Source organism: Cyprinus carpio, chromosome A21 (assembly GCF_018340385.1).
Source record: "Cyprinus carpio isolate SPL01 chromosome A21, ASM1834038v1, whole genome shotgun sequence".
In the NCBI taxonomy this organism is placed as follows: Eukaryota; Metazoa; Chordata; class Actinopteri; order Cypriniformes; family Cyprinidae; genus Cyprinus; species Cyprinus carpio.
Genome location: NC_056592.1, coordinates 5,218,158 through 5,290,246, shown reverse-complemented (window position 1 = coordinate 5,290,246; position 72,089 = coordinate 5,218,158). Strand labels below are relative to the sequence as shown.

The following is a 72,089-nucleotide window of genomic DNA, read 5'->3' as shown; positions in this document are numbered from 1 at the left end:
TTTGAAAGAAGTTGCCAACCACCGCCAACATTTTTGATGATTTTCACTAAAATTATGGGACCCCAGACTATTTAGTTTTATGAATATCTGAACATGCAATACATCAAAATAAAGAACAAAGCCTCTACTTTAAAAAAAAAAAAATGTTTTATTCTAACTTAAAGTTTTCTTTTTTTTATCAACACTTGAATGTAGGTAAGTTTTATATATATATATATATATATATATATATATATATATATATATATATATATATACTTTCATCAACACCCCCAAAACTTGCACAGTCCTTTACCACTTTCTGGATCAACATTTTACTCTGGAGTATTATGCAGTTTTCCTTTATATGCTGTTCATTGTTGATGATAGCATTGTTTTTCATATACATATGCATACATATCAGATTGCTTGTTTGGCGTCTTCCTCACGTATGTTTTTGATCGACGGATTCTACTGTAGACTTAATTAGGAGATACATAATAGCAACCCCAAGCGTATAATAGCAAGACGGTCCTGTACTGTAATAAACTGTCCTGTACTGTTTTGTGGGGAAGTCGTGGAAGAGAGTTTGACTCCTAACCCTAAGGTTGTGGGTTGGAGTCTCGGGCCGGCAATACCATGACTGAAGTGCCCTTGAGCAAGGCACAGAACCCCCAACTGCTCCCCGGGTGCCGCAGCATAAATGGCTGCCCACTGCTCCGGGTGTGTGTTCACGGTGTGTGTGTGTTCACTGCTGTGTGTGCACTTTGGATGGGTTAAATGCAGAGCATGAATTCTGAGTATGGGTCACCATACTTGGCTGTATGTCACGTCACTCACTTAAATAAGCCAGATAACAAATTAAATTCAGGGCAAAAGGTGGAACTACATATTGGTTCATCTACACTACACTGTGTCCTCAATCTGACAACTTGCTGGAGCGTCACGTCTGACTTTGGACTGCAATACTCATTTTAACATCTAAATATTAGTAATACATTTTTGCTGGAATGTGTTCACAGTCTATTTAATGAGGTGTGATACCTGTGATTTAACTTAAACGTTATAGTTTCAAAACTATTGAGTCATAATGTTTGAGACTTGTGCAATTTACATTTCAAGTCGACATTAATTCTATATTCCTGCAAGGAACAAGCTCAGTTTGTTAACAAAAATTGTTAGGATCTTGTTCTTTTACCACACGGTGCATTAGCATTGCTGTTCGTTTGTTTGAGAGACTGAGGACCCAATGAAATTTCTGGTAATGGTGTAGTAAACAATGATGCTCCCTTGTTTTTGGACATTTTTAGAGAATAAACGTTTAGTACAGTGGAACGATTAGAAATGAAATGGCCTAGAAATGGCTGACTCGCTGGCCATTGACTATGAATAATGGAGCGGAGACACACCACAGTGATAAATTCTCTTTCCATTTCACAATTTCTTTAAATATTTCACTCATGTCTAATTCTAATATAATGGAGCGGATTCTAAACTGAGTTTTATTTTTTTTTTTATTTTTATATTTTCTTCTATTTTTTTTACTGTTTTTGTTAGTTTTTCCTGTTTTTTGTTTAACAAACACGGGATGAACTGCTGAACATTCGGCAGAACACACCACAAGACTTTTACCGGATTTCAATTATTCAGACGTTTTACTGAACGTTGTTATCGGAGGAGCAGCGGCGCTGATCAAACGCTTCAGGACGCGCAAAACGGGGGAAGCGAGCTGGTGCGCTCGTTAGACTCAGGAAGCGCGGATTTCGAACGCCGTTGCCTAGCATCCATCTGGCAAATCTCCGCTCTCTACCCAACAAAAACGGACGAAATCCTTCTGCTCTCTCGGACAAATAAGGATTTCCTCCCACACTCTGCTGCTCTGTGTTTCACGGAAACCTGGCTCAATGACGCCATACCGGACAGTGCGCTCCATCTGCCGGGCTTTCAGCTGTTCAGAGCGGATCGCGACGCAGAATCAACGGGGGGGAAATCGCGCGGCGGCGGGACATGCTTTTACATCAATGAACGGTGGTGTACAGATGTAACTTTGTTAAAGAAGATGTGCTGCTCAGATCTCGAAACACTCTTCATTAACTGCAAGCCGTTCTATTCGCCGCGGGAGTTTCACTCGTTCATTCTGGTGAGTGTTTATATCCCTCCGCAAGCGCACGTAAGTCTGGCTTTACAGAAACTCGCTGACCAGATTACAGAGACAGAACAACAACACCCGGACTCTGTTTTAAATCATTCTTGGGGACTTTAATAAAGCCAATCTCTCCCGTGAACTGCCAAAATACAGACAGCATGTTACATGTCCCACCAGAGACAGTAATATATTGGATCACTGTTACACCACAATAAAGGATGCATATCACTCTGTTCCACGAGCAGCTTTGGGACTGTCTGATCACTGTCTGGTTCATCTTATACCAACCTACAGGCAGAAACTTAAATCTGCTAAACCTGTAGTAAAGACTGTAAAGAGATGGACCAACGAAACAGAGCAGGATTTACAAGCCTGTTTTTTGACCTCACTGATTGGAGTGTTTTTGAAGCTGCTACCACCAATCTGGACGAACTCACAGAGACCGTAACATCATATATTAGTTTTTGTGAGGATATATGCATTCCTACCAGGACTTATTTAACATTCAACAATGATAAGCCATGGTTTTACAGCAAAACTCAGACATCTTCGTCAGGCCAAAGAGGATGCCTACAGAAATGGGGACAGAGTCTTGTACAATCAGGCCAGGAACACACTGAACAAAGAGATTAGAGCGGCTAAAAAGACCTACGCTAAAAAGTTGGAAGACCAGTTTACTTCCAACGACTCAACTTCAGTGTGGAGTGGACTGAGAGCCATCACTAATTACAAGACACCATCCTCCTGCACTGAGGCTAATCAACGACTTGTTAACGACCTGAATGAGTTTTATTGTAGATTTGAAACCCCCAACACCCATTCTGACCATCTCTCTACACAACCGTTAACACCTCCTGCAATCCCCCTCTCCACACCTCCTGCTCTTCAAATCTGTGAAGATGATGTGCGCCAGGTCTTCAGGAAGAACAAAAGAAGAAAAGCACCAGGCCCAGATGGCGTTACACCAGCCTGTTTGAAAACCTGTGCTGACCAGCTGGCCCCCATCTTTTCACAGATTTTCAACAGATCTCTGGAGTTGTGTGAAGTGCCTTCCTGCTTCAAACGCTCCACCATCATCCCCATTCCAAAGAAACCCAAGATACAGGACTTAACGACTACAGACCTGTGGCTCTAACATCTGTCGTCATGAAGTCGTTTGAAAAACTGGTTCTGGCTTATCTGAAGGACATCACTGGACCCTTACTGGACCCCCTGCAGTTTGCTTACCGAGCAAACAGGTCTGTGGATGATGCAATCAACATGGGATTGCATTTCATCCTGCAACATCTGGACAAAACAGGGACTTATGTGAGGATCCTGTTTGTGGAGTTTAGTTCGGCTTTCAACACCATCATCCCAACAGTCCTCCAGACCAAACTGACCCAGCTCTCTGTTCCTAGTTCTATCTGTCAGTGGATCACCAGCTTTCTGACAGATAGGCAACAGCTAGTGAGACTTCCAACAGCTGCTCCACCAACACTGGTGCCCCTCAGGGATGTGTTCTCTCCCCCCTGCTCTTCTCGCTGTACACCAACGACTGTTGTCAAGCTCCTGAAGTTTGCAGACGACACCACACTCATCGGTTCATCCAGGACAGTGAGGAGTCTGCTTACAGACCAGTGGTTGAGCAGCTGGCTGTCTGGTGCAGTCTTAACAACCTGGAGCTGAACACGCTCAAAACAGTGGAGATGATCGTGGACTTCAGAAGAAACCCCCCTGCACTCCCCCCACTCACCATCATGAACAGCACTGTGGCTGCAGTGGAGTCATTCAGATTCCTGGGAACCACCATCTCTCAGGACCTGAAGTGGGACAATCACATTGACTCCATTGTTAAAAAGGCCCAACAAAGGCTGTACTTCCTTCGCCAGCTGAGGAAGTTTAACCTGCCACAGGAGCTGCTGAAACAGTTCTACTCAGCCGTCATTGAGTCTGTCCTGTGCACTTCAATAACTGTGTGGTTTGGTTCAGCTACAAAATCAGACATCAGAAGACTACAGAGAACGGTTCGGACTGCTGAAAGGATTATTGGTACTCCCCTGCCCACCCTTCAAGAACTATATACATCCAGAGTGAGGAAAAGGGCTCAGAAAATCACTCTGGATCCCTCACACCCAAGTTACCCCATCTTTGAACTCTTGCCATCTGGCCGGCGCTTCAGAGCCGCAAATACCAGGACAGTCAGGCACAAGAACAGTTTCTTCCCCCAGGCAATATACCTCATGAACAGTTAAATGTTCCCCACTTATACAATAAAAATGTGCAATATCCTTATATTTATTTGTTACCCCTTCATCCTAGTACATCCCTGCATCTTACTCAATCCAATCCCTTATCATTTATAGCACAATTGTTTATACACTTATTTATCTGCAAAGGGTTTTTATTTTTTTTATTTTTTTGACTGTGTGTTGTTGTCTTTTGTGTACTGGAAGCTTATGTCATTAAACAAATTCCTTGTATGCGCAAGCATACTTGGCATAAAGCTCTTTCTGATTCTGATTCTGAATATTTCACTCATGTCAACACTTTCATACACTAGTGTGTTGTTTATTTCAATGTTTTGGATAAAATGTGCAAGCACAGCCAGTCATATTTCATAGTCATATTGACATAATCATTGTCATACTTTAAATATTTGCATATCTGGTGTTTTATGTGAGGTGTAGCATACAAAGTCTTGCAGATATTCATGTTACAGCTGTGACTCCAGTCTACTAAACACAGCACACTGATGTATTTACATCCAGAGAGACTGGACATTCACTTCTCAGGTGATAAACTCCTCTTTTTGGTTCAAGGTACGTTGCTACAGTGTTGATTTGGTTTTTAGAAAAAGTTCATTAAGTAAATAGAAACTGAGCTCTTTTTATTTTTACTGAAGAGAAGGAATCAGTTAATTGGAAATACAATAGAACCAGAGAAATTACCTTAAACATTACTGAATTTATAGAACCATATTTTGAATTTATTTAATATTGGTTTGCTCTGTATATTTTGGTTTTATATAAGTATTGATGAATTACCTGACTCATGTGCACTTCTTATTTCCCATGGATCACAGATAGAAATTAATGTTTTGTGAGCTGCTGACACGACAAGACAAACACAGAGGAGATGAATAACTCTGCATTGAACTTCACCACACCTGAGCAATCCACAACAAAGTCCACTGGACTTGTGGAAACTCTGAACACTTGTGTGCACAGCTTTAGTTTCCTGGTTGGTCTCCCTACACACTGCTATGTTGCATGGCTCATCATCAGCGGAGCAGGAAGTGGAGTTGCATCAGAGTTCTTCATCCTCAATCTCTCTGTTTCTGAGATTGTTTTCTGCGTGAATTGTTTGACCTTTGTACTGTCACATTGGTTTTCATTTATAGTGGATTTTAAACTATTTTTAGTAGGAATAATCATTAGTGGCCGTCCTTTATTTCAGTGTCTGATGTGTGTTGAGCGTTACCTGGCAGTGGTTCATCCTGTAACCTTTCTGAAGTACAAACCTCTCAGATACAGAGTGATCTGCTGCATTGTGTCCTGGATAATCATTCTTGGCTCCTGTTTGTGCTGCATATTTACTATACTCTTACACTACATTGTACATATGTGGTTCTTGTCGGTTCAGTTCCTTGTCTTCTTCCTTATCCAGTTGTTTTGTCTTGTGGCTGTTCTCAGAGCTCTGAAGCAGTCAGGACCAGGAGAGAGAGGGAGAGAGAGAGGGGAGGAAAACCACATGAAGAGAAGAGCGTTTAATCTCATTCTCATAACAACAGTGACAATGGTTATCACACATGTCCCATATTGTATTTCAGGATTTATTACCATTATCACAGAAAAGCGTTTTGATGCACAATGGGTTCCTGGTTTGTTTTGTTATGTTCTGGCTGGTTTCGTTCAGCCTGTTCTTTATCTGCACCGTGCTAGAAAACTCTCTTGTCTCTTATAAGACCTGCTATTGTTATAACTTATGAATGAATGGTAAAAAAAATCCCTTGCTTCCTTGTAGCTATTTTTCTTCTCTAAATTAAGGTTTTGTTTTTATGTTATATAGCTCAAAATGAAATCACACACCAGAGCCTCCATAAACTTTTTTTCTTGTATCTATGGACTACATGAGCTCTTAAAATGCCAAATGCCTGCAAATTTACCTTTTTGTGGCATATATGCTATATCAGATAAATATTTTGCGTGCCTTTGCAGTTTTGGGACTCTGTCATTCACTGTTTATTAGGAGAGATGCAGCTGTATTTCTGATTGTTGTAATTATTTACGCAGATTTGTTCTGTTTATTTCGAGTGTGTTTAAGAGATGATTGAGTGGTTGCTTTTAGTTTGTGGTTTGTCCCCCCCCCCAAAAAAAAAAAAAAAACCTTCATCAATGTCCCAATGCCACCTTTAAAATTTGTTCAAAAGGAAATAAATACTCTGTTGAAAGGGGCAATGAAAAAACTTTGAGACATTATAGAACAACATTTTAACTCTGGGGATTCAGGGAAATTATAATATTGGAAAAATAAACTTGTGCCAATGAACTTACCCCAGCATTTTGTCCTATCTTTCAGAGATCTTTAGATTTGCGTAGCATTTTTTATAATTATGCCAGTTCCCAAGAAAAATTGCCCAGTTGAGAATCGTGACTTAAGACTTGTGGCTGTGACTTCAAATATTATGAAATGTTTTGAAAGACTAGTAGTCAGTGTTCTGAAAGAGGAGGTAAAATTATCACTTGACCTACTTCACTTCACTTATAAGGCTGGACGAGGCACTGAAGATGCTATTAACTGTATTACTCATTTGGCAAATATACATTTAGAAGATACCCAAGTGTATGCATGCTTACTTTTTATAGATTTTAGTTCGGCATTTAATACGTTCCAACCCAAGGTACTAATTAAGAAGCTGATAGAATTGTAAGTGAATCCCTTTTGTATCAGATGGTTTTATTTATTTTTAACAAATCATTAAGTTAGAGTCAATAATTGTTATTCTGAGGTGAAAACCACTAATATGGGGGTTGTGTTAGTTCACCCATTTTATTTACATTATATACTAATGAGTGTGTTTCATGTCAGGACAATAATTTTTTTTATTAAATTTTCAGACAATACAGCAATTTATTGAAGTTTATTGAATAGTAATACTACTCCTTCACAATACTTTTTTAGAAGTTGCTAGATTTGTATGATGGTGTGGTGTTAATTCCTTGATATTAAACGAAACAAAGACTGTTGAAATGATCTTTGACCCTAGATCTGTGAGGGGTCATAGTCCTGTAATAATACATGGAAAAAAGATTGAACAGGTTTCATCGTATAAATACTTGGGTGTTTATATGGACAATTCATTATGTTGGTCTTCTCACATCAACAGTCTGTGTTCTAGATTGCAACAGAGGTTATATTTTTTTGCGAAGGTTAAGAGTATTTGGGGTAAATCAGAGGATTTTATTTCTGTTCTATCAGTCTGTTTTTGAGAGTTTGATAAAATATGGTTTAATAGCATGGTATGGAAACCTGACTGTCCAATCAAAATAGAACCTTGCTTGACTTGTATATGCTGCTCTAAAAATTGTAGGTCTGAATGCAAAATGACATAGAGTATACAGGAGATGTATGAGGTATCTGTTTTAAGACATCTGTTTTTACCCTTCAGGGAGATGTTTGAGTACTCTGGTGTGCAAATCAAATCGCTAAAAAAATTATTTTGTGCCAATTGCGGTTAAAATATTCAATAGAGAATTGCAAAAATGAGACGCTTTATTGGTATACTATAGCTTTTAATTTGAGTTTGTGTGAGTTTTATGTTTTGTACTGGCCAGATCATGCTTGTCTCAAATGGGACAATAAAGTATATTTATTCATTCATTCATTCATTTTAATGAGGGTTGCCACAGAGATTATTATATCAAACTTGACATCCTGTCATAACACAAATATTTGAATATCAGATGTCGAATGAGTGGCACCTGCTGACTGGTGTCAGATGGATAAAGTCTGAATCTTTACTAATTTTATCTGTCCACATCATACTATAAACATGGTAACTGAAGTTACACATTTTTTTTTCATTAATGTAAATGGTATTTTACAAGTTAACATATTCAATATTGAGCTGCAGTTTGAGCTGCAAGTCCTTTAAGTACATTATATTTGCATGTCAAAATTAGTGTTTTTATGCAATGAGTAACAGATAAAGCTTTATTGTCAATGCTTTTAAGTCACTCTACAAAACAGCACAGAGATGTATACACATCCAGAGAGACTGGACATTCAGGTGATTCAGGTAATAAACAAATTTTCTGTGTGTTTGTGTGTGTAAATGTATTGTTTTGACCCTTGTAAGCTATTTTGTTTCATTTAACATTTAACAAATGAAATCCATTTAAAGGAAAATAAAAGACTGCGAATTTAAATTCTACTGAATTTACAGAACCATATTTGAAGTAATTTATTAGTGTGCTCTGGTTATTTGGATTTATTTGAAAACTGTGTCAATTTTTACTTGTGTTCTGTTGATTCAGTCTCAATTCAACCTCACCTTGATACAACCTCATTCGTTTATACTTCTCTTTTTCCATAATTAGTTTCAATATTATATGTATTTTGTGAGCTGCTGAACTGAGAAGACAAGCATGAATTACTCTACAGGGAACTTCACACCTGACACATCTACAAACTCCACAACTCAGTCTCTTGGGCTAATAGACTGTCTGGAAATCTGTGTATCCAGCATCAATTTCATGTTTGGTCTTCCAACACACTCCTATGTGATCTGGCTCATCATCACAGGAACAGGAAGTGGAGCTACATCAGAGTTCTTCATCCTCAATCTGTCTGTCTGTGAGATTGGTAACTGTCTGAACTGTTTGTTTTATAGTGTAAATTATTTTATTTCAAGTATCACATTGTTGCCACAATTTTTACTAGGACTGGTCTTCACTGGTCGTCCTCTGTTTCAGTGTCTGATGTGTGTTGAGCGTTACCTGGCAGTGGTTCATCCTGTAATTTTTCTAAAGTTTAAACCTCTCAGATATAGAGTGATCTGCTGCACTGTGGTCTGGATAATCACTCTTGGATCCTGTATTTATAGTGTGTTTTGTTTGATCTCAAATATCCATTATGTATTTACATGGTTCTTCTCGCTGCAGTTCCTTCTCCTCTTCTCCATCCAGTTGTTTTGTCTTGTAGCTGTTCTTAGAGCTCTGAAGCAGTCAGGACCAGGAGAGAGAAGGAAAGAAAGAAATGAGGAAAACGACATAAAGAGAAGAGCGTTTTATCTCATTCTTATAACTTCTGTAAGCACGTTTATCACACATGTCTCATATATTTTCACTGGATTCTTTAGCATTCTAAAGCAGAATATTCAAACACTTTGGTTCATTTCTATGGTTTGTTATGCGCTGGATGGTTTTGTTCAGCCTGTTCTTTATCTGCACCGTGGTGGAAAACTCTCTTGTCTCTGTTCTCTGTAAAACCTGCTATTGTGATAGTTTACTAAATTATGTGCCTTCTAAACATTAATTTAATATTAATTGATTAAAAATTTAACACTACATTTAGTGCTCTATTTTAACTTATTTTACATATTGTTAACTTATTATAGCATGGGAAAATTGTGATTTCAGTTTTTTAGAATGTGATTCATTGCTTCTTTCAACTGTTTCTGGATTAATATTTTAAGCTATCTATGTATCATATAATTTTGTGGTATTTATGCTACTTGAGGCTTTTTGTAAAGTGGCTCAGAACATGTGTGACTCGCTGTCATCATTTTTTATTTTTTTTTATCAGATTGTTCATGACTGATATTCATCATTGGCCGAGTGCCACCTTGCATAAAATCCCATCATAACAAAGATGTGTAGAGTATTTTTCTCTTTCATTTTGACATGCATGGCCATAAAATTTCCATATAATGTGTTGAATGAGTGGCACCTGTGCTGGCCATTTCCAAAATAAAGAGTGTTTGGGGAGACTAAATATTCACTTTTCCATTGGTGATTTCTGCTTTACAGATGGAATTGACCATTGATTTTATTTTATTTTTTAACCTTGTAGATTTTACATTAAAATTTTCATATCTGATGTTTTATGTGACGTGTGGCATTCACATACTGTGTGTTCTTGTGACAGCTGTACAAAACATAGCACAGAGATTTATATCTATCCAGAGAGACTGGACATTCACTCTTCTGATCAACTCCTTTTTGATTCAATTTCTTGTTATTAAAGTTAAAAAGGTATTAAGAGCTTTAAAAGAGCTAAAAAAGAGCCATTTTTGTTTTATTGAACAGAAGGAACAATTTAAATAAATTTGCTCATGGGGAATATGATCGTAGACTATAAAAGGAAATATTATTCAATTAATGAAACCATATTTTGAAATCATTTAATAATGATATGCTCTGGCTATTTGACTGCAAATAGGACATTTTGTAAACTGTATGTATTATTCATTTGAATTATTAATTTGAGTTGATTGACTCATTTACACTTCTCTCTTCCTGTAAATCACAGCTGCAGCATAATTGTGTGAGCTGTTGATCTGAGAAGACAAACACAGAGGAGATGATTAACTCTACAGTGAGCTTCACCTCATCTGGAACATCAAACTCCACAACTCATTATAGTGGTCTTGTGGACAGTCTGAAAATGTGTGTGTTCAGCATCAATCTGCTGTTTGGTCTTCCTTCACACTCCTATGTTTTATGGCTCATAATCACAGGAACAAGAAGTGGAGTTACATCAGAGTTCTTCATCCTCAATCTCTCTGTTTGTGAGATTGGTATCTGTCTGAATTGTTTGTTCTATATTGTGTCAATTTGCTTGGCAAATATCACAGAATTACCACTGTTTTTACTAGGACTAGTCTTCACTGGTCGTCCTCTGTTTCTGTGTCTGATCTGTGTTGAGCGTTACCTGGCAGTGGTTCATCCTGTAACCTTTCTGAAGTACAAACCTCTCAGATACAGAGCGATCTGCTGCACTGTGGTCTGGATAATCACTCTTTGGTCTTGTTTCTTTTGCTTATATATAAGTCAAACACCATCAGTCTTATCGGTGCAGTTCTTGCTGGTCCTCTGCATCCAGTTGTTTTGTCTTGTGGCTGTTCTCAGAGCTCTGAAGCAGTCAGGACCAGGAGAGAGAATGAGAGAGAGAGTGGATGAAAACCACATGAAGAGAAGAGCATTTCTAATCATTCTAATAAATACTGCAACCACAACTATCATATATGTCCCATTTGCTATTTCAGGATTAGTTACCGTTCTAACAAACCACAATATTTATGCAATTTGGATCACTGGTTTGATTTGTTATATACTAGCTGGTTTTGTGCGTTGTGTTATTTTGTTTTACTTTGGTTGGTTTGTTTGTTGTATTTTTTTGTTTTAGTTTGTGCAATTGTAATATTTTACTATTTTCTTATATTTTATCTTCTAGTATTTTTGATGATTTAGAAATAAGTTTGCATCATAACAATCACGCTGTTGTCTACATTGAAGATAAGGTTCAACATTTGAAATGTGTCTTTGTGAACAGATCTCAGACTTACATTTGTTTGCTTTCAATATTTGCATTTTGGTAATTCATGTGATGTGTAGCATATGAAATCATGCATATATATTCTTGTGCCAGCTGTGAAGTCACTCTACAAAACACAGCTCATAGATTTATATACATCCAGAGAGACTCTTCACACTTCAGGTGATAAAATTTTATAAACTAAATAATTAGAAGATTATTATTAATAGAGTGATATCAGATTTTGAAAGAATCTAATATTGAAGTGTCTTGGTTATTTGAACTGTATTTGACTATGTTTCTTTACACAGTCTGAATTATGTGAAGTTTTTTTTATGTTATAAGAAATGAATGTTTTTAATATCTGTTTTACTGAATTACATCAGCTTGAAAGTTAGAAATGAGGATTTCATCGAGCATTTTTATGTTGCATATATCATAGTCTTGACAGTTGTGTATTAACCACAAAAATATAATTCATTAAATGCTATGTTATGATCATATGTTGTTGTCTTTTTTACTTTCCCCTTTTTTTTTCTTTCTTGTTTGATAAAAATAAAATGTTTCTTCAGAGATTTGTAACACCCATTTTCGGCCATGTATACACAAACTAGGAAATAAATCAGAAAGCAAATATTATACAAACAAATGTAAAGTCTTTCACAACAACACACTGAAACTACATGCAAAGTTTGGTTGAATATATGTGTTCAATGAAAGTTGAGATTTTTTTTTATTTTTTTCTCCATAGGATGAATAATTGTACAGTGAACTTCTCCACAGCTGGAAATTCTTCAGACTCCACATCTCTTTTCTTTGGGCTACTGGAAATACTGGACATTTTCAATCTGTTGCTTGGTCTTCCTACACACTCCTATGTCATATGGCTCATCGTCAAAGGAACAGGAAGTGGAGTTGTATCTGAGTTCTTCACCCTCAATCTCTCTGTTTGTGAGATTGTTTACAGTCTGAGTGCTGTGTTCAGTATTCTTGTTTGTTGTGTTTGGGATCCGAGTCTTAAGACATTAAGACGTTTTTTTCTAGGATTCACCATCACTGGTCGTCCTCTGTTTCAGTGTCTGATCTGTGTTGAGCGTTACCTGGCAGTGGTTCATCCTGTAACCTTTCTGAAATTCAAACCTCTCAGATATAGAGTGATCTGCTGCACTGTGGTCTGGATAATCACTCTTGGATCCTGTTTAGGCTGCATGTTTACTTTAGGCTTTATATATATTTATACATGGTTCTTCTCGCTGCAGTTCCTTCTCTTCCTCTTCATTCAGATGTTTTTCCTTGTGGCTGTTCTCAGAGCTCTGAAGCAGTCCGGACCAGGAGAGCGAAAGAGAGAGGAGGAAAATCACATGAAGAGAAGAGCGTTTTATATCATTCTAATAACTACTGTGAGCATGACTATCATGTATGTGCCATTTATTATCTCAGGATTGGTTTTTGTCCTGACAAAAAAGTATATTGAGGACCTTTTTACTGTTGGATTATTTTGTTTTATTTTGGCTGGTTTTGTTCAGCCTGTTCTTTATCTGAACGGGGTTGGTAAAATATCTTGTCTTTCAGTAAAACATTAAGTCGATTAGCTTTTAGGTCTTAAATTTTGAAATCTTGTTTTCTTTTTTCCCCATTTCAATCAAATTGTTTATTTATTATTTATTTATTTTTATATATCACTGTTTACGATGTCAGAACAAGTATATTCACCTGTCAATCACGTCTCACATCTTGAATTCAGACAAGACAGGACAGATCATTTAGGAATTATGTTTCACTGTTACATATAATTTGTCTGTAAACACACACATGGATATAATAAAATGATGCATGGAAAATAAATTGTTTGTAGTCTCAGTGAGTTTGATTAATACATTTATAATTCTCAATTATATGATGCAATGAGCAGTTTGTATTGAAACAGTTTTAATTTATTATTTTATGTTAGTTTAAACAAATTTCCAGTTATGCACAACTGGCTAAGTGCAAACTAAAACATCTGTTACGATCATCAGCTGGAGTGCCCTGCATGTCCATCAGAGATACCACTTTGTCATGGACTTCATTCCCCACAATCTTTTGCACAGACTCATCAGCACTCATTGATTTCACCTGTGCCTTGTTAATGCTGTTTGCTTACCCTTTATAAGCCTGGTTCAGGCAGTTATTCACTTTTAAGTCTTGCATGTGTCTATACTATATTTTTAAACCTTGTAAATGAAAAACAAAAACACCTGCAAATTAAGAAAACATCTTCATCAATTTGACAAGACACTTGCTGCAAATTCTCATAACACAAACAAAAACAGTTCATACAGGAATCCTGCTTGTTTTGGTCTGTATACTTGCACGTTTCTGCATTTGTGTTGAGTATTTGCAGCACGTTTCTGTATTTCTGATTGAACCGGTTCAAAAAGCTGATTCATTGGCTCCTGACATCAACAAGAAATGATGTCACTAGGCATTTATTTTCTAACAATTAGCTTTCTTTTATTTGTCCCAAGGAATGTTAATTATAAATTATCATTAAAAGATGTTATATGTTCTTACACACACAAAAGCAAAATGTTTAAATATGCTGTCAACTTTTTATGTACATTTTACATGGCAAATATTACATTTAATAAACAAAAATTTGCGAATTTTATAACTAAATGTGAAGTATTCTTAAAAGAAATAGAGTCGTTAAAAAAGTCCTTAGTGTTAATTAATAATAATAAAAAAAAGAATGAAATTGTTAAATTGTATGGAGAAATACTTTGAAAAAGAATTTCCCCACTATGCTTTTCAACTCAATTGTATGCTAAACGTGTCTCTAGGGAAAAGGAAGAAATATCTGTTTTGTTGTTTTTATTTTTTATATTTTATTTCATGTATGATTGTTATAATATGAATGTTGTGTTATGTTTATATGTTAACTATTTTTGTTACTGTTGTTTGAAGCAACAGCAAAAAAAAAAAAATCTAAAAACTCAGTGCCATTTTGTATCAATGAAGCAGTCAGATAAATTCATTTGTGTCAACACATTGAAACATTCAAATGAAAAGTTATTTGTGTGAATGCATACAGCTGATTATTGCCTTTCATTCACTTATGTTAAAGGGGTCATATGAAGCGATTTAATTTTTTCTTTTCTCTTTGGAGTGTTACAAGCTCTTGGTGCATAAAGAAGATCAGTAAAGTTGCAAAGACTAAAGTCTCAAATCCAAAGAGATATTCTTTATAAAAGTTAAGAATCAACCTACCTAAAATGGCTCATTCTAACACGCCCCCACGTCTACGTCACGATGTGGGATTTGCATAACACCACCCAAATGTTCATGGAAAGAAGGCCTAACTTTTATCCTCACTGTTGCTGCTGGCAAAATGTCGTGGAGATGCTGTGTTTCATTGTGAAAGCAGAACTACTTACTTTGGTCTTCGTAAAGATGACACAACTAGAAATCAGTGGTTAAGTTGTATTTACAACACTGTTCCAGAACAGTTCAACCCAAATATTCAGATGTGTGCAGCGCATTTTATGAAGGACTGTTTCCTGATCCTGGGAGAGTACAGTAGACTACAATGCCGGCTGTTCTGACTCACAGCCTGTAAGTACGTTTACATATTTAAAGGATTTGCAACTGATAATTCAAACGCGAGTTTTGAGCAGTGTAGAGTAGCGCTTGTTGTTTCTCTGATCACAAATGCAGACATGGTTTTATGTTTACGTGGTGTGATGCAACACAACGTGTAAAAGATAGTATAAGTCATTATAATCAGTAATTATGTCCCTACTGGATGCAACAAATGCCATGTTTATAATGGGTTTTAATGTTTTTGTTTTGGCGCTCCGGGACACACGCCTTCACAGTATAGTAAGGGGAGTAACATTTCCATCACACACTTAAGGTATTAGGCCAATCACAACACACTGGATAGCAATCAGAGCATACCTCACTTTTCAGAACAATGAGCTTTGTAAAGATCGACGGGTTTCAGTAAGAGGGGGCATAGAGGAGAAACAATAATGTACAGTATATGGAAAATAATATGTTTTTTGAAACTTAAACAGTATAAACCCATTTCATTACACCAAATACACAAAATAATGTTCTTTTTAGCAACATCATATGACCCCTTTAATGATGTTAGTGGTCACTGTTTCTATCGCAGATCCTTTATGTCAGATATGACTGACCAGTATTGACTAGCCTACAAGGACTTAACCTACCAGGACTTAATACTTACGTATTCACTAGGAACTTACCTAAGATTCCTAAAAGTTTCGCACCTACAGCACACATTACAGACACTGATGCACAAATGCGGATATGTACTACAAGTATAAAGTATTGTATAAAGAAAGAATAAACCTGTCTTATAAACTCCTTGATTTTGCATAAAAAACTGCATGCACAATAAACCGTGCTAAAATTCAGGTTTTTCCAAAATCCAGGGCTTGCATCAGGCTCGTTCAAGTCCTTGGTGGTACACACGTGGTGCAACTTACTCGTCAGAATCCTTGGCAATCCACGGCAAACTTCAACAGTTGGTTAAACCGGCTCATTTGGTTCTTTTTGAGTCGGTCATGCTAATTCGGCTGTGCGTCCTGCATCATTAACCCAGAACTAAAGTTCGATTCAGTTAGATTTTGTGAACCGGCTCAACCGGTTGCTTCCTGAGAACCAGCTCAAAAAAAAGATTCATTCAAGAATTAAAAATCACTAGTACTGTATGACCTTTGTCTGTTTTATGGACTACATTTGTGGATTACCCCTTAAATAAATACTGCGTTTGTATCCTCAACCTTCATGTCTCTGTTCAGTGCATGACACCATCGAGGTGAAGGAGGTTTATCAAAAAGTGGTGATACATGATAATTAAATTGGCCAATTACCATTGGAAAGATGGGCTTTTAATAAAACTTGTCAATGCAGTAAAAAAAAAAAAAAAAATAAGGAGATATGGGTGCAGATATATGCACATTGCTGATTTACATATATAACCAACAAAGTAACAATACAAAGCTGGGTGAAAATCAGCAAACTACTTCTTTAAAATGTGCATTCCTGAACCATGTCAAGTTGGCTCCAGTGTTTACTCAAAAATGAACATTTTGGGTTTACTTTAAATATTTGCATATGTTATGTTTTATGTAATGTGTAGATGAATTCATGCAGTCACACACATATGTTCTTGTGAAAGCTGTGTCTACTAAACACAGCACAGAGATTTATACACATCCAGAGAGACAGAACATTCACTCTTCAGGTGACAAATTCCTCTTATAAACTCTGTATGATTGTAGACTATAAAAATAAGTTCTACTTTCTTATTAATAATATAATCTCAGTATATAAGTGTTCTGGTTATCTATATTGGGAAGTGTTGAAAATGTAACTTCAAATCTTACTTTTTTTTTACTTGTTTTGACTTTGTTCACCCAGACAACTTGTGTCAGTAAATAAAGTAAATAATTCAAGCTGTAAAATCTTTCAAAGACTGTAGCTTTGAAACTACATGCAAAGTTTGGTGTGTATGGAAGAGATTTCTGTGTAAATAAAGTTGATAAATCTTTCTGAGAATTTTTTTTTGGAATGTGGATTTTTTAGTGCGTATGGAAGAGTCCACGACCCCACCTAGAAAGTAAACAAGCTGAAAAATCTTTCAAAGACTGTAGCTTTGAAACATGCAAAGTTTAGTGCGTATGGAAGAGATTTTTTCCTGAAACCAAAATGTAAATGTGATTCTACAGTAGGTCAGGAAGGAAGCAATTAGGGCATGTCAGGGCATTTATTTAATACAATCTGTTAAAGGAATTGCTCTGTCAGCATTATTAAACTCTCGGATAAATCAAGCAGATGCTGTATGTTGCTATATAGATGTAGGACAAGTTGATAATTATATAATGATAATTATAGTTCTTCTGTGGAACACAAAATGAAGATATTTTGTAGAATCTAGGGGTCCAAATTACATTGACGCATTTGACTTTTATTCTATGAACATGAGGGTGATGGTAGAGTTTTCAAATTTGGGTAAACTGTCCTTTTAAATTATTGTATAAACAATGATTATGAACGCCAGGCTTATTTTGTTTTTTTTTTTTTTTTTTTCATAGAAATAATACATTTTCTGTGAGCATTTGAGCTGAGGGACAGTTAAGAAGATGAATATTTCTACAGTGAACTTCACCACATCTGAAGCATCTACAAACTCCACAACTTTTTTATTTGGGCCACTGAAAATTCTGGACATTTTCAATCTTGTGTTTGGTCTTCCTTTGTACTCCTATGTTTTATGGCTCATCATCAGCGGAGCAGGAAGTGGAGTGGCATCAGAGTTCTTCATCCTCAATCTCACTTTTTGTGAGATTGGTAACTGTCTGAACTCTTTGCTCTCTACACTTTATAGTTGGGTTTGGGATCCAAGTCTCAAGCCATTAATGTATTTTTTAACAGGACTAGGTATCACTGGTCGTCCTTTGTTTCAGTGTTTGATCTGTGTTGAGCGTTACCTGGCAGTGGTTCATCCTGTCACCTTTCTAAAGTTCAAACCTCTCAGATATAGAGTGATCTGCTGCACTGTGGTCTGGATAATCACTCTTGGGTCCTGTTTGTGCCTCATCTTTATATTAGACTTGTTTCCTATTATATATCCATGGTTCTTCTCACTGCAGTACCTGCTCTTCTTCTCCATCCAGTTGTTTTGTCCTGTGGCTGTTCTCAGAGCTCTGAAGCAGTCAGGACCAGGAGAGAGAGGGAGAGGGAGAGAGGAGGAAAACCACATGAAGAGAAGAGCATTTCACCTCATTCTAATAACTACTGTGAACATGGCTGCCATTTATGTGCCATTTACTATATCAGGATTGTTTTTCATTCTGACTCAAAGGTATTTTCAGGATATTATAACTGTTGGATTATATTGTTTTATTTTGGCTGGTTATGTTCAGCCTGTTCTTTATCTGAAACGGGCTGGAAAACTCTGCTGTCTTCGTTTTCAATAAAATATTAAGGGTCATGTGTATTCAGTAAATCCTGACAGTAGATTTTTTTTAGCACCAAAAAAAAAAAATTTAAAATAAGTGTGATCCTGAGTTTGTTTAAAGATCTGAAAATAATAAACTTTGTTTTCTTTTCCTCCCATTTAATTTGAATTGTCTTTCCTTTATTTTAGTGTTTATGACATTAGAACATGTATGTTATGCTTTCATTCAGTTTTCTGTTGATTTAAATCAATCAACCGCCTCACAGACTTTCTTACAGACACATTGACTCTATTATGTGTGTTTATTAGATATGTATCTTGCAAATAGTTTTTATTGTTTGTGTGTTTTATTTTATTTATTTATTTTTTTATATCAACACCCATTGTTAATATTTTCCATTTTGTCGATTGGCCGGGAGATTGTTTTAATGTACTTGAAATCTTATCATAACACATTTATTCTGTATATGACACTTAAAATTTGCATGTCAGGTGTTCAATGCATCACACTTGTATGCCAATTTCAGATGTATTAAGCTTTGGAAAACCAAACTAAATTATTATAAAACTTTAATCTTGTCTGGCATAGTTGACCTAACATCACCCTACTTAACATGACCTTCTTATCAGAAGCATCTACAAACTCATATGATGTAACTGGGGTAATGACCACCCTGGACATTTGTACATGCAGCATCAGTATCTTGTTTGTTCTAACTACACACTCCTATGCTTTACGGCTCATTGTCACAGGAACAGGAAGTGGAGTTACATGAGAATTCTTCAACCTCAATCTCTCGTTTTGTGAGCTTGGTATCTGTCTGAACTCTTTGGTGTCTGTAATTTATTACTGCACTAATCTTTCACATCTCACAAAATCTGTATGGTTTTAATTAGGACTACTTATTAAACATACATACTCAATCTTTGTCTCATTCTACATTCAGATTGAAATGTTGTGTGTGCTTATTAGATAAGATTTATATATATGTTTACCAAATTTACCATCACACAGAGATTATTTCATTTGACCTGAAATCCCATCACACAGATATTGTACAGTATATGTCTTTCATTTGACAAATGTTAGATAAATACATTTGCATAACAGGTGTTAAGTGTTGCACCTGTGCTGGCCAGATTCAGATTTATAAAAGCTGTTGATAGAAAATCCAAGTTTTTAGGCTATACGTCAATCAATGATTATATAACAATAATTATTATTTTGTTAGTATTAGTTAATGGTCAGCTGATTAATGTTGCTTGCTGAACAATTTCAGTGTCACCTCAAGATAAGTTTAATCACTGGCTATCGGATGAAAACAACATAAAATATGACAACATTGTTATCAAAGATAATTTCTTCTCTTTTCCAAAGACAGGTAGAGTCTGTTCAATCAAGTCACCTTTTTATTAGTCTTGTCTGCATTTAATCCTTGCATAATATCATATAAGAGGGTTAGTAAGTTTTTAATTTAGTAACTTAAAAGTTAGTTAAAACTAGTACGTAGTAAGTATTTTTATGTAAATAAAGTGTTCAAAAATGTGACTGCGGTGTCATTTTTACAAAATGATATTATGTTACTTCTTGCACATTTGGTGTAAGTTCTGACGTCATTTGAAGTCATACGCATATATTCTTATGACTGTGAAGTCAGTCTACAAAACACAGCACAGAGATTTGTGTACAGACAAAGAGACTGGACATTCATTCTTCAGGTGAGCTCTCATTAGATTTTCTATATGAATGTAAATGTTGTTAATAATAGAATCTCAATATTTAAACATTTCAGGAATGTTTTGAAAATTGTTGGATGGATGGATGTTATCTGCTCTGTTCTTTAAAGTGTGTCTGTGATCCGCTGCATTTGATAACACAAATTTCAGTCGTGATATACCTTCACAGTCAGTGTCCATTGAAATTTTGCATGCTGATGTGAAGTTTAGTGTGACCGTAGCTTTACTGAAGATGAAAAATACATGTTTATCAGTGATAATGTTTTAAAATAAGATAACATATAATTACAAAACAACATACAATATGACAACATTGTCATCGAAGAGAATTTGTTCTCTTTTCCAAAAAGAGGTAGGGTATGTTCAATCAAATAACCTTTTTAGTAGTCTTCCCTGCATTTAATTCTTGCATAACACACACACACACATACATATATATATTATATATATATATATATATATATATATATATATATATAATATAATATACAAACCCGATTCCAAAAAAGTTGGGACACTGTACAAATGTGAGTAAAAAAGGAATGGAATAATTTATAAATCTCATAAACTTATATTTTATTCACAATAGAATATAGATAACATATCAAATGTTTAATATGAATGACATTTTGAAATGTCATGCCAAATATTGGCTCATTTTGGATTTCATGAGAGCTACACATTCCAAAAAAGTTGGGACAGTTAGCAATAAGAGGCCGGAAAATAGTTAAATGTACATATAAGGAAACAGCTGGAGGGACCATTTTGCAATATTATTATTAGGTCAACTGGCAACATGATTGGGTATAAAAAGAGCCTCTCAGAGTGGCAGTGTCTCTCAGAAGTCAAGATGGGCAGAGGATCACCAATTCCCCCAATGCTGCGAAATATCAGAAAGGAGTTTCTCAGTGAAAAATTGCAAAGAGTTTGAAGTTTTCATCATCTACAGTGCATAATATCATCCAAAGATTCAGAGAATCTGGAACAATCTCTGTGCGTAAGGGTCAAGGACGGAAAACTATACTGGATGCCCGTGATCTTCGGGCCCTTAGACGTCACTGCATCACAGGAATGCTACTGTAATGGAAATCATAACATGGGCTCAGGAATACTTCCAGAAACATTGTCGGTGAACACAATCCACCATGCCATTCGCCGTTGCCGGCCCAAAACTCTATAGGTCAAAAGAGAAGCCATATCTAAACATGATCCAGAAGCACAGGCATTTTCTCTGGGCCAAGGTTCATTTAAAATGGACTGTGGCAAAGTGAAAAAACTGTTCTGTGTCAGACGAATCAAAATTTGAAGTTCTTTTTGGAAAACTGGGATGCCATGTCATCCGGACTAAAGAGGACAAGGACAATATTTAAAATATTGAAATTTGAAACTTCCACATCATTGCATTCTGTTTTTATTCACAATAAAAACAGAATGCTTTTATTTCAGAATGCTTTATTCACAATTACAGTGTCCCAACTTTTTTGGAATCAGGTTCTATTTTATATATATATATATTATATATATATAATATATATATATATATATATATATATATATATATATATATTTGCACTGTGAGTGTGTGTGTGTGTGTGTGTGTGTGTGTGTGTGTGTGTGTGTGTGGAGGCCTGTGTGTGTGTGTGTGTGTGTGTGTGTGTGTGTGTTTGGTGGTCTGCTGCAACCAAATAGCCCATTTTAAATAACTTTTGCTTTCATTTTGTTCCTAGAGATCACAATATTGCAATTTTACACATATGTTTGGTTATGTTCTGGACAGTGAAGAAAGATCACTGAAAAGAAAATGAATAACTCTGCAATGAACTTCACCACATTTGCTGTTTCTACAAACTCCATAGCTCAATCCAGTGGGATATTGGGCAATGTAAAATTCAGTGTACACTGCATCAATTTCCTGTTTGGTCTTCCTGCACACTCCTACGTTATATGGCTCATCATCACAGGAACAGGAAGTGGAGTTGCATCAGGATTCTTCATCCTCAATCTCTCTGTTTGTGAGATTGCCAACTGTCTGAACTCCTTGTTCACTGTGCTTGATAATATTTCTCGGTTTTCAAGTGTCACATTATTAACATACTTTTTAGTGGGACTTGCCATCACTGGTCGTCCTCTGTTTCAGTGTCTGATGTGTGTTGAGCGTTACCTGGCAGTGGTTCATCCTGTAACCTTTCTGAAGCTCAGACCTCTCAGATATAGAGTGATCTGCTGCACTGTGGTCTGGTTATTTAGTTTTTGCTCCTGTTTGTGTTGCATATTTACTTTTGTCTTACTTAACTTTTACATTTATGCATGCATAAACTCAGTTCAGTTTCTTGTCCTCTTCTCCATCCAGTTGTTTTGTCTTGTGGCTGTTCTCAGAGCTCTGAAGCAGTCAGGACCAGGAGAGAGAGGGAGAGACAGAGAGGAGGAAAATCCCATGAAAAGAAAAGCATTTTATCTTATTTTAATAACTACCATGAGCACGATGATGATATATATGCCATTTACTGTTTCAGGATTCGTTTACATGCTGACACAACACAATTTTGATGATCCTTTGTCTGTTGGTATTGTTTGTTTTATTCTGGGTGGTTTTGTTCAGCCTGTTCTTTATCTGCACCGGGCTGGGAAACCCTCATGTCTCTGTTCCCCATAAAACCTGCAATTGTCATATTTTACTAAATCAGATTGCTTGTTATTTTTCTGTTTGATAACTTTAATTTAATGGGATGGGAATATGCCAGAACATGTTAGTGTGTTCATTCAGTGCTCTGTGTATTTTAAGGGATCCTTAATGAATTACACCTTTCACTTATTTACAGATTAAATTGGAAGTGTTTGAGTACCTTTTGTTTGAACACTAAAAAATACAGATAGATTATATCCAGGGAAATAAATAAATAAATAATTGTCTATCTACACCCATGTCAATGTTTTGATTGACAGACTGAACATTTGCATACCAGGTGTTTAAAATGTTCCAACTCTGAAGTCGGTTTTGGATTTATAAAGATTATATGGGCAGACTGATAATCAAAATTTAAATTACTCAGCTATTAATCTGAGACTATTTATTTGCTTTTACATTTCTGGTGATTTATACGATATGCAGCAGATGAAATTATGCACATATTTTTTTTTTTTTTTTTTGATGTGAAGTCAGTCCAGAAAACACAGCACACATTTATACACATCCAAGGAGACTGGACATTCTGGACATTTTCAGGTGATAAACTCTTATAATCAATATAAATAGGTTAACTATATTGCTATTATAATCTATAACCTTATTATTAATAAAAGAGTCATACAATTTTTTTAAAGAATTTTAAATTGAAGTGCTTTGGTTATTTAGGCTTGAAATTTTATCTTCCAATCATACCTTTGCTGACTTTTGATTTGTCTCACCCAGTCTGGTTTATGTGAAGTTTGTTCATTTTAAAATGTTAAAAACATTTGATGTGATCCTTTCCTGAGAATGACCATTTTACTAAATTACAACAGCACTACATTTAATTCAACTGCATTGTGATTCATGTATGTGTTCAATGAAAGCTGAGATTTCTGTACCAAAGTTCTTTTCCTCCCATATATGAACAGCTCTACATTGAACTTCACCACATATGGAACATCTAAAAACTGCACAACTCAGTCCTTTGAAGCAGTGACCATTCTCTACAAGTGTGTGTACAGCATTCATTTCTTCTTTGGTCTCTTGATAAACTCTTATGTTTTATTGCTCATCATCAAAAGATCAATGTGTTTGTGAGATTGTTTACTGCCTGAATTCCTTGTTCTGTTTAGTATGTACTGATTATCTTTGGCTTTTAAGACTCTTGGAATTAACTTGGTTTTTTAAGGACTCTGCATCACTGGTCGTCCTCTGTTTCAGTGTCTGATCTGTGTTGAGCGTTACCTGGCAGTGGTTCATCCTGTAAACTTTCTGAAGTTCAAACCTCTCAGATATAGAGTGATCTGCTGTGTTTAAAATATGGGTATAAAAGTGTAAATCATAAATCATCATAAGCATCATCATCATCATTATGTTTAAAGGGATTATTCAACCAAAAATGAAAATGATGTTTTATTATATTATATTATATATTATATTCTTCTTTGAAACACAAAATATAGACATTTTGAAGAATGTTGGAGTCCAAACCACACAGACCTGTTTGACTTTCATTATATGAAAAAATAAAACACAAAGACATTTATCAAAATTTATTTTGTTCCACAGAAAAAAGGCAGTCATACATGTTTGGAATGTCATTAGGGTGAGTAAATGATGATAGAGTTTTTTTTTTTTTTTTTGGTTGAACTATTCATTTAAACTACTGTGAATCTCCAGCCTTATCCTCTCCATTTTATTTCATAGAACTTTTACATTTTCGGTGATCTTTTGAGCTGAAGGTGCAGTTAAGGAGATGGATAACTCTACAGTGAACGACACCACATTTGGAGCATCTACAAACTCCACAACTCTTTACTTGGGGCTAATAAACATTCTAGACATTTTCAATTTTCTGTTTGGTCTTCCTACACACTCTTATGTTTTATGGCTCATCATCACCGGAACAGGAAGTAGAATTACATCAGAGTTCTTCAACCTCAATCTCTCTGTTTGTGAGATTTGTAACTCTCTGAATTCTTTGCTCTCTCTATTTGATTATTATCCAATTCTCAAGACAATAACTGAGTGTTTAATAGGTCTAGGCATCACTGGTCGTCCTCTGTTTCAGTCTCTGATCTGTGTTGAGCGTTACCTGGCAGTGGTTCATCCTGTCACCTTTCTGAAGTACAAACCTCTCAGATATAGATTGATCTGCTGCACTGTAGTCTGGATAATCACTTTTGGCTCCTGTTTATTCTGCATGTTTACTTTAGACTTGTTTTATTTTTATTCATGTTTCTTCTCGCTGCAGTTTCTCGTCTTCTTCTCCATCCAGGTGTTCTGCTGTGTGGCTGTTCTCAGAGCTCTGAAGCAGTCAGGACCTGGAGAGAGAAGGAGAGAGAGAAATGAGGAAAACCACATGAAGAAAAGAGCGTTTTATATCATTCTGATAACTACTGTGAACATGTTTGTTCTCTATGTGCCACTTACCGTCTCAGGGTCGTTTTTCATTCTAAGTCAAAAGTATATTCCGGAACTTTTCATTGTTGGATTATTTTGTTTTATTTTGGCTGCTTTTGTTCACCCTGTTCTTTTTCTGAACCGGGTTGGTAAACTCTCCTGTCTTCACTTTCCATAAATCATAAAGTTGTTTAGGTTTTGGATCTTACTAAACCACCTCAAAGACTTCTTACAGGCACTTTAACTCCATTCTGTGTACTCATTAGATGTGGTTGTTGCTCATAGATTTTATTTGTTTGTGGTTGTTACATCCAGATTCATAAGGTTTTGGGTAACACTTTATCAAATAACTTTGCAACTACATGTCAACTAGCATTGAGAATTAGTATACTGTCTGCTTAATATCATAATATAACTAAAATTTTATTTTGATAGTGGCTCAAAAGACATTCTTCTTTTTGTTGTTGTACTTTTTGTCTCCCTTTTATTGCAATATATCATGGTTGTTTGGGTTATTGTAGTCATTCTGGGCCTGGAGATTTGGTTTTCTCTGCTGTTGTACATTCATTCACCACCAACCATATATTTCTGTTGCAATGCTCCCCTAGACTATTTGGGACCATAACAGTGATTTTTATCACTAAACATGTAAAAAAAAATCCTGTAGATTTTTTTTTACCATAACAGTGATTTTTATCACTAAATATGTAAAAAATATCCATATTTTCAATTTTGATGTAAATATGTAAAAAAAAATTAAGAAAGTAAAAAAAATCCATAACATAATTTCATCATGTATATGGGGAAAGCAAACCTTCCCTTTTCAGATCGATCATTAAATATATGATAGAATGTGTTTGTGTGACTCTCTGCATGTTTATTTAAAGAGATCCATCATCACAAACAAACTTACAGTTGTACATTTGATTGTTCCACATAAACTTGGATTTAGTTTGCTGCCAGTCTTTCTTACAGTTGTACATTTGATTGTTTCTGATGATTTTTGATTTTGTTTGATTTTTTTTTTATTATTGTATGATAGTCATTGACCTGCTGTTAGCTTTTTCATATACTGTTGTTGTTGTTGGCATTGGTGTTCGATTTTAAATTCAAGTCAGTCAGTATTACTTCATTCAAATGTTTAGTAAGATATATGACTGTCTTTTTGAACCTTATGTTTAATTAATATATTTGAATGTGTGATGATTTATGCTATGAGGCAGATTAACTCGTGCACATAAATATGCTTGTGACAGTTGTGAGGTCTACAAAACAACACAGATTTATACACAATCAGAGCGACTGGACATTCACTCTTCAGGTGATAAAACTCCACTTATTCGCTAATTCAATAGATTATGAGATTTATATGAATGTAGGCACTAGATACTAGATTTGGGGCTTTTAGAAGTGTATCATAGAATAGTACATTTAGAATGTACCTTTAAATCTTGTATCTTTGACTTCTTTTCACACAGTCTGAATTATGTGAAGTTTGTTAATTTAATAATGATAAAACAAGAATATATGAAAGTCAAAAAGATATGATGGAACTTGTTCCTGAGATTGACCGGTTTGCTAAACTATACTGTATTCAACTTCATTCAACATATTTTGAGACTGTTTGTGCTTGAGATGAGTATCATCTTGAGCATTTTATGCTGTGTTCATCATAAGCAGTTCTAAAATTGGTTTGAAAAGCTATTCTGTTCTGTTAAAATAGGACAGCAGCTATGCCTTTTGATGAAATCAGATACTTTGCAAATGCCAGCATTTTATATGCAGACCATGAAGATATAAAAACTGTCAATGGGGTGGTAATCTTTCAAAAGGTACCAATATGTATGTTCAAGAGATTCAAGAATCTTTCAAAAGGTACTAATATTTATATTTTAGGTACTAATATGCCTCATTTATAGGGGTAAATATGGTACAAAAGTGTACCATTTGAAAAGGTACTGCACCAGTGACAGCCTTTGTGCCTTTTTTTGTTATGTTTTGTTTTTTTGAGAATGTAGGACGCCAAATTTTATTTATGCACTATATATTTCCAGAGACTTTAAATTAATTATTATTATTATTTTATTTATTTATTTATTGGTAAAACACGTTTCTCCAAAAATACATGAATAGAAGTATTTGGGAATTTTTGGAGATATACAAATCATACTGTAAAATCTTTCATAATAGCTTTGAAATTACATGCAAATTTAGGTTCATGTATTGGTAACTTTTTTTTTTTTTTTTGAAAGAATGCCTACATTTTCTGTGAGATTTTGAGCCGAGAGACAAACAGAAACGAGATGAATAACTGTACAGATAAATTCATACCTGAATCTTCTACATTCTCCACAACTCAACACATTGGGCTGTTAAAAATTTTGGATCTTTGTCTGCACAGCTTCAATTTCCTGTTTGGTTTTCCTACACACTTCTATGTGATATGGCTCATCATCACAGGAACAGGAAGTGGAGTTGCATCAGAATTCTTCATCCTTAATATCTCTGTTTGTGAGCTGGCCAGTACTCTGAACATTTTTCTCCATGTACTTGATCGCTGGTTTTCAAGTATCAAAACATTCAAATATTTTTTATTTGGACTAGGCATCACTGGGCTTCCTCTGTTTCAGTGTCTGATCTGTGTTGAGCGTTACCTGGCAGTGGTTCATCCTGTAACCTTTCTGAAGTTCAAACCTCTCAGATACAGAGTGATCTGCTCTACTGTGGTCTGGATGTTCACTCTTGGCTCCTGCTTGTGCTGCTTGTTTACTTTGGTCTCATGTAACTTCTATATTTATGTATGCTGCTTCTCACTACAGTTCCTCCTCTTCCTCTGCATCCAGTTGTTTTGTCTTGTGGCTGTTCTCAGAGCTCTGAAGCAGCCAGGACCAGGAGAGAGAGGGAGAAAGAGAGAGGAGAACAACCACACGAAGAGCAGAGCATTTTATCTGATTCTGATAACTACTGTGAGCATGATTATCATATATGTGCCATATACTGTCACAGGATTCCATTCCATTCTGACTCAAGGTTATTTTCAGGAACCTTTTACTGTTGCTTTCTTTTGTTATATACTGGCTGGTTTTGTTCAGCCTGTTCTTTATCTGAACCGGGTTGGAAAACTCTCCTGTTTTTACATTAATAAAGCAATCTTTTTTTCTTTTTTCTTTTTTTTTAAATAATTAATGACACCAGAACATGTTAATATATTCAATGAAGCTTCACATGTAGCTCCTGTGCTGTATTTACAGTGTAAAGTGGCTTAGATCATATTGTGTCGCTCTGTCATTCACTGTTTGTTTAGCTACACAACCACAAACTGACTAATAGCTGTACATTTGTTTGTTCTTTTTTCCCCATAAAGATTAGATTTGTTTTGTGTGTTTTTCTGATGTGATTATTAAAAATGTTAATTTAAATTAAATCCTAAATTACTAAATTGTGTTTTCTTTTTCTTTTTCTCTTACCAATTTCTATCAAATTGATCTTGAAAATCGATCCCTCTTGAATGCAGACAAGACAAGACAGATAAAGTATGATGCGATTTCACTGTTATATATGATTTGTCTGTAAACACACACATGAATATAATAAAATGACTATGGAAAAGCAACTGTCGGCAGTCTCAGTGAGTTTGATTCATACAATGCTAGCTCTTTCTGATTATAATGCAATTAAACAGTTTCCTCTTCATAATGGATTAGTCAGTAAGAGCCAGTTTAATGTATTTTGATTTACTATTTTATTATTTTGATGGATTTTTCATTTGGATAATGATATAAAGCAGTACTGCTGTAGTTCATAACAACACTCCAACACAAAAACGTCACTTTTTTTTTTAGTTTTTATTTATTTGTTAGAATTTTGTTGAATTGTTATTGGATAGAGGTAGGAGTTTGGAAGGTATTTTAGCGTTTTTTCACTGGTTATCGGTGCAATGAAGGACCCATTTTAAGATTTTATTATTTGTTTTTAAAGCATTAAATGGTGTCTCACCATCATATCTGTCTGAACTTCTCAGCTACCAACAATCTCCTCAAACTCTCAGATCCTCTGATAAACTCCTCATATACCTCGCTCTCGCTTGAAGTTTCAGGGGGATCGTGCCTTTCTGATAAACTCCCTATGGAACAGCTGGACAGCAGATAGAGCTCTCCCTAATAGTAATAGATTATGGAACAGCATACCTCAGGACATCAGATTGGAGCTCTCCCTTCCTGTTTTTAAATTACGGTTTTTAAATTACGGCTGTATAAATAAATTGACCCTTTCATTTATATCAAAGAGCATAGTGTTTTTATTCTATTTGGGCTGAGAAAATGTGGTTTTATTTTTGGTAGTTTTTTTTGTAAATGCTCGCTGAGTGGCACTAAGTGAGTTGAACGGGACTGTGGTGGTGTATTAAGCCAATTCAGAAAAGAAAAGTAAGTCAATGGCTTCCCGACAGTAATTGATTGATTGATTTTTTTATTATTATTCTTATTACAGTTATCAATGGTTTTAATTTTTTTTTTTTTGTGATTTAAAATAGTTTTCGATTTTTAGTTTGTCCAGTGAGACCAGGTTGCAGCTTCCACATTGAACTTAAATGCTTTTTCTTTTATTCCTGTTTATACAGATCATGTATTTTCATAAATATTTGCATGGCTGATGTTTTATGTGAAGTGAATGAAGTCATGCACATATATTCTTATGACAGCTTCAAACTCAGTATTAAAAACACAGCACAGAAATGTATATTCTTATGACAGCTTCAAACTCAGTATTAAAAACACAGCACAGAAATGTATATACATCCAGAGAGACTGGGAAAATTGTCACATAAAATCATTGACTTTCACTTCACTGCTGCTCTACAGTGGTTACCGCTGAGTTGTTACCCTTAAACGGGACTAAATGAAACCTATTTTTAGTATGGTGCATTAATCCCTTACATTTATGTGTGCTTACGTCTTGATGGTGTGTGATGTGGTTTGTGTTTGTTATGTGTATATATTTTTTGTATTTGTCTTTTTATGTTTGAGTGTGAGTCAGAGTCTTGTATGAGTGAATGTCTTGTTTGTATGAATTATGTATTATATATTTCTGCATTTACCATTATCTTAAAGTAAGTTGTTTTTTTTGTTTTTTTTTTCTCTCTCTCTTTTTTCCCCCTTTGTTTAACTGCCGCTGTAAGGTCAATGTCAATTTCTGTACCTGGACTCAAGGACCCCCTCGAAAACGAGATGGTTCATCTCAAGGGGTTATTCCTCTTCAATAAATAAATGTCAATTATATATGCTATATAATATAGCATATCTGATGTTTTATGTGATTTAAAGTGTGGCAGATGAAGTCATTCACATACATTCTAGTGGCAGCTGTGATTTCAGTCTACAAAACACTGAGATTTATATATCCAAAAACTGGGCATTCAATCTTTAGGTGATTTTTATTCATTTTCTTGCTTTCCGGTTAGTAATATTCAACATTTTGTTGTGTTTATTGTATAATGTCTATGAGAATGTATTAAGAGGGTTCTATTTTTAAATAAAACAGGTTTGAATTTAAAAATATGGTAAAAAAATATGTAAAGGTTGAGGAAAATATAACAGAAACTGAATAAAATGTTAATGCTGATATAGACTATGTACTTTATTTGAATTCGTAGAGCCATTTCATGTTCTGAATTAATTTAATATTGGATTGCATTTCTTTAATGTTATTTGGATGTGAAGTGACTAGCATTTGGGTGGAAATGTAAATGCACAGCATCAATTTCCTGGCTGATCTTCCTACACACTCCATAGACATTTTTGTTTTTTATTATCAGGGGAAGGGGGTGTGGTTTTGTTTTAGTTTTTTTTATTCTATTTTTTTCTTTCTTTCTTTCTTTTTTTTGAGCCTATTGAAGTTAAGGGTCAGTTGATAAATGTTAAATATTGTTAGGTGAACAAGTATGTCAAGATCATATTTAATTGAAGGCAATCAGATGAAATTATAAAATACATACACACAATTTTATATTCTTCTAAAGAGAAGTATCAGATGAAATTATAAAATACATACAATTTGAACACATTGTTATCTCCTTTCATTACATCACGTAAGAGGCTGAGAAATTGTAGTTTTATTGTAAATGAAGTGTTGTATAAGTTCAAACTTTTATGACTGTTCTGTTGCTTCTTAAATGTTTTGCAGATGTTCCAGTGTGAGCTTTACTGTGTGGCACTAAAAGCGAGTTCAATATTTTCTGAAACATGAATGGGACTGTGGTGAGGTTTTATCCCAGTTCAGGAATGTGATTGATTGATTCACAAATCCATTCCTTACTGGTTTCCCAATCAACCAATTTTTTATTTATTTTTTTAACAAGATTTGTAACAACAGTAATTATTTTCAGTCTGTCCAGTGTTAACAGGTTGCAGCTTCCACATCAAACTAAAATTATTTTTTTTTAAATTCTTGTTTATACAAATAATGTCATAAATATTTGCATATCTAATGTTTTATGTAATGTGTAGCAGATGAAGTCATCCACATATATTCTTAAGTCAGTGTACAAAACACAGCACAGAAATGCATATGCATCCAGAGAGACTGGGCATTCACTTTTCAGGTGACAAACGCTAATAATTCCTTGCTTTCAACTCATTAATATTCCATTTTGCTGTGAATATCATGTATTGTATAAGGTTTATGAGCATGTACGATTGAGCATGTTTTATGTGATGTTTAGTGTAGCAGATGAAGTCATTCACATATATTCTTGTAGCAGATGATTAAGGTTGGTTCTGTTAACATATTTTATTGTGTGTTAATTTACCGCCCTCCTGGTCCTGCAGGTATCTTCCTCACTGATTTTACTGATTTTTTAACCTCTATGATCAAGCTGGAGAAAGTTTTAATTATTGGAGATTTTAATCTTCATATTGATGATATGTCATGTATTGCAGCTACAGGTCTCCTATCCATTACTGACTCTTTTAATTTTACGCAACATGTCTCAGGACCTACACACTTAAAGGGGCACACCCTAGACCTTGTTTTCTCATTAGGTCTTGAGATAGTAAATGTGTGTGTGGAGGATGTACATGTGAGTGATCATAGTTGTGTTTTCTTTAACCTGAATTTCCTCGGGACCCCCCGCCTCGGGCCCTGGGGGCGCTGTGGGGGGGGGGCGGGGGGGGGTAAACGATGACTATTCTCGGGGCCCATGACTAAGAGGGGGTCCACAGAGAAGCCCCCAATAAAATTGTGGTGCTAAAAAAAAATATTTGATAGTAAAAAATTTTAACTTTAAATTATTCTATTTGCTGTTTCCTGGTGTCAAAAAAAAATATTTGTTTAGGAAACACAAACGTCCGTGGGCCCCTCACATCCCCCTCTATATATTACATAAAAAATGGTTCAGTCCGCCCAAATTGTATCCAGTAACCAAGGCAACACAAACAGCTTGACTTCAACTTATAGCGGCCGGCAGATTCAACTTGACAGAGGATGTGAAAATGCCTCAAAATCTGGAAGTCAAAAACGGAAAGAGAAAAAAATAAGAGAAGTGAAAGAGGCAAAGGGTCGACAGTATGTTACCGAATATTTCACAACAAAAGGTGGGTTTGTAAGTAGGCCTAAATTGTTAGTGGACCGCCCGTGACAATGATCGTACCTACGGCACTTTTCTGTGCGTACGCCACGCTTTGTACATGAGTCCCTAGGTCTCTACATGTAGCATTTTTTCGATAAGTTAGCACGTTTAGATAGAGCAGGGTGCAGCGGGTCCCGGCTTTGCCTCACATGAAGCCGGTGTCGGCATCTTTGTACGAGGCGGCGCCCACTTTCATCACCCTGCTGCGGTCCACGCTGTTGCCACCTGTCTTTGCAAGCAGTCTAACTTCATGAATCGGTTCTGATGATAAAAATCCTCTGTTCCAGTCGTTACTGTTTACAAAACTACTTTCAGCTGTTTTGTGAGGTTTCAGTGCATCTCTTGAAGATGATGTGGAGTGTGTATTACTACAACAATCTCCCCTATATTGTCAAATACAGGCATGATTCATCTCTGCCAACTATCTTCACATAATACTTTCACATTATCTGGATCCAGACCGTCGGCCAAAACTCAATTTAAACAGTGCAAAATGACTGCCTGTGGACGTTATAGGGTAGAAATGATTATATTTCTGTTTTTATTCACACAATAAATATTTTTTAAACTAGTTTTAATGAAAATTCATTTAGTTTTAGGAAAAGTCAGGGAGCAGCAGGCTTTGTGATTGTATTTAGACAAAGTTAGTGACTATGCAAATTTCAAAACGGTCAAAATGATGCCTTGTTCATTCTAGTGTTAAAGATAATTACCATAAGTTTAAATGTTGCGGGTATAAATATAAATACATTTCATTGTATTAAGAGTGCTCAGTGTTTCCGTTACATTTCAACTGTCATGTTAAAAATGTTAGGTTAGATTAGATTAACTTATTGTCATTGCCAGTGTACAGTACAAATATGTACAGTACATTCATACAAATATAAATATATATGAATACACCATATGACACATGTACAGCTATGCACAGTATATACATTATACAGTACTGAAGTAGTGCAGTATTACAGAGGACAAATTACGGGTGTGGACATGGGATGGAGTTCAATTGTTGATTGACTTAAATATATGAGAATGATAGTCAAAATACCATAAAAGCGCATGATTTTATGTAAATTAATATGAAAAAACTCTCAGCTGTGTTGGGGGCCCTGTCAAGATTCTTTTCATGGGGCCCAAAATCCTTAGCAGCGCCCCTGCCCCCGCCTCTAAGAATTAAGGCTCAAAGGAGAGTTATTAATCAGGATGTGTGCTGGGAAGTTTGCTAACTTGTTTAATCCATGCCAGCTAAGGGGTTGCAGTGATGTAAATGTGTATGCTGAGTCTTTTTAACAGCCAATGTTTAGCAATTTTAGATGAAGTGGCTCCTATGAAATCAAACACTGTCTCTATTAAAAAACCCTGTCCCGTGGATAAATGCATCTATTCAGAGCTATAGAAGTAAATGTCTGAAAATAGAGCGCTTATGGAAAACAACCAAACTTGAAGTTCACAGGCTTTATCTCAGGGAATTAACTACTTCTTTAAATGAACTCCTGAAAAGTGCTAGAACTAACTACTTCTCTCAGCTAATATCCTTTAATAAGAAAAACTCCAAAATCTTGTTTGATACCATTAATTCTATTGTTTCGCCATCTGTTTTTCTGTTTCTCCAATTGCTGTGCTCTCTCTGCCAAAAAGTAATGTATTCCTTGACTTCTTTGTTGAGAAAATTAAGGATATCAGAGCAGTAGTATTTTACCTCATCCTGCACATAAGGCTTGCACCTTTTGCTCTTTCCCATCCGTGTTTCTCCTTTAAACACTCAGTGACATTACATGATGTTACCACTCTGCTAGATAAGTTGAACCCCTTTTATGGCCATAGTGATGTTCTCCCGCCTTCGCTGTTTAAGCAGGTTTTGATAGTATTGGCCCCTGTGTTGTAGAAATGATCAATACCTCTCTTTTAACTGGTGTGGTTCCTGACTTTTTTAAACATGCTATTGTTGAAACCTGTTCTTTAAAAAGCCAAGTTTAGACCCATTGAAACCCATAAATTATAGGCCTATATCTAAACTCCCTTTTATGGCTAAGATTCTTGAGAAAGTGGTAGCAGAGCAGCTTAATACTTTCTTAGAGATAAATGATATTTTGACAAATATCAGTCAGGGTTTCGTAAAAAACATTCTAACGAAAACTGCACTGGTGAAGGTCTCAAGTGATATTTTGATGTCAGCTGATTCTGGAAGCATACAGTGTTAGTTTTATTGGACCTTACAGTCTGCCTTTGACACTATTGATCACAATATTATGCTTGATAAACTTCAGGATCTATTAGGGATATCGGGATCAGTTTTAAAATGGTTCTCATCTTACCTTACCGGTAGAAGTTTTAGTGTTTTTATATATCAGATTATGTCAGATACTGTAGGTTTGTCGAGTGGTGTTCCTCAGGGTTCTGTCCTGGGACCGATTCTTTTCCTTCTGTATATACTTCCTCTAGGACAGATAATTAGTCAGTTTCAGGATGTCTCTTATCACTTGTATGCAGATGACATTCAGTTATACTATTCTTTCAAGCCTACTGAGTTATATAAATTGTCATCTTTAATCAACTGTTTGAGTAAGATTAAGAAGTGGTTAAACGATAACTTTTTAATACTGAACTCAGCCAAGACTGAAACCTTAATCATTGCTCCTGAGCAGAGCATCCCTCAGATAAAACAACATATCGGTGCCTTAGGTTCGTCTGTTCAGCCGAGTCTCAGGAGCTTAGGTGTTGTTTTTGATGCGGCCATGTCTCTGGAGAAACACTCGAAGCAACTTATTAAAAACTGTTTCTTTCAATTCAGAGCCCTGGTGTCAAAGGTCGAGTTGATTATTCATGCTTTTATTTCGTCTCGTTTAGACTATTGTAACAGTCTTTTTATTTGCCTTAATAGGAAGGATCTTTGTCGTCTCCAGACTGTTCAAAATTCTGCTGCTAGGCTTTTAAACCCCACACGAGTAAAAGGGTACATATTACTCCTATTTTAGCTTCTCTTCATTGGCTACCAGTGAAATTTAGAATGCACTTTAAAATTTTGGTTCTAACTTTTAGAGCCTTACAAGGACAGGCGCCCCCATACATCTCTGACCTGATACTCCTCACGTAGTCTGAGATCAACAGGCCAGAGATTTTTAGTTGCCCCCCTTACACATTTTAAAACTAGAGGGGACCGTTCGTTTCAAGTTGTGGCACCTCGGTTGTGGAACGCTTTGCCTCCTTCCATACGCTGCTTGGATTGGGTGGAAAATTTTAAAACCCAGTTGAAAACTCTTCTTTTTAAAGAGGCTTTTAACTAGACTGTAGGGTGGCCTTATGTGTACTTTTGTTTATTTTGATTATGTGCTGTAATGTATTTATAAGTGTTGTGGATTCTACCTATTGTTGTGAAGCACTTTGTGATTTTTATCTGTGAAATGTGCTATACAAATAAATTTTACTTAATTACTTACAGCTCTAAATTCAGTGTACAAAACACAGCACTGAGATTTATATACAGTATAATCCATAGAAACTGGACATTCACTCTTCAGGTGATCAACTTTTGATTGTTTCATGCTTTCAGCTAACTAATATTCAACATTTTTGTTATGTTTACTGGATAAAGTCTATGAGAATGTAAGACGGTTCTATTTTTAAATAAAACACGGCTTATATAGAATATATTGAATGAATTGATTGGATTACATTTATTTTATGTTATTTGGATGTGAAGTGAGTTGCAACAAAATGACTTAGCTGTAAATGTTAAATATTTAATATTGGAATTTTGTGGAATTGCACACTGTTTGAAAAGTAACATTGGTTTGTTTAATATAGTCTGAATGTTCTCTTCTTTTTTTCTATTGATCACAGCAGCTATATTTATTTAAACATTTCTTGAGGTTTTGAGCTGAGACGACAAAAACAGAGGAGATGAACAATTCTTCAATGAACTTCACCTCGCCTGAATCATCTACAAACTCCACAACTCAGTTCATCAGGCTAATAGAAAGTCTGGAAGTTTGTATGTACAGCTTCAATTTCCTGGTTGGTCTTCCTACACACTCCTATGTTATGTGGCTCATTGTCACAGGAACAGGAAGTGGAGTTGCATCAGATTTCTTCATCCTCAATCTCTCTGCTTGTGAGATTGGTAACTGTCTGAATAGTTTGTTTTGTATACTTGTTCGATTTATTTGGTTTTCATACCTCACAATATTAACAGAGTTTTTGTCAGGACTAGCCATCACTGGTCATCCTTTGTTTCAGTGTCTGATGTGTGTTGAGCGTTACCTGGCAGTGGTTCATCCTGTAACCTTTCTGAAGTACAGACCTCTCAGATATAGAGTGATCTGCTGCACTGTGGTCTGGATAATCACTCTTGGCTCCTGCTTCTGCTGCATGCGTACTATATTTTCAGATTATATTTATAACGCGTTCTTCTCACTGCAGTACCTGCTCTTCTTCTCCATCCAGTTGTTTTGTCTTGTGGCTGTTCTCAGAGCTCTGAAGCAGTCAGGACCAGGAGAGAGAATGAGAGACAGAGAGGAGGAAAACCACATGAAGAGAAAAGCATTTCATCTTATTTCAATAACTACTGTGAGCATTATTATTATTTATGTTCCGTTTACTATCTTGGGATTCTATTTAATTCTGACAGAACAGTATTTTCAGGAACTTTTTTCTTTTGGCCTTTTTTGTTACGTGCTGGCTTGTTTTGTTCAGCCTGTACTCTATCTGAACCGGGTTGGAAAATTTTCCTGGTTGGAAATCCTTCTAAACAGATGTATGATTCATTAGACAATCAAGTCATTTTTCTTGCCCCTCCCTGTTTTTATTCTCTGTGTTATATCACATTATGATTGTCAAAATGGTTGTGTGTGAAGGTAAATTAAGTATTGCAAATGTTCAACATATAATTGTCTACATGAAAATGTTTGTTTATTCAGATGTGATTTTTTTTCAAATTCAGTTTTTACTTTATTTGCATATCTGATGTTTTATGTGACGTGTATCAGATGAAGTCATGCACATATATTTATGTGACAGCTGTGAATTCAGTCACAAACAAAACACTCCACAGAGATTTATAGAAATCCAGAGACTCAGCATTTACACTTCAGGTAACAAACGACTCTATAGAAACTTGATATTTTCTGTATGAACGTAGGCTATAAGAGTAAACACTACATTGTTTTTACTAATAGAGTATCAAATATTATTTTTGTTGGACTCTTGAAGTATATAATTTGCAAAACTTCAGCAGCACATACTAATCTGCATTTAACCCGTTTTGAGCATTCTGTGTGAACCTGAGATTGAGAGAGAAAGCATCATGTTGAACATTTTTCAGTCTTGACTCTAGCCCAGTTTACCTATTCTGTTTTGTTGAACTGGGGTGGCAGCTAAATTAAATCAGTTAGAATGCTTTTGATTCTGCATTTTAATTCCAGATTAATTTCAGTTGAATTTTGTTATTTGATCATTCTCTTTAACCTTTATTTCATTGACTAAAGTACAAAGAAAAAGAAAATCCAAAAAATCCCCCACCATGACAGACGCTTGCTTTTGCATCTGTCGCTGATGAAATTCAGGATGGTGCCTTTGGTCTTTGGGACTGAGAACTCGACATCCATTTTTTCCCCAAAACAAGTTGAAACGAGGACTCATCCGAGCACAGTACTCATTTCCACTGTCTTTTTGACTATCTGAGATGAGCTCTGGCCCAGAGAACCCCACGGCATCACTGCATAGAACAGATGTATAGCTTTATCCTAGAGCAACAGAGATTCAAGTTGCATTTATTGACCTCACCTGAAACATTTACATACTCCACAACTCAGTCCAGTGGAAATAGTGAACATTTGTTTGCACAGCATTAGTTTTCTGTTCTTCCTATACACTCATATTTGCTTCTAATATTTTCATATCTGGTTCATACATCATACATATACTAGTGACTGTGAAGTCAGTCTACAGCACAGAATTATACAAATCTTCAGGTGACTGTTGACATCTGCTTGTCATATGTTGTCTATCTTCAGAAGTCTTTTGATATTTGATTGAATCTGTCTTGTGTTATTCAGTTGCTTAGCTATTGTGCTCTACAGAATGACTCACTTTGGTGTATAAAAGTGACACGTATAATAATGACCTGTAAATGTTAGATATTCAATATTAAAACTTTCTGTTGTTTACAGTTGTTGAATTACACACTGTTTGAGGACCTTAAAACGTGTTTCATACAATCTGAATTACATTTTCACTGTATTTAAGTTTACTTTTGTAAATTTATGTAATTTTTGAACAGAGAAGAGAAGCTCAAATAAGATGAATAATTCTACAATGAACTTCGCCACACCTGAAGCATCTACAAACTCCACGACTGATTCCTTTTGGACAGTGGACAAAATGAACATTCTTCTGTACAGCATTAGTTTGCTGTTTGGTCTTCCTATAAACTCCTATGTTTTATGGCTCATCATCACAGGAACAGGAAGTGGAGTCACGTTTTTTAACCTAAATCTTTCTATTTGTGAGATTTGTAACTGTCTGAATAGCTTGCTCTCTATAATTGACAGTTGCATTTGGTTTTCACATCTCAAGACATTAACTTGGTTTTTATTAGGACTAGGTATCACTGGTCGTCCTCTGTTTCAGTGTCTGATGTGTGTTGAGCGTTACCTGGCAGTGGTTCATCCTGTAACCTTTCTGAAGTACAAACCTCTCAGATACAGAGCGATCTGCTGCACTGCGGCCTGGCTAATCACTCTTGTATCTTGCACGTGTTGCCTATTTACTCTATTCTCACACTACATTGTATACCTGTGGTTCTTCTCACTGCAGTTCCTTCTCTTCCTCTCCATCCAGTTGTTTTGTCTTGTGACTGTTCTCAGAGCTCTGAAACAGTCAGGACCAGGAGAGAAAGAAAAAAAGAGAGAGGAGGAAAACCACATAAAGAGAAGAGCATTTAATCTCATTCTAATAACTACTGTGACCATGATTATTATTTATGCACCATTTTCTATTTCAGCATTCATTGTCATTCTAAGTCAACAGTATCTTAAGGAACTTTTTTACTTTGGTTATATTTGTTTTGCTCTGGCTGGTTTTGTTCAGCCTGTTCTTTATCTGCACCGTGTTGGAAAACTCTCCTATCTTTGCCGTCTATAAAACATTTTGTCTTTCCCATTTCAGTTACTGAATAATTTTAAACATATTGGGCAGGAAAATTGATAAGCTTTCAAATAACTTTTCCTGTTCTTCTATGACTTCAAAACGTGTTAATGTGAGTATATGTCATTGAGAGAAACAACAGTAACTCTGTTTGGTTTATATAGTCTTAGATTGGTGGTGATTGTGCAAGATGACTGTCTATTTTTTAAAGATTATATTACAATAATCTTTTTTTTTTGTCAAGTTTAAGTTAATTGTCATTTTATAGATGTTATTCAAATGTTGCTTTGTAAACAATTTTAATCGCATGTCAATATAAAGCAGCTATGCCTGATAAAATTACAAAACAAAATATGAAATCATGGTTATAGAGCAAAAATGTGTGTTCTTCACCAAAGAGAAATACTATAAATTAGATAAACAAGTCACTTGTTTGTCTTCTGTGATTGTATTCAGAGCATTATCTGATTATATCATTATATGATTGTCAAAATTGTCACTTACTGTATGAATGTAAATAAAGTGTTGTAAGCATTCAACATATCATTTTCTATAAAGAACTATTTATATAAGACTGCATTTTTCAAAGTAATTTTGAGTTTAATAAATATTTGCATATCTGTTGTTTTCAGTGATTTGTTGCAGATGAAGTCATGCACATATATTGCACCAAAACATGTGAATGTTAACCTGTCATTTAGTGTTTAGTTCATTTAGAGAGCTCCTCCACCTCATTGATTTACTTGTGAATAAAATCCTCAACTGTCTCATTTTACATTCAGGTGAATTTTATTCTGGGTAAATTAAGTTGTTATTGAGTTGTCATTGAAAATGCAGCATTACCTTTTTTTTTTAATTTAGATAGATTATTTAATTGAACATAAAATGAAATAACACACAGATACTGTATAAGTCTTACAGTGGATTTGACATTCTAACAAATTTGCATCAGAGGTTATGAATGTGTTGCTCCTGCATAGGCCAGTGTTATAAATGTTTAAGAAGACTGATGTTTTTAGCTTGTCGAACAAAGATTATATAACTTTTTTCCAGTCTTATTGAAATTAATGTCCAGACGATAAATGAGGTTCAAATGTTGCTTGGTGATAAACGTCAAGTCAAGATAAGTCAGCCAAGTCTGATGAAATTACAATAGGAGATCAAATATGAAAAACTCACAATTTTGTATTCTTTTCTAGGGATAGGTATTATTTATGAAATAATGAAGCCACAAACTTTTCTTAGTCTTCCTTGCTTTATCTATGCAATATACAGTAACCCATATGATGGTTACAAATGGTCCCATAAAGTGAAATTTGCTTGCTTTTATGTAAATGAAGTGTTGTATGCGGTCAACGTGCAATTTTCCATTTAGAACTAAGTTGCATACTCATAAGGCTATCGATTTTTGAAGTTCAGATTTACGTATAAATAACTAATATAAATAATATTTTCATATCTGGTTCATGCACATATATTCTTGTGATTTGTGGACATTCACTCTTCAGGTGATTGTTGAAATTTACTTGTTGTACAGTATGTGATAGATTTTAAAATTTGTGAAAAATGTAAGAATGTGAAAGCCATTTGCATTTCCAAGCAAACACAATCTATGTAAGGAAGACACTACTTTATTTGAATTAAAAGTATAATTTTGTGTTCTCATGTCATTTAATATTGGATTGCATTTGTCTTATGTTATTCATTTGCCTTGGTATTATTCAAGATTTTTTTTTATTTGTCACACATATGGAGAGCATATGACCAGCAGTGAAATGAATCAGGATTCTTCAGCCTGGAAAACTGTCCTGTCTTTGCTCTACATAAAACATAAAAATTTTTCCAAGAGTTTTGTTTTTGTTTGGACAAATGTACATAAATCTTTTTGATTTGTGTAAAACCAATAAAAATAGCTACAACTGTTTATTTTTTTTTCCCTGTCATATTAAAATTTCAGAAATTATAATTTCAGAAATAAATTTAAAATATTCAGATTATGGTTAAATGTAATGCTTATTTGCTGGCATTGCGGATGGATAAAGAAGACTGATGTTTGACAAAAGTATTTTCATTTCTGGTTCATGCACATATATTCTTGTGACAGCTTTGAAATAAAACAGCGCAGAGATTTGTGGACATTCACTCTTCAGGCGACTGTTGAGATCTACTTGTTATATGTGACAGATTTTAAAATTTGTAAAAAAAAGACTGTGCAAGCCATTTAAAGGAAATATAATCAATTTGTATACTATGTAAGTAACACTTCTTTTAGAATTACAAGTATAATTTTGTGTTCTCATTTCATTTAATATTGGTTTGCATTTGTCTTGTGTTATTTAGTTGCTTGGGTATTGTGTTGTACAGAATGACTCACTGTGATGTATGTATTATAATGACCTGTTAATGCTTTATATTTAATATCGAAATGTTCCAATTATTAGAATTGTGTGGAATTACACAATGTTTGAAAATATTTATACTTTTTCCATACATTCTAATTTCCAGTTCACTTCTCTTCCTCTTGATCACAGCTGCTTTATTCTCTACATATATTTCTTGAGTTTTTTGAACTGAGAAGACAGACACAGAGAAGATGAATAACTCTACAGTGAACTTCACATCTGAAGCATCTACAAACTCCACGACTCAAGCATTTTGGTTAGTGAACAGACTGGACATTTTTCTGTACAGCATCAATTTACTGTTCGGTTTTCCAATACACTCCTATGTTATATGGCTCATCATCACAGGAACAGGAAGTGGAGTTGCATCAGGATTCTTCAGCCTCAATCTCTCTTTTTCAGAGATTGGTAACTGTGTGAATAGTTTGGTGTGCATAGTTCGTAGCTGTTTTTGGTTTTCATACCTCGAAACATTAACATGGTTTTTATTAGGACTAGGCATTGCTGGTCGTCCTCTGTTTCAGTGTCTGATGTGTGTTGAGCGTTACCTGGCAGTGGTTCATCCTGTCACCTTTCTGAAGTACAAACCTCTCAGATATAGAGTGATCTGCTGCACTGTGGTCTGGATAATCACTCTTGGCTCTTGCTTGGGTTGTATGTTTACTGTAATCTTACAAACCATTATATTTTTGTGGTTCTACTCGATTCAGTTTGTACTCTTCCTCTCCATCCAGTTGTTTTGTCTTGTTGCTGTTCTCAGAGCTCTGAAGCAGTCAGGACCAGGAGAGAGAGGGAGAAAGAGAGGGGAGGAAAACCACATGAAGAGAAGAGCATTTTGTCTCATTCTAATAACTACTATGACCATGATTATTTCTTATGTTCCATTTACTATAACAGGATTCTCTTGCATTCACACTCAACAGTTTACTGAGGAACTTTTTTCTTTTGGTTTTATTTGTTATATGCTGGCTGGTTTTGTTCATCCTATTCTTTATCTGCATCGGACTGGTAAACTCTTCTGTTTTTGCTCTCCATAAAACATTTAATTGTTCCATCTTAACAAGTTAAATAACAGAACATTATACAGGTATATAGCAGCAGTGCTTTTTTCCATTTACATTTTTTCTCAATCGATTTGACACGTTTCTCCAAAGTAATGTAATTGCTCTCAAAACAGTTAGTACAGCCATTTAAACACATGCTTATCTTAACCACAGTTAAACTTTACAGCAAAATGAAGCACTGCATTTTTTTTTCTTGTAATGCATTTATTAAAAGTAAATATTAGCATCAAAACTATAGGTGTGTTTTCTATTGATTATTATAAAACATATAGAGCTACAGATGCACAAATACACTGATGAAATTACAGTTCTCTTCAACAGGGATATATATAGTGCTATAGTACATATACAGTATGTATGTATATATATATATATATATATATATATATATATATATATATATATATAAGAACAGAAAGTGGTTTTGTGATGTGTAAAAGTGTTTGATAAAATTGCATTTTTTGACATGTAAAAAATGAATCCAAGAAAAAATATTAATTTAAGAGGCGATGTGAGTAAACACATAATACATTTTTTACTGGAGAAAAAGCACTTATCCAACAACTACCACCCAAGTGGAAAAAAAAAAAAAATGAATTGCCCCTTTAAACTTACAACCTGGTCATGCCACCTTTAATAACTGCCCAACTGTACAGTGTAAAAAAAAAAAAAAAAAAAAAATACAAAAACAAAAACCCTTACCACAGTGAGTGATGTTATGTTTGTAAAAATGTATGTATTTATTTATTTTATATCAAAATAAGATTATGTAACAATATATACAAACACAAGTACATTTGTCAGTCTTATATTAATTGTCAGTTGACAAATGTTATTCAAATGTTGCTTGGTAAACAATTTCAATCGTAATGTGAAATATGACAAGGAAATTTACTATTGATTAGATAATTAAGTCTTTTTTTATCAGTCTTTTTTTGTTCCCTGGTTGTATTCAGGGCATTATCTGACATTATATGGTTTTAAAAATGGTCATTTACTGCATAAATGTAAATGAAGTGTTGTAAGTATACTTCTCTATATGGAACCACTTTTTTTAATATTATTTTAAATAAATGAAATATTATGATATTTTTAAGTCATAGAATATTGGACTGTGTTTCTCTCATGTTATTGTTATTTGGGTGTAGTGCAGAATGACAACATTGCATATAAATCTTAGAATGTAATTCTGGAATGTTTCTATTACTTGGAATTATGTGGAATTACACGCCCATGGACCATTGGCTGGATGTCTGATGTATACGGCACACAAAACTGGAAACACTTCGGGAGTTTTGAAGTCGTCATCAGATTGGTTGATTAACAAAGGATTTCCTGGAGACGTTTGTGTCACATTCTTTAACATTGCACCTGGAAACAAAGGTGCCGTGACACAAAACCCCTTCATGTTAGAAGAAAGCTGTCATGTTTACAACTGTGGCAATGAGCGCTTAGCAGGATCAACAAAATGCTGGATTTTCATTTTTATGTGAAATATTTAAATTTCGCAGCACAGAATCTTTAAAATACATCAATTTACGTCCAACGCTCTGTAATTGAGGAGACATTACCGCGCCCCTAAACATGATTGGTTGCTTTATCAGTCAGTCATATGGCTCTGAATATATATATATATATATATATATATATAATTATATATATAAAAATTTTTTTTTTGTATATTATTATTTCCAATACTTATTTGATTTTTTATTATCAGTGTCTTGCAATGTTTGTGCCATGGAAGCTTCTGTCACCAAAACAAATTCCTCATGTGTAAACATACAATAAATCTTATGAATCTTATTCTGATTTTGTTCACCTTGTTTTTTTATCTGCACCTGACTGGAAATCTATCCTGCCTCTGTTCCTAAAAAGACATGCTAATAAATTTATTACAAAATCAAATAACTAATCTTTTTATATACTTATTAATAGTTGTATTAACAGTAGAACATATTGTTATGTAAATGTATTTAATAGATGAGGAGAAACAGTCTCAAAGTGGTACTGAGCTTCAGAAAAACCCAAGGCCCCAAACAACAAACAAAATCAATTTTAAATATAAATCAATATAATCACCCTAACAATAAATAAATAAGTAAAATAAAAATACAAAGAACTTTACCTAACTTTTAACAAAAACAGAGAGAACAAATTTAAAAAAAAAAGGGAGGGCTCTTCTACATTGACCATGCATTATGTATGAATCAGAATTAACAAACGCTAGCAAAAATCTTTGGTCTGCCAGCTGACGGGGAATCTGGAACAGTGCAACCAGTGCAATTTTTTTTATTTTTTTTTATTTTTTTTTTTTAGGTTTTGACTTAAGAATCTTATGAAAAAAGATTACAACATTAAGATGATAGACTGATATGAACACAGACCACAGTAGCTGAGATGAGAAACACCTGAAGGTCTTTGAATGTTATGTGCTTTATACAGTATATATAATTTCATTTCTGTAGTTAAGTTGGTCCACATAAACAAATGCACACAGTTTCTCACTTGTATTCAAATGTTTTAATCCATTTGAATAAACACTCATCAATCATTTTGAATTCCATGAATGTTGCATATGTTTGCATATGTTTTGTTTTATGTGACATTGTATATGAAGCTGTGCACATTTATCCTTGTGACAGCTATAAAGTGAGACTACAAAAACAGCACAGACTATCATTTACACCCCACATAGACTGATACCTGACATTCACTCTTCAGGTGACAAGCTTGTCCTTTTTGATTGATTTTTTTGTTTGTTTTCCATTTATTAATATGGTGAGTTAGATGAATTAGCTAAAATGAGTCCAAATTGTATTGTTTCATGAGGCACTACAAAAATAGTAAAAAAAAAAAAAAAAAAATTATAATATTTGAATTGTTCATGACTTCTGGCTAAGAAATACACTACATTTGCTTTATATTAATGAATAGAATCATATATCATTTTAAAGTTAAATAATTTGGTGCCATTTTGGTAAGTTTTGTGTAGAATTGATGATTGTTATATATGTGTTATATAATTGTCAACTAACATTTCCTAGACATGAAAGCAATGTAATATTGTAGAAGTTTGATAATATGGATTTAAAATATGAGCTGTGTGCAACTGGGAACTGAGATGAAGCCTAAAGAAAAAGTTACATATTAATTTGTTTCTGCTTTTTGTTTGAAATAAATCCTCTTCTCTCTTCCAGTAGATCACTGTTGCAACCTGAAACATCTACAACTCATTCTTTTGGACTAGTGGACATTCTGGAAATGTGTGTATGTGGTTTTAGTTTCCTGGTTGGTCTTCCAATACACTCCCATGTTTTATGGCTCATTGTCACAGGAACAGAAAGTGGAGTTGCATCTGTATTCTTCAAACTGAATCTGTCTATTTGTGAGATTGGTATCTGTGTGGAAAGTTTGATTTTTTTACTTTCTTTTTGTTTTTTTTTAGTCTCACAAAATTAAAATGTTTTTAATAGGACTAGCAGTCACTGGTCGTCCTCTGTTTCAGAGTCTGATCAGTGTTGAGCGTTACCTGACAATGGTTCATCCTGTAACCTTTCTGAAGTTCAAACCTCTCAGATATAGAGTGATCTGCTCTGCTTTTAACCTCCTGATTTTCACTTAAATATTTGCATAGCTGATGTCCTATATGTGATGTTTACAAAGCAAAATCATTCACACATTGGCTTGTGACAGCTGTGAAGTGACTATATATAACAGCAGTGAGCTTTATGTCAAATCAGAGAGACTGAACATTCACTCTTCAGGTGACACACTCTTTTCAGTTTGATTAATTGTCGTTGTCTCATATAACAAATTCATTGTGGTTAAGTAATGCATTGCAAAGGGTAAGGGTTGGGTTAACATGCTAGAAGGATTTGTTAAGTTAAATTATTTTTATTATATTAAATTATTTAGAGGATTGCCACATAGATTATTTAATTGAACATAAAATGAAATAACACACAGATACTGTATAAATCTTACAGTGGATCTGACAGTCTAACAAATTTGCATCAGAGGTTATAAATGTGTTGCACCTGCATAGGCCAGTGTTATAAATGTTTAAGAAGACTGATGTTTTTAGCTTGTCGAACAAAGATTATATAACTTTTTTCCAGTCTTATTATTGAAATTAATGTCCAGACAATAAATGAGGTTCAAATGTTGCTTGGTGATAAACGTCAAGTCAAGATAGGTCAGCCAAGTCTGATATAAATTACAATAGGAGATCAAATATGAAAACTCACAATTTTGTATTCTTTTCTAGGGATAGGTATTATTTATGAAATAATGAAGCCACAAACTTTTCTTAGTCTTCCTTGCTTTATCTATGCAATATACAGTAACCCATATGATGGTTACAAATGGTCCCATACAAGTGAAAATTTGCTTGCTTTTATGTAAATGAAGTGTGTATGCGGTTCAACGTGCAATTTTCCATTTAGAACTAAGTTGCATAATCATCAAGGCTATCGATTTTTGAAGTTCGGATTTACGTATAAATAACTAATATCTAAATAATATTTTCATATCTGGTTCATGCACATATATTCTTGTGATTTGTGGACATTCACTCTTCAGGTGATTGTTGAAATTTACTTGTTGTACAGTATGTGATAGATTTTAAAATTTGTGAAAAAATGTAATGAAAGGAAAGAATGTGAGAAGCCATTTGCATTTCCAAGCAAAACACAATCTATGTAAGGAAAGACACTACTTTATTTGAATTAAAAGTATAATTTTGTGTTCTCATGTCATTTAATATTGGATTGCATTTGTCTTATGTTATTCATTTGCCTTGGTATTATTCAAGATTTTTTTTTTATTTGTCACACACATGGTTATATGGAGAGCATATGACCAGCATTGAAATGAATCAGGATTCTTCAGCCTGGAAAACTGTCCTGTCTTTGCTCTCCATAAAACATAAAAAATGTTCCAAGAGTTTTGTTTGTTTTGTTTGGACAAATGGTACATAAATCTTTGTGATTTGTGTAAAACCAATAAAAATAGCTACAACTGTTTATTTTTTCCCCCTGTCATATTAAAATTTCAGAAATTATAATTTCAGAAATATATTTAAAATATTCAGATTATGGTTATATGTAATGCTTATTTGCCGGCATTGCTGATGGATAAAGAAGACTGATGTTTGTCAAACAAAAGTATTTTCATTTCTGGTTCATGCACATATATTCTTGTGACAGCTATAAAATAAAACAGCGCAGAGATTTGTGGACATTTCACGTCTTCAGGCGCGACTGTTGAGATCTACTTGTTGTTATATGTGACAGATTCCCAGACAGATTTTAAAATTGGTAAAAAAAAGACTGTGCAAGCCATTTAAAGGAAATATAATCAATTTGTATACTATGTAAGTAACACTTCTTTTAGAATTACAAGTATAATTATTTGTTATTTTTTTTTTTATTGTTTTGCATTTGTCTTGTGTTATTTAGTTGCTTGGGTATTGTGTTGTACAGAATGACTCACTGTGATGTATGTATTATAATGACCTGTTAATGCTTTATATTTAATATCGAAATGTTCCAATTATTAGAATTGTGTGGAATTACACAATGTTTGAAAATATTATACTTTTTCCATACATTCTAATTTCCAGTTCACTTCTCTTCCTCTTGATCACAGCTGCTTTATTTTCTACATATATTTCTTCCAGTTTTTTGAACTGAGAAGACAGACACAGAGAAGATGAATAACCTCTACAGTGAAACTTCACATCTGAAGCATCTACAAACTCCATGACTCAAGCATTTTGGTTAGTGAACAGACTGGACATTTTTCTGTACAGCATCAATTTACTGTTCGGTTTTCCAATACACTCCTATGTTATATGGCTCATCATCACAGGAACAGGAAGTGGAGTTGCATCAGGATTCTTCAGCCTCAATCTCTCTTTTTCAGAGATTGGTAACTGTGTGAATAGTTTGGTGTGCATAGTTCGTAGCTGTTTTTGGTTTTCATACCTCGAAACATTAACATGGTTTTTATTAGGACTAGGCATTGCTGGTCGTCCTCTGTTTCAGTGTCTGATCTGTGTTGAGCGTTACCTGGCAGTGGTTCATCCTTTCACCTTTCTGAAGTACAAACCTCTCAGATACAGAGTGATCTGCTGCACTGTGGTCTGGATAATCACTCTTGGCTCTTGCTTGTGTTGTATGTTTACTGTAATCTTACAAACCATTATATTTTTGTGGTTCTACTCGATTCAGTTTGTAATCTTCCTCTCCATCCAGTTGTTTTGTCTTGTGGCTGTTCTCAGAGCTCTGAAGCAGTCAGGACCAGGAGAGAGAGGGAGAAAGAGGAGAGGGGAGGAAAACCACATGAAGAGAAGAGCATTTTGTCTCATTCTAATAACTACTATGACCATGATTATTTCTTATGTTCCACACTGTAAAAAAAAAAATCGTAAAATAACGGTAAAAAGTCTGGCAGCAAAGTTGCCAACCACTTACCGTCAAATTACAGTAAACAACCTTAAATTATTTTACAGAAAAATGATTTGTTTTTTGAAAACGGATATTTACCGTAAACAATTTTCTGTATTTTTACAGTCAAACCTGCTGTAGAAAGAACAAAAAAAAAATCTCATAAAAAAATCTCGGTTGAATGTTCAAACGAATGTATATAAATCTGTATAAAAACTTAAAAATATTGCAGAAATACCTTAAAATTACATAATTAAAACAAAGACTTCTGTATTAATACAGTATTTTTTGATATATTTTTAAGATAATCCAATCCTTCTACAAGAACTCCCTCGTCAAAGTAAAGACTTTTCTATGTAAAACAGCCACATAGAAAATGTTGTATAATTACCTTCAGATACCTGTTAATTTAAAGCCCAATACCAGTATATTGATCGATATTAAACTTTTAAACAATTTTATGATATAGAAAGCAATCTCGGCCATAGTTTCTAAATACTTTTAATAAATTACATCTAATTTAACGTTCTTTATGACATATCTAGTAAGATCAGTAATTCCATATATTGTTAAAGTATATGGTTTCTATCCTGTACAAAACTAAAACCACGTATCTTGTATAACAATATGTACAGTACTTAATTTAAAGTAACCTCTGCTATTTTTACCCCGATTAGTCATGTATAGTTTTGCTTTATTATATGCACAGTGACATTATTTGACTATTACTAACAAGCCTTGTTAACATACGGTAGTTTACTTTTCATTAATCAAATATTTTCTACATACTTTTTTACCAAGAATCTTGACAATATCACCAGTTTCGGGGTTTACTTGACATATAAACATTATTTGACAGTAATAACACCAGGTATAACAAGCTACAGGGGCTCCATATTTCTACATACATATTAACCTTTTAAATACGGGGGGTTTACTTATATAAACATTATTTGACAGTAATTACACAAGTAACTCTCCTCCATAAATACCTATTACTAAATACGGGGGTCACCTTTACTACCATTTTAAAATTACGTGTTTATTTCTTAATACGATCTAAACATATGGTATTGTGACACTATAATTATACAAGTAACTCTCCAATATTTCTAAATTGATCTAACCAATTACCATGTTTTTAAAATCCAGTAACGGTAGTTTACTTTATATAAACACAATTTGACAGTAATTACACTGGAGTAACTCTCCAAATTTCTAAATACTTCTTATGATTAGTGACATACATTTAAGAATACGGTTAGTTTACTTTATAATATAAACATTATTTGACAGTAATTACAAGTAATTCTCCAATATTTCTAAATACTATTACCATTTAAATACGGTAGTTTACTTTATATAAACATTCGCGTTGACAGTAATTACCAAGTAACTCTCCAATATTTCTATCAATACTATTACCATTTAAAATACGGGGGGGTTTACTTTAGAATAAATATTATTGCGACAGTAATAACAAGCAAACCTCTCCAATATTTATCACACACTTTTAAAACCATTTACGGTACAGGGGATTACCTTTATATCAAACCATTATTTGTAGTAATTACAAAGCAACCCTCCAATATTTCTACATTATTTGTACCTTTAATGTATGTGGCTTTAAGACCTTATAAAAACGGCTTTTTATTATGGTAATTATAAGCAAACTTCCCAATATATCTATTATATCTACATACGTTTACCATTAATATACCCCGGGGTTTACCTTATATACACCATATACTTGACAGTAATTACAAAAACACATCTCCAATAACTTTACATGCTTTTACCATTAATGTACAAAGGGTTTACTTTAAACAACATATTATAGTGATTAAAGGCAACTATCCAATAAAACTATAATACTTTACATCAATGTAATGAGGTATAACTTTATATATAAACAGTTGCTTTATACTAATTCAAATCAACTTTCCAATATATCACACATGACATTTACTCAATGTATGGCAGTTCACTTTTATATAAAAACATTAATGCGACAGTATCAATTATACTAAGCAATCGTTCTCCCAATATCGTGTCCAAAATACACATGTTTATTTATGGTAACAATATTTGATAGCAATTACAAGCAAACTGCCCTCCAATATATGTACATACTTTTTCCATTACGGCATGGGGTTTAACTTTATATAACCACGGGTTTCACAGTAATAATAAGCAACTCCGATATACTCCGATATATACAGACCACTATCCTGAACATATTTGCATGTGACAAGCAACTCCAATATTCTACAACTAATAGGCTAAAGCATTATTTGACAGCAATTAATACAAGCCAACATTCCAGTTTATGTCCACACATTCCGTATTAGTATATGGTGTTTTGAATGTACAAAAACCGGGGAAGGGTCTATGTTTAAGCGCATTTGCATCAACAGCTTTTTCACCTAAATACATACAATTTTTCTGACATTTTACAGCAATGTCCCATCCTTTCATTGCAGAATCCCCATTTGAGATGTATATTTCCCCTCGAAGAAAAATGTTAAGTCATGGTGAGTGATTCCTTTCAGAGTGAACACAGTGAAGTCTGACTGCAGTAGATGTGAAAGTTTGAATAAAAGTGATGTTAATTCAGCCAGCGCCACATAACTGTATTTACTTCCTATTTTCGGTCGAAGTCCACAGTAGTCAATTGTCGAGTTCTCCACTGTTGCTTAGTTACTTATGATCACGCGCGTGACTCGACAATAGGACTTCTGTGTACTTCGACAGGAAGTAAATACAGGTATGTGCTAGGGCTGGGCGATATATCTAACGAATATATGATCATGCGCATCTAGTCAGTAAATCTGGTTCCGTGATTACCGCTAAATCGCCATCACCTGCTTTCAAATGGAGCGGGCATTTAATAGACAGAGCCGTAGATCACTGACAAGCTACGCAATATCGCATTTCATTATCCCAGATGTATCGCCTTCGATAATCAACGCGATATTGCGTACCTTGTCAGTGAACTACGGCTCTGTCTATTAAATGCCGCTCCATTTGAAAGCAGGGTGATGGCGATTTAGCGGTAATCACGGAACCAGATTTTACTGACTAGATGCGCATGATCATATCGTTAGATATATCTCCCAGCCCTAATATGTGCACTGGCTGAATTAACATCACTTTTATTCATATCTTTCACATCTACTGCAGTCAGATTCACCGTGTTTACTCTGAAAGGAATCACTCACATGGCTGGGCACTTGTAATGACACATCAAGGATGTTAAGAGGCTAAAAGCAGGTTTAAAACTTGCCCCATTTAAGTCAACAGGGTGCACATTTTTTAAAAAGAGGATAACACAGTGTAGGCAACACCAATTTTTTGTCGTTGTTTTCTCTGTACTGACTGACAGCACTCCAAATTTACAAAAAAAATGAGCTCAATGTTAAAATTGACCGGAGTTCTCCTTTAACAAGCGGCTCCAGATTTTACACGTGATAACATCACGGTTTGAGTCTTCTCTAGTTTGTGGCTTTTGGGAGAGAGTAGCTCATGTTCACAACAGAATAAGGATAAATGCCCAAAAAGTTTATGGGGTTAGATTTCGGTCACAATTCTGCGTGCGCAAGATCACATTTTGAGCATGCGAATGGGCATTGTCGCACGTGTGTGAACCGAGTTTTGCGGAGAAATATCTGTCTCTCAGATAATAAAATATTTCGAGCGTAAAAAAATCAATTTTGCTTTTAAAATAAGTATTTGGATGTGTGCAGATGTTCTCTTTCGCATGTGCAAAGTTTCACTTTCTTGTTCTTGCTCCTCTCATACCAGCCCTGAGTGCTCTCTAAGCGCAGACGGCTCGCTTGCTCAACACAACCCAGCGTTACAATATGCCATAATTCCAGCCAATCAGAGTTGAGGCTGCTAAATTGTGATTGGCTGGCTTGACAATTGATCACAAGACTCCCTGCATCACCGACCGTGGGAAGAGGAAAAATACATGGTGGGAAGATGTTTGTTTAATTTGTTTTAAAAGGGTTAGTTAACCCAAAAATGAAAATTCTGTCAGTAATTACTCACCCTCATGTTGTTCCAACCCCGTAAGACCTTCGTTCATCTTCGGAACACAAATTAAGATATTTTTGATCAAATCTGAGAGCTGGATCACTCCACCATAGACTTCTATAGACGTTATAACTTGCTGGCCCAGAAAATGTATTAAAGCCATCTTTAATATTTTCCAAGTGACTACAGTGGCTCAATCTTAAGTTTATAAAGCGACGAGAATACTTTTTGTGCAGAAAAAGTAAAAAAATAACGACTTTATTCCACTATTCATTTCCTTCTCTCTGGGCCTCGAGTGTTTTCACGTAGTGCGAAAACGCAGCACGTCTGTGTTGTACGTCACACGCACCACACACATGACCAGCGTCGGCCAATAGTGAGCCTACGTGTGACGTACAACACAGACGCGCTGCGCTATCACACTACGTGAAAAGACTCGAGGCCCAGAGAGAAGGAAATGAATAGTGGAATAAAGTTTTTTTTTTTTTTTTTTTTTTTGTGCACAAAAAGTATTCTTGTCGCTTTATAAACTTAAGATTGAGCCACTGTAGTCACTTGGACTATATTAATGATGTATTTAATACATTTTCTGGGCCAGCAAGTTATAACGTCTATAGAAGTCTATGGTGGAGTGATCCAGCTCTCAGATTTAATCAAAAATATCTTAATTTGTGTTCCGAAGTTGAACGAAGGTCTTACGGGGTTGGAACAACATGAGGGTGAGTAATTACTGACAGAATTACTAACCCTTTAATGGCTTGAACACTTCAATTTAAGTTCAAATGTCAAATCAAATCGTACTATTACTGTACATAATGGCATGTCCCAGTGTTTCCTACACCTCAAGTGGTAGTTCTAACTCCTTTCTGAACTTCAAGTTATTTAATTAACATTAATGAAATATGAATGTGACCGAGCTGGGGTCTCAAATGTTACACATTTTCAGAAATGAAGATGGACAGACTTTTCCCCTTTTAATGAGATAAGTGTGTAAAAAACGGTACGGTCACTCGCATCAGAATCAGAATAAAAAAAAGCCATCAAATATAGGCCTACGTAGAAATGCAATGTAATAACGTTAAAATAATAATCTACTTCATATCCTTGGAATTATTTAGACAAAAACATTCACTGCAGAGATGTTCTATAAAAACAACTATCGTACAAAAATATATACTGTATTTTCTTATATACTATTTAGGATGGATAGTGTGCACATTGGGATGCAGGCTTGTTCCCCTCAATTTGATCTGACATCTGAAAAATACAGCAGTGATGTGGATATTAATCATTTTAAAATGTGCGCTTTATGTGGGTCTTTTCCAGGAGTATGACGCGTTGATGAAGTATTAGACATGTATTTGATATTTGTTTTAGTTAAATTAAATGTTATATTAATTAAAGGTGCTCTAAGTGATGTCACACGTTTTTTAGGCCAAAACATCTTTTGTCACATCCTGGAAACATCTCCTCACTATCCGCTAGCTGCCTGTCCCCTGAACACACTGTAAAAAAAACACGGTCTCTCTAGACACCACAGGCTCCACAAACATTTTACAAGAAAACAAACTGGGCACACCCGCACCACGAAACATAACAACCTGTTACAGCCAATAACCGACAAGAAAGATTTGGGGGTGGGGTTTGGGGGGCTTAGTGCACGGATGAGGAGGAGTGTGGTTAGTGTGAAGGTCTGTGTTTTGTTTGACAACAATTCGAACGTCAACAAGAAGTTACGACTCCCGGCATTGCTTAGAGCACCTTTAAGTATCTGTCTTTACATTCTGAGTAATGCTGAAACGTTTTAACTTAAATCAAGAGACAGCTGTATGTGGGTCGCAGGTGTGTGTGTCGCATTGAACAGTACGTCGCGGCAGTTGTGTGTGGCCTTGCTATGCTGACCAGCAGCATTGAGGGGTACTATCTCTGGGTATGATCTGCAATGGAAAATGGAGCACGGCCAGAGCAGGTACTGGTAATAGAAAATGCACATAGGCTTAAAACACGGTCAAGTCCTTCAGTCAAAAACAATAGAAGCTAAGTTCTTTCCAGTTACAAACAAACAAGTTCATATATAATCAGTATTAATATACAGATGTGAATGTTCATTTGGCAGATTGATATTCACCCACATCCTTTCAGAATTCCAACAATGGCTATGATCCTCTGTAGTGACTCTCACCAGGCCTTGTCCTGAAAAATAGATAAGATGTATCATGCTTGTAAAAATTCCTACACATCAACAGTGGCCACATTGTTTTGTTTTCATCAGCAGAGAAGAGCCATTAGGTTGCCGCTTAACAATAATTGCAGTTTGGAACTTGAATGAAAATTGAGCATGAACAAACTTTGCCTCTATTACTGCTTCTAATGCAGGAACATTAAGGGGTTAAAATTTCTTAAAAGGGGTTCAAGCTGCTGTGTAAATGTGATCAACAAAATCTTAAAACCACTTGTAAAACTGACTGTAATCAAGTGTGATTTTTGGCACAAACCTTTGGCAAGAGACTGAGTTTAATTATTCTGACTCGCAGTACAATTATTGAATTTAGAGATGGGTCATGATTTTCGAATTTTCATTCATTGTCAAATGGAACAGTTTGTTATTATTGCAGAGTTTATAAAGTAAATTAAAGAGTAGAATAGTGTAAATAATCTTCACATGTATTAAGCTGGAACCAACAAATGTTTTACATGAGGAATTACTATTATCAAAATAGTTATCCCTTTAAGTATTGATGGCATGCACTTCTGTCCATACAAACTCCGCTGTTCTGCGCTCTAGTCAGAGATTACTCCAGGAACACTTTAATAGGCCAAGAAGAAGCAAATAAATGTATTAAGTATAATGAGGTTAGGTTCCTTCGACTGTCCATCCTATTAAAAATGGCCAAAAGAGTATTGTATTTCGCCAGATTTAATAGTGTAAACTATATTGTATATTCAAGCATGAATGAGAACCGTTTCGAGAAAACAAATACAGCAAAAGCACTTCTGTCAATGAATATTCGAATGTCAAATTTTCAAATCGAATACCAACCCACTGAACGAATATTCTAGTCCAGCCCTATCTACAATATTCAATAATGACAGTAAAGTAGACCATTCTAGGTCAATTTACTGCAGTAATCCCTCTCTCAACCAGTAGAAAATGCATTGAACACCTGACTATGCATGGAAAAAAAAAAAAAAGTCATAAACCGGAAAAACCGGCATATTTTTTTAAAAAACCGCCGAGAACTAATTCAGCGACTTACTTGTCAAACACTCACCCAGAAGTTGTTGAAGTAAGTTAACTAGTCCAATCTGTCAAAAACTATGGATAAGGAGGACATGAAAGTTCATGTTAAATTGTTATTTTCACTCACGATGAGTCTGGTTCACTATAAAGGAGAACAAACTTAGTCAGCTGAGAAAGTTAAAATCCAGGCATGTGTATAACTAGGAGGTAACGTTACGTTACGCGCAGGTTACAGGTAAAGTATTTACGTTACCAGTAATTTAACGTTACTTTAATGGTAGGAGCAACGTAGAGTTATAAAGTTTCCTAGATTAATAGTATTTGTATCAAACTAACGTTAATGTTAACTGACTGAATGTGCCACTGCTAACGTTAAGTTAAAAACAAACTGCCACTGAGAAAAGTCTTTGTCAGGTCCTAACTTAACATTACGTTAACTAAGTTAAACCATAGACTGTATAAAACAAGGTTCCAACCTGCAATAGTCTTTTATTTAACGTTAACTTAACTGTTACTTGTTTGCAAGAGGCAACAGTAACTTGTAAGATGTAACGTTAAGTTAACAGCTAACGTTATTAAATTAATGTTAGTCAACCACAGGTATTTAACGTTAATGTTATGATGGCTGATGCATGTTTCACATTCAGGGCTAACGTTAATAACGTTTTAACTTTATTAGGACCGGCATAATGTTACATTTGCTAAAGCTAGACAGACTTTTATAAGGGTTAATACATAACATAACGTTACAAACTGCGAGTTTTAATGTTAGCCCTGCTGACTCGACATAATGTTAACTTACATATTATGTAAATTGTAAAATGTATTTAAAAAAAAGCTGCCGCACTTAACAAGCACTTTTGACATTGTGAGGAAACATATAAATATATATATTATTTATATGAAATTGATTTAAATTTTTTTGAACGTTTGCCATTATTTCATTCACACAACATGAACTGAGTAATGTCACCTTTGAGACTGTTAGTTATTACATGATTAAAAATGTAAACATACACTTAAAGCATGGCAATCCCATCAGAAATGTGTATCATAGCAAGGGAAGCACAAAAAAAAAGCCAATTGGTACACACCAAAATCAAATAACCCTAACCCCATCAAATAATTTTACCTGCAGCCGCATTTATTCTATTATGACACGTCTGAGGGTCTTTCCCTTAATGGTGTCCAGTGATTAAAGAAAGGACTGATGAAGGTGACATGAATCTCCCCTTTCAGTGCGCCACTTCAGCAGAAGAAAGACAAAAGGACAGAAAGTTACTCAGATTTTCTATCAGTAACATTATGAAAAAATCATACTTAATTACTACCCTAGTGTAGGTTTTCGAACAGTATGTGGGTAAAATTGACTTACGTTGGTGAATCATGGGTCTTTCTGTTGGGTGTTCTCCCCCGATAAAAATCTTATTACAAAGCTTGATCTAAAAAAAAAAGTATAAAACAAATATCTTTTCAGTATCGTTATCAGTGTTTGAAGAGGTTATGTAAACATACTTCTAAAGAATAAATGACGGTTTTATCACTTTACACATTCCCACGCTTTTTTTACCTCTCATGCGTTTGAGTTTTAAACTAACGTTAGCTGACAACATAAACAGGTTAACTTACCAACAACAAAACACAGCAATGTCAGATGGTACTAACACATGAAATACGTGCTAATATCGCTACGCTAATAGTGAAGCAGTACAAAAACACACACAGAGATAACTTATTTATCTTACGAGGCTGCAGTAACGGTAAAATGACAGTTAAGTTACCCGTGTCCCTAAACGTTAATGTTAGACTGTTAAGGACTGAAAAATGTTTTCTTACCTGATATCGCCAGTATTTACAGACCACGTACGACCCCTTCCTCTGTTCACATTCCAGCTTTTGATCTTCATTGTCATATCAACTAAAATTCGCTCAAAATTAAGAATTCAGACCGTTCAACAGGCAGATATAAAATAACTCCAGGGTCTAAACTGACCGAGTAATCGCAACGCAAAGCAGCTGTTCCGACCATAGACGTAAAAGAAATGGGGACACAGCGACCCCATTGGAACTCAATTGAGACAAGTGAAGCCTTGGTTTTTTTAGCGATTTTTAGAACTTCCGTTTCTGACGCGCAGACTCAAACTAAGCTTGATGACGTACAGCAACCTGTCCTGACAGATGATAAATCTTCTAGTAGCTGTGCGTGCAAACTGCCATCGTTAATCTTGCAGAGACGGCGAGCTTGAGCGGGGGGTTCTTTGGCGCTGAGTGAGCAGGAGTAAGTATCTCTGATTAATTATTTTGTATAGTATTTTAAAAAATGTAACGCCAGTACGCCATATCTCTCTGACGTCTCCCCGATTGCCTGCGAGCTTCTCCTCTTGTCTGTAAGGGTAAATTCTCTACCGTGCGACAGAGAGTCGAGTGGTTATAACGCAATCGTTAGCCTATTTTTACAAAAACTGTTTCTACGGGGCCATAATGTAACATAGAAGGTAATGGAGCCCTTTATACATTGTAGTGTATCTTTAGAAATAAATAATGGAAAAATGGAGTCTTTAAACGCCTCAGATGTAAAGTTATTCGCTGTCAAAGTGACGCAAAAATGAATGGGAGTCAATATGCTAACGCAAGTGAAGTTCTGCTACAAGATGGCGGCACGCGGCCGACTTCAACTTCCGGTCGACTTCCTTGCCCCCTGGTTCCGACCGAGATTAACGGACATATTTTCAAATTTAAAATAGGCGCGCAGAGCCGCGCACATTCTCATTGGATAGTTTCCTGTAAAACAGACAGATTAACCAATCATGCTCAAAGTAAAACGGCGAAACAACCAATAACAAAAGCAATAGTTTGCGCGTGTTAACACAGCTGTGTATTAAGTTTTATTTGCAGTCTGTATTATTATTTAATTAATTGGTCAAATGGCATGACAGTGTATGAATACAAATGTAATAATGCAATGTAAACTGTTAGGCAAGCGGACAAAATTGTAAATTCACACAAAAATCACATAAGGCAAAAGGGTTTCTGCTGCACTGCTCTCTTGAGGGTTAAACTATTATTGTTAATAATGATAATAATTATATTTTAAACATATACATTGAAGAGCTGTTATGATCAAAAAATCATTAAATGCTAATTAATTATCATAATAATACGTTAAAAGGCAGAAACACTTCTAAATCAGCGTTGAATTTTTTACAAGATCTGTACGTCAACATAATGTTTTCAATAACATACAACATAAATATCTATATTTATGTTGTATGTTGTTGAAAACATTATGTTATTTCAACGTACAGATCTTGTAAAAAATTCAACGTTGATTTAGAAGTGTTTTTGTTAACCTTTTTCAACCATGATGTAGCATTAAATGTTATTTCAACATTGTTTCAACGTTGAAACAACAACTGAAATTATTTCAATCATATTTCAACGTTGAAGGTAGGTCACGTGCCGGCTGGGTAAATATATTAAATTACCTTTAGTGATATCTAAAGCACAGAGACTAGAAAAACAATTACGATGTTTGTTTACACGGTGTGTGTAATGTTTCAACCATTTTAATGTCTACAATTCCTTCACCCCCAGTTTTACCAAAGCTCAACTTTATGCTACAAGAGCCTTAGTTGAACTGTTGAGCCCCAGAATAAATTCCTAGTCTTTCACACATTGCTCACCTATTGTAAATTAAAAATATATAGCGCCCCATTGTAAAGCTTTATTCATAGTGTGGCTGTTTGTTCCCATCAACCGAGGCCTAATGATTTCACTGCAGTGAGGTGAGGGCCCTTGAATTTTGTTGAATATAGACTGATTTTGTGTCTTAATGCTTCAACGTTTTTAAAAGTGGACATGTGTCAATATAGTCTATGGTCAATACGATAACAGAAAAAACACTGTCAGGGCAGCATTTTCAAACAGACAAAAAGGACAATGTCCTTAAAAGCCAAGCCAAAAGAGGACATATCAGTACACAAGATTCAAGAGTCCTTTCACACCAACATGCAGACAGGCATTAGGAGGTTAGTGTCCAGCATTCTTGAGCCTGGTTGTCTTGCGGAAAAAAAAAACTGTCCCAAAGCATGATGATCAGAGATTTGAGGCTGCAGCACCACTTGCCAGACAGCAGCAGCTGAAACAGTCCACGGGTGGGGGCTGAAAATGTTGCCACTCAATTTTTTTTCTCTGCCACTTAATGAAATTTTTACAGAACACTTCAGAATTGTAAAAACTGAGTAAGCGCCTGACAGTAGAAACACTGGATATATGATGCATAAACAATCAATAACTATTCTTGATTTAAGAATTTTATATTAAACTTAAGCTGTGCAATTATTTCCTGTACAATAACTGTATATTTAGTTACACTGCAACAATACCTCCTGCTGTATTCATCCATCTTTCAAGGCAATATTTTAGATCTGTGTCTGTAGTATAACACACAGTAATTATTGTTCAATTTTTATTTACAGCATATCTGCATGAAAGGTAGCCTACATAGCTGTTTTTTTATTTTTATTTTATGTATATATTTTTTTATCTATCACTCTTGTATCTGCACTTGTTGAATCTTAAGCTGAAGTGGCCAGCAAAGTTTATCTTTGCTTCTGAAAAATAATATTTCTTAATTGTATCTTTCTGCATTGGTGGCAGGGGACTTGGAAGTTTTAAATTTTACCCTGTATCTTTTGATAGGTGTGAGGTGCTAAATTTCATTCCCTGTCTGCATGCCATGTAACTGACATCAGAAGCCAGGGTTGATAAGACACTACAGACACCAGCAAAGTAGGTACTACGGGAAAAGAGCCCCAGGCCAGCATCTGTAATAGACTTTGGGGCTCATGGGCCCATGGACCTCCGTGAAAGTGGGATGAAGATCGCAAGATGGCCATTAATGACTGAAGTCAAAGACTTCTAACATGTCAGGGTAGTGCAAGCTTGTTTTACTCCATTCAGGCTGTCTGGCTCTCTGGCTGTCTCTGTTCTAAATGCCCTCTGTGTACTGGTATTGTCATTCTGTCTTTAGGCTATGTTAGGGGAGTGGGCCTATGCATGATTTGAACTGGCTGCATTGTACTTTTGCCAAATCATTCCTCTGACCAAAACATGATGATCATATAGTGGGATGTTGTACAATTCTAAACATTCACTGATGAGTTTATCACACAGACTTGGGCATGTGCACCATGCAAAATGTGAACAGATTTTGGACTAAAACAGATACATCAAAATCAATGTTTTCTCTGCCACCACTTTTTAGGTGAAAAGGTGAAAGGATTTTCATTTATAAAAAAAAATAATAATAATCTTTGGGCAAAAAAAAAAAAAACTTTGTTAGGTTAGCAAATGCTGTTATGCTATTTTTTCATTTTTTTTTTTAAAGGTTAAGGTACAATATCAAGAGCCAGCCCTGATTGGGCTGCTTGATTTTCAAATTAAAAAGAACGTCCAGTTGCTAAACAGGGTATATGTTTTCTTTCGGCGGAGACGAAGTCATAGCACGTAACAGGGCAGTAAAATCAGCAGTGTAATATTTGCAGTGTTAAAAGTTATTAATTCCCAAAGATTTGAATTTAACAATCCACAGTGTTAAACAGTACTCGTGTTCAGTGTTGTTATATGGTGTAATTTCACTTTTACACTAAAAGTGCGAAATAAAAGACCCGCCGAATTGTCTGGACTCCGCCCTCCAGTGACTGCTGCTGCTCGCGAAGCGACAACGCCATCTTTTCTTCGATCGCGACCGAGACGGTAAGCTGGACTGCTTTTCTCTTGATAAAAGTACACTGGGAAAACCTTTTTTGTTGATAATTTAACTCGAAATATGATTTGGTGGTGAACACATTTAGAAATTACTAACCGCGAGTGTTTTGTCAGGTTCAGTGTTAAGTTCGTTCGTTAATTTATGTTATAACGTTATATGCTTTACGCTTCTTTTCTTTTATTTTTAGTTGGTCGACACGTCCTCTCGCCTCTGTTCCCTCCTTGGCCTGGGGTTACTGCGAGTCTGGCGCTGAAGACTGAAGCTGCTAACGTTATATTCGGTAGGTTTTCTACTAAAATGAGAGAATTCATCAAATGGTAAATGCATTTGTTTTTGAAAGCATTGAGTGCGGCATTTCGCTGTTTCCATGCTTTGAAACGGTAATAGTGTGAGTGTTAAACATTACACGCTAACATCTTTTTTGTGACGCACAACACCGTATAGAAGTGTCCGTCTCGTCGCTGCAGATGTGCAGTCTTTCTGCAGACAGAGCTGCTATAAGGAGTAACATTTACCAAAAATTTGATTGACGTTATCTAATGCAAAAGTCTGAAATTAGAGCACGTTTAAAAACTTCTATTCGCTACTGTCTTGCGTTGCTTGTTCTCAGAGCTGAATATCATGTCTATCGTGTCGTCATATCTGCGTCAAGACACAAACGCGCTTCCGTGAAGTGTTTCTTATGATGAGTAACGTTTCGTTTATGCAAGTACTCGTGAAAGTACGGCGCAGCCCCGCGCGTCACTTGTTGGAGGAGAATAAACATACAATCCGTCCCGTCAGTTTGTAAACCGTACTCACGAATTCTTAAACCGTTCCCTCGGTTTAACAAAAAGTGTCGGTTTATAAACTGACAGGACGGATTGTATGGTTTTCTCCTACAGGTGACGTGCGGGGCTGCGTATGAATGTGAGTTTAGTGGGTAGGTGAAGCTGTAAATCTTCAGTTGTGTTTCAAAGATAACAAAAGTCTTGGCTGAGTAAACTGATGAACTTTTCATTTTTTTAACGAATCCTGTAATAAAAGTATATGGCCATATGTGTCACCCGAGATGCTTGCTAATGTCAGGTTGTGAACAGAGCCACTGTGTGACTACACAATCAACTTAGCAGAATGGTTCCTGAGAGAGATGTTGTCATTAATTGTTTTTCTTTTCTTTTTTTTTTCAAGAAGCCTCAGAAGACCTTCAAGGATCCAGTTGACCTCTGAATCAGCTGGTAAGAAGTATGAAACAGATTGTCTAAGTTTAGGCTATATTTCAGAATAAGAATATCTATATTCATGTTGTATCTATATTCTGTGTTCATGCATTTTTTGCTGAATTTGTCATATCTGTTATTTAGAATGGGACAGTTATATTGCTTCAATTGGTCTCCTACTTCATTTGATTCCACCTTCATTACAAGGCTGCAAGGGATCTGGAAAAATGTCATCCTGTCAAGCTGAAAAACATCTTCAAAAAGGTACATTTGGACATTTCTGTCAATACCTATTGTCTGCCTAAAAATATTGCCAAATGGGTTGTATATGAAAAACACATTTAAATATAAAAAAAAAAAAAAACAGTTGGAGAGCTGACCTTGAGTGGTTACTTTTGTCTTTTTATCTGCAGGCACTAACAAGAACAGCTTGATTGCAGAGAAGAGTCCACACAGCCATACACGCTCACTGATGGGACAGTGAGGAACATCATTCATGGATGCTACACAACTCAAATCTACACGTCATATTTGGTTCATGTCTAGGTAAATTTGATGATTTTGTGTTTTATTAATTACTTTGTTTCTGTGCAACACTTAATGAATGTGACTGACTAATTAACCTCTACACATCTGGTATATGCTTTAAAGTTGCCACTTTGCCCGTTTGTTCAATAAATGTTGAAATGTATACATCTGTCTGAAGACTTTCCTGATTTTATGTCTATCCTTTTACATTAACTTTATTTTTATCATAATTAACATTTTATCTTTTTTGTTTGCACTGAAAAGAGGACATTATTAATTACGCTTAAAACAACAGCAGAGGTGTTAAATACCCCATAGTGTAAAATTTGAACAGCAATAGCATGTGTAACACTTTACACTTGGAGTGTAATTTTTCTAGACATTGTTTAAAATGAAATGTAAAATGTGAAAATGAAAAGGATTTAATTACACACTGAATTAAAATCAGAATTTGTTATATATATATATATATATATATATATATATATATATATATATATATATATATATATATATATATATATATATATATATATATATATATATATATATACTACCTTTAGAAATAAACTGCAAATTACAAGCTAAATACAAAACTTAGTTCTAGAATTTGCATTCAGAGATAGTTTGACAGCAATTCCAACACAGCACATATGAGACCAAATTGAAAAAGCTGAAATGAACCTATGTATGTATACACTGCAGAACAAATATTCTGACATGTATGTCTTGGATCGTTAATTTCAATTACTATCAAAAATGCTTTTGGAAAATATACCTCATACATTAATGGCAGAAGTCTATAGATATATTGGATACATTGTTTTATAGTAAATAAAAGAAACTATGTAAACTCCATACAGTAATAGGAAAAGTATGTAGATATATCAGATAGCTGCTTTAAATTTAAAACAAAGTTTATATAAAGTGAACTATGAATTATTGGGAAAAAGTTTGTAGATATATTGGATAGTTGCTTTTTAGTATTATAAAACAAAGTTTATATAAGTGAACTCCATAAATTAATGGGAAAGGTATGTAAATGTATTGGATAATTGCTTTTAATTACTATAAACATTTTTTTATATAAAGTGAACTCCATGAATTTATGGAAACAGTATGTAGATATATTGGATAGTTGCTTTTAAGTATTATAAAACAATGTTTATATAAAGTAACCCTATACATTAATGGGAGAAGAATGTATATAAATTGGATAGTTGCATTTAATTACTATAAAAGTGAGTTTATTTAAAATAAACCCCATACATTAATAGAGAAAGTCTGTAAATATATTGGATAGTTGCTTTTAATTACTATAAAAGTATGTTTATTCAAAGTAAACCCCATACATTAATGGGGAAAGTATGTAGATATATTGGATAAATGCTTGTAATTACTGTCAAATATTGTTTATATAAAGTAATGACTATAAAAAAATATGGCTTTGCAAGCTATTATAATGTGATCTTATTTTTTCTACAGTTCAAAAACTAAATTTAATAGGAATTTAATATTAATATATTTGATAATTCCATAAAATAAAAACCTAAAGCTTTTAAAATACGGTATTTTAAGTAATGTTATGTAATTTTTGTATGTTTTTACATCTAAAAATCTGTATTTTGACGGGGAATTCTTGTGGATGTAATTGATAATGTTACGAATTTACCAAAGAATACTGTGTAAAAACAGAAGACTTTAATTAATTGTATAATTTTAAGGTATTTCTACAATAATCTCCAGTTTATATGCAGATTTATTCATTTGTTTAACATTCTACAGACGTTTTTTAATGAGATTTTCTTTTCATTCTTTAGCAGTGGAACGGTAAAAATACAGAAAATGTTTACAGTAAATATCTGTATTTAAAAAACAGAATTATTCCGTAGAATAAACTTAAGGTTTTTTACTGTAATTTGACGGTAAGTGTTTGGCAACTTTGCTGCCAGACTTTTTACCGTTTTTTTACGATTGTTTTTTTTACATGCATTTACCTTAAATTTAAGGTTTCACAGTAAAAAAACACATAGTTGTCTTAATTTTAAATATGTGAATTTTCTTGTCTTTTTACATAGAATTTAATGTAATTTAACATTCAAGCCAATTAAACAAAAGAATAATCCTGTAAAAAAGCCTATAATTTCTCATTATATGAATTTACACATTATTACTTTTATTTTATGGTTAATGTTTTTAATAAAAGTTTTTTTCTGTATTTTCATGACATTTACATGTAATGTTAAAAAAACTGAAAATATCTGTAAAATAATACAGTATATTTCTGTGAAAAAACTTTTTTTTTTTACAGTGCAGTGAAAAAAATTTTTTTTTTTTGAGTTCAGATTAAAATTTTTATTAAGGAATTTTTTTTTTTTGGTTTTATTTGTTATATGCTGGCTGGTTTTGTTCATCCTATTCTTTATCTGCATCGGACTGGTAAACTCTTCCGTTTTTGCTCTCCATAAAACATTTAATTGTTTCCATCTTAACAAGTTAAATAACAGAACATTATACAGGTATATAGCAGCAGTGCTTTTTTTCCATTTACATTTTTTCTCAATCGATTTGACACGTTTCTCCAAAGTAATGTAATGCTCTCAAAACAGTTAGTACAGCCATTTAAACACATGCTTATCTTAACCACAGTTAAACTTTACAGCAAAATGAAGCACTGCATTTTTTTTTCTTGTAATGCATTTATTAAAAGTAAATATTAGCATCAAAACTATAGGTGTGTTTTCTATTGATTATAAAACATATAGAGCTACAGATGCACAAATACACTGATGAAATTACAGTTCTTCAACAGGGATATATATAGTGCTATAGTACATATACAGTATGTATGTATGTATGTATATATCTATCTATATATCTATATATATATATATCTATATATATATATATAGTGCTGTGAAAAAGTGTTTGCCCCCATCCTGTCCTGTTTCTGTTGTTGTGTATATCTAAACAAAATGCAACATAAAACAAAGGCGATGTGAGTAAACACATAATACATTTTTTTACTGGAGAAAAAAGCACTTATCCAACAACTACCACCAAAGTGAAAAAAAAAAAAAAATGAATTGCCCCTTTAAACTTACAACCTGGTCATGCCACCTTTAATAACTGCACAACTGTACAGTGTAAAACAAAAAACAAAACAAAAAACAAAAAAAAAACAAAAAACTCTTACCACAGTGAGTGATGTTATGTTTGTTAAAATGTATGTATTTATTTATTTTATATCAAAATAAGATTATTTAACAATATATACAAACAAGTACATTTGTCAGTCTTATGTTAATTGTCAGTTGACAAATGTTATTCAAATGTTGCTTGGTAAACAATTTTAATCGTAATGTGAAATATGACAAGGAAATTTACTATTGATTAGATAATTAAGTCTTTTTTTATCAGTCTTTTTTTGTTCCCTGGTTGTATTCAGGGCATTATCTGACATTATATGGTTTTTATAATGGTTATTATATGGTCATTTACTGCATAAATGTAAATGAAGTGTTGTAAGTATACTTCTCTATATGGAACCACTTTTTAAAATATTATTTTAAATAAATGAAATATTGTGATATTTTTAAGTCATAGAATATTGGACTGTGTTTCTCTCATGTTATTGTTATTTGGGTGTAGTGCAGAATGACAACATTGCATATAAATGTTAGAATGTAATTCTGGAATGTTTCTATTACTTGGAATTATGTGGAATTACACACCCATGGACCATTGGCTGGATGTCTGATGTGTACGGCACACAAAACTGGAAACACTTCGGGAGTTTTGAAGTCGTCATCAGATTGGTTGAATAACAAAGGATTTCCTGGAGATGTTTGTGTCACATTCTTTAACATTGCACCTGGAAACAAAGGTGCCGTGACGCAAAACCCCTTCATGTTAGAAGAAAGCTGTCATGTTTATAACTGTGGCAATGAGCGCTTAGCAGGATCAACAAAATGCTGGATTTTCAAAAGTATGTGAAATATTTAAATTTCGCAGCACATAATCTTTAAAATACATCAATTTACGTCCAGCGCTCTGTAATTGTGGAGACATTACCGCGTCCCTAAACATGATTGGTTGCTTTATCAGTCAGTCATATGGCTCTGAAAATATATATATATTCCAATATATAAATTCCAATACTTATTCGATTTTTTATTATCAGTGTCTTGCAATGTTTGTGCCATGGAAGCTTCTGTCACCAAAACAAATTCCTCATATGTCTAAACATACAATAAAGCTTATGAATCTTTTTCTGATTTTGTTCACCTTGTTTTTTTATCTGCACCTGACTGGAAATCTATCCTGCCTCTGTTCCTAAAAAGACATGCTAATAAATTTATTACAAAATCAAATAACTAATCTTTTTTTATATACTTATTAATAGTTGTATTAACAGTAGAACATATTGTTATGTAAATGTATTTAATAGATGAGGAGAAATAGTCTCAAAGTGGTACTGAGCTTCAGAAAAACCCAAGGCCCCAAACAACAAACAAAATCAATTTTAAATATAAATCAATATAATCAAATTAGCTATATATATATAGTGCTGTGAAAAAAGTGTTTGCCCCCATCCTGTCCTGTTTCTGTTGTTGTGTATATCTAAACAAAATGCAACATAAAACAAAGGCGATGTGAGTAAACACATAATACATTTTTTACTGGAGAAAAAGCACTTATCCAACAACTACCACCAAAGTGAAAAAAAAAAAATAAAAAAATGAATTGCCCCTTTAAACTTACAACCTGGTCATGACACCTTTAATAACTGCACAACAGTACAGTGTAAAAAAAAAAAAAAAAAAATAAACTTACCACAGTGAGTGATGTTATGTTTGTTAAAATGTATGTATTTATTTATTTTATATCAAAATAAGATTATGTAACAATATATACAAACAAGTACATTTGTCAGTCTTATGTTAATTGTCAGTTGACAAATGTTATTCAAATGTTGCTTGGTAAACAATTTTAATCGTAATGTGAAATATGACAAGGAAATTTACTATTGATTAGATAATTAAGACTTTTTTTATCAGTCTTTTTTGGTTCCCTGGTTGTATTCAGGGCATTATCTGACAAATTAAATTAGCTAAAATGAGTCCAAATTGTATTGTTTCATGAGGCACTACAAAAATAGTAAAAAATAAATAAATAAATAAAATAAAAAATATATATATATTTTAATTGTTCATGACTTCTGGCTAAGAAATACACTACAATTTGCTTTATATTAATGAATAGAATCATATATCATTTTAAAGTTAAATAATTTGGTGCCATTTTGGTAAGTTTTGTGTAGAATTGATGATTGTTATATATGTGTTAAATAATTGTCAACTAACATTTCCTAGACATGAAAGCAATGTAATATTGTAGAAGTTTGATAATATGGATTTAAAATATGAGCTGTGTGCAACTAGGAACTGAGATGAAGCCTAAAGAAAAAAAATTATATATTAATTTGTTTCTGCTTTTTGTTTGAAATAAATCCTCTTCTCTCTTCCAGTAGATCACTGTTGCAACCTGAAACATCTACAACTCATTCTTTTGGGCTAGTGGACATTCTGGAAATGTGTGTATGTGGTTTTAGTTTCCTGGTTGGTCTTCCAATACACTCCCATGTTTTATGGCTCATTGTCACAGGAACAGAAAGTGGAGTTGCATCTGTATTCTTCAAACTGAATCTGTCTATTTGTGAGATTGGTATCTGTGTGGAGAGTTTGATTTTTTTACTTTCTTTTTGGTTTTCAAGTCTCACAAAATTAAAATGTTTTTAATAGGACTAGCAGTCACTGGTCGTCCTCTGTTTCAGAGTCTGATCAGTGTTGAGCGTTACCTGGCAGTGGTTCATCCTGTAACCTTTCTGAAGTACAAACCTCTCAGATATAGAGTGATCTGCTCTGCTTTTAACCTCCTGATTTTCACTTAAATATTTGCATAGCTGATGTCCTATATGTGATGTTTACAAAGCAAAATCATTCACACATTGGCTTGTGACAGCTGTGAAGTGACTATATATAACAGCAGTGAGCTTTATGTCAAACCAGAGAGACTGAACAATTCACTCTTCAGGTGACACACTCTTTTCAGTTTGATTAATTGTCGTTGTCTCATATAACAAATTCATTGTGGTTAAGTAATGCATTGCAAAGGGTAAGGGTTGGGTTAACATGCTAGAAGGATTTGTTAAGTTAAACTGTATTGAGGTCTGGGAAAATAATTTGAACTTAATCTTTGAAAGTTAAAAACATTTAAATTAATATTGTTATATATCATGATATATAAAATTAGAATGTACATATTTTCTGGATATAATTGGGTTACTGCGTAAAATTATTAGAATTATTTACATTAATGTATCATCTGTTCATTAATCTGTCTGTATCATCTTGCCTTTAAGATCCTCTGCTTTTTATTAATTTTCCTTGAAACACTTAAACATTTATCTTTCCATAGATCACAATTGCAACATTTTCCTTTGTACTTCTGGTTCTGTTTGGAGAAGATAAACATGGAACTAATGAAGAACTTAACTGAACCTCATTCAACTGCCAACCTCACAGCATCATCGTTTTGGCAAATAGGCAAATTGGAAATTTGGATGATGACCTTCAACTTCTTATGTGGTCTTCCTACACACTCTTATGTGATCTGGCTCATTGTCACAGGAACAGGAAGTGGAATTGCATTAGAATTCTTCAACCTCAATATGTCAGTTTGTGGGATCTTTTTTTCTGTGGACTCTTTGTTCACTCTAGTCACAAATTGGTTTACATTTCAAAGTCTCACTGCAGTAACACATTTTTTGTTTGGATTTACTGTCACTGGTCATCTTCTGTTTCAGTGTCTGATGTGTGTTGAGCGTTACCTGGCAGTGGTTCATCCTGTAACCTTTCTGAAGTACAAACCTCTCAGATATAGAGTGATCTGCTGCACCGCGGCCTGGATAATTATTTTTGGCTATAGTTTGTTCTGCATGTTCTGTTTTCTCTCATTTACTGTTTATATATATATATGGGTCTACTCACTACAGTTTGTCATCTACCTCCCCATCCAGTTGTTTTGTCTTGTGGCTGTTACCAGAGCTCTGAAGCAGTCAGGACCAGGAGAGAGAGGGAGAGAGAGAGTGGAGGAAAACCACATGAAGAGAAAAGCATTTTACGTCATTCGAGTAAC

The 72,089-nt window shown here is 34.5% G+C and overlaps 7 protein-coding genes and 2 long non-coding RNA genes across 10 annotated transcripts; 8 read left to right on the top strand and 1 right to left on the bottom strand.

Annotated features, from left to right (window-relative positions):
• The first annotated feature begins 5,242 nt into the window (after window positions 1–5,242).
• LOC122134738 (C-C chemokine receptor type 8-like) lies at window positions 5,243–6,070 on the top strand. The gene has a single exon (XM_042711428.1). The coding sequence runs from the start codon at window positions 5,243–5,245 to the stop codon at window positions 6,068–6,070; it is 828 nt and encodes a 275-aa protein (XP_042567362.1).
• Window positions 6,071–8,754: 2,684 nt separating this feature from the next.
• On the top strand, window positions 8,755–9,594 carry LOC122134737 (hydroxycarboxylic acid receptor 2-like). Its single transcript, XM_042711426.1, has one exon. The coding sequence runs from the start codon at window positions 8,755–8,757 to the stop codon at window positions 9,592–9,594; it is 840 nt and encodes a 279-aa protein (XP_042567360.1).
• Window positions 9,595–22,155: 12,561 nt separating this feature from the next.
• LOC122134782 (C-C chemokine receptor type 8-like) lies at window positions 22,156–23,232 on the top strand. Its single transcript, XM_042711523.1, has one exon. It carries the CDS (start codon window positions 22,156–22,158, stop codon window positions 23,005–23,007), a length of 852 nt encoding a protein of 283 aa, XP_042567457.1. The 3' UTR covers window positions 23,008–23,232.
• A 4,496-nt stretch (window positions 23,233–27,728) lies between these two features.
• LOC122134736 (chemokine XC receptor 1-like) lies at window positions 27,729–29,574 on the top strand. Its single transcript, XM_042711425.1, has 2 exons — window positions 27,729–28,554; window positions 29,447–29,574. The coding sequence occupies exons 1-2, from the start codon at window positions 27,729–27,731 to the stop codon at window positions 29,572–29,574; spliced, it is 954 nt and encodes a 317-aa protein (XP_042567359.1).
• A 7,255-nt stretch (window positions 29,575–36,829) lies between these two features.
• Window positions 36,830–37,838, top strand: LOC122134781 (chemokine XC receptor 1-like). Its single transcript, XM_042711522.1, has one exon. It carries the CDS (start codon window positions 36,953–36,955, stop codon window positions 37,817–37,819), a length of 867 nt encoding a protein of 288 aa, XP_042567456.1. The 5' UTR covers window positions 36,830–36,952; the 3' UTR covers window positions 37,820–37,838.
• A 1,511-nt stretch (window positions 37,839–39,349) lies between these two features.
• On the top strand, window positions 39,350–40,192 carry LOC122134735 (C-C chemokine receptor type 8-like). The gene has a single exon (XM_042711424.1). The coding sequence runs from the start codon at window positions 39,350–39,352 to the stop codon at window positions 40,190–40,192; it is 843 nt and encodes a 280-aa protein (XP_042567358.1).
• A 2,402-nt stretch (window positions 40,193–42,594) lies between these two features.
• On the top strand, window positions 42,595–43,634 carry LOC122134734 (chemokine XC receptor 1-like). The gene has a single exon (XM_042711419.1). The coding sequence runs from the start codon at window positions 42,789–42,791 to the stop codon at window positions 43,632–43,634; it is 846 nt and encodes a 281-aa protein (XP_042567353.1). The 5' UTR covers window positions 42,595–42,788.
• A 12,213-nt stretch (window positions 43,635–55,847) lies between these two features.
• Window positions 55,848–59,328, bottom strand: LOC109112566. The gene is made up of 4 exons (XR_006162904.1): window positions 59,229–59,328; window positions 58,768–58,834; window positions 58,525–58,638; window positions 55,848–56,344 (listed from the first exon to the last, which is right to left on the bottom strand). It is a non-coding gene; the product is annotated as an uncharacterized LOC109112566 (long non-coding RNA).
• A 3,809-nt stretch (window positions 59,329–63,137) lies between these two features.
• LOC109086106 lies at window positions 63,138–65,305 on the top strand. 2 transcript variants are annotated; one of them, XR_006162903.1, is made up of 5 exons: window positions 63,138–63,149; window positions 63,350–63,442; window positions 64,333–64,386; window positions 64,506–64,625; window positions 64,775–65,305. It is a non-coding gene; the product is annotated as an uncharacterized LOC109086106 (long non-coding RNA). The 2 variants fall into 2 exon arrangements; XR_006162902.1 differs by lacking the exon at window positions 63,138–63,149 and having other exon boundaries at window positions 63,207–63,442.
• The last annotated feature ends 6,784 nt before the right edge of the window (window positions 65,306–72,089 follow it).

What these genes read in the sequence shown, in the direction of transcription:
- LOC122134738 (XM_042711428.1), top strand. Translation starts at nt 5,243, where the DNA reads ATGAATAACTCTGCATTGAACTTCACCACACCTGAGCAATCCACAACA.
- LOC122134737 (XM_042711426.1), top strand. Translation starts at nt 8,755, where the DNA reads ATGAATTACTCTACAGGGAACTTCACACCTGACACATCTACAAACTCC.
- LOC122134782 (XM_042711523.1), top strand. Translation starts at nt 22,156, where the DNA reads ATGAATAACTCTGCAATGAACTTCACCACATTTGCTGTTTCTACAAAC.
- LOC122134736 (XM_042711425.1), top strand. Translation starts at nt 27,729, where the DNA reads ATGAATAACTGTACAGATAAATTCATACCTGAATCTTCTACATTCTCC. An exon ending in CCGGGTTGGAAAACTCTCCT is followed by an intron (nt 28,555 to 29,446) that starts GTTTTTACATTA and finishes TGAACTTCTCAG; the next exon opens with CTACCAACAATCTCCTCAAA.
- LOC122134781 (XM_042711522.1), top strand. Translation starts at nt 36,953, where the DNA reads ATGAACAATTCTTCAATGAACTTCACCTCGCCTGAATCATCTACAAAC.
- LOC122134735 (XM_042711424.1), top strand. Translation starts at nt 39,350, where the DNA reads ATGAATAATTCTACAATGAACTTCGCCACACCTGAAGCATCTACAAAC.
- LOC122134734 (XM_042711419.1), top strand. Translation starts at nt 42,789, where the DNA reads ATGAATAACTCTACAGTGAACTTCACATCTGAAGCATCTACAAACTCC.